The sequence below is a fragment of the Chiloscyllium plagiosum genome, unplaced genomic scaffold (genome assembly GCF_037043375.1).
Source record: "Chiloscyllium plagiosum isolate Xiang-an unplaced genomic scaffold, Cpla_swu_hap1 HiC_scaffold_25, whole genome shotgun sequence".
Taxonomy (NCBI): Eukaryota; Metazoa; Chordata; class Chondrichthyes; order Orectolobiformes; family Hemiscylliidae; genus Chiloscyllium; species Chiloscyllium plagiosum.
Window position 1 is genome coordinate 27,070,223 of NW_028270163.1, and position 72,089 is coordinate 27,142,311.

The 72,089-nt window shown below is 41.8% G+C and overlaps 1 protein-coding gene across 3 annotated transcripts; it reads right to left on the reverse strand.

Moving 5' to 3' along the window:
- Positions 1 to 26,733: 26,733 nt before the first annotated feature.
- Positions 26,734 to 58,036, reverse strand: uts2r1 (urotensin 2 receptor 1). 3 transcript variants are annotated; one of them, XM_043714607.2, is made up of 2 exons: positions 56,859 to 58,036; positions 26,734 to 30,570 (listed from the first exon to the last, which is right to left on the reverse strand). In XM_043714607.2, the coding sequence occupies exon 1, from the start codon at positions 57,963 to 57,965 to the stop codon at positions 56,859 to 56,861; it is 1,107 nt and encodes a 368-aa protein (XP_043570542.1). In that variant the 5' UTR covers positions 57,966 to 58,036; the 3' UTR covers positions 26,734 to 30,570. The 3 variants fall into 3 exon arrangements, with proteins under 3 accessions (XP_043570542.1, XP_043570543.1, XP_087856654.1); XM_043714608.2 differs by lacking the exon at positions 26,734 to 30,570 and adding an exon at positions 46,156 to 46,281; XM_088000528.1 differs by lacking the exon at positions 26,734 to 30,570 and adding an exon at positions 51,265 to 51,379.
- Positions 58,037 to 72,089: the final 14,053 nt, after the last annotated feature.

Here is a 72,089-nt window from a genome sequence, read left to right on the forward strand (position 1 = left end):
ATTGCCATCCATCACACCCCATTGCTCCTGTAAATTCCTCATTGTCTCTAACTGCCACTCCAACCGATCCATGCGATCTGATCAGATTCATAACCAGAAACACTTCCTGCAGACATAATCATCAGTAACATCTCCCTACTCTCCCACATCCAACAAGAGAAGCACATACACTAAAGACCACCTTTGCATCTTAAAAATCTATAGACCCCAGTAAATCGCACAATTTTACTGCTCTAAAAGCACTGCTCCAAGCTAGTGTTTTAATGTTTAATCAGGAGATAGATCTCAATAAAAAACATATAATTAAAAGAGAACCCACTCTGCTCACTACTGTAGATTTACAAAAAAACAGTAAGGTTATAGTTCAAAACTAGCCACTTAGCTGCTCCCCCACACAGGTTTCTCTAAGGTCAGCTGAATTTTGCTGTTTGTTAATTTTTCCGATGTTCGGAGATACTTGAATCCAAACGGCAGAGGCAATTGACTCTACAAGTCACTCGATTAGTGGTGTTGGAAAAGCACAGCAGTCCAGGCAGCATCCGAGGAGCAGTAAAATCGACGTTTCGGGCAAAAGCCCTTCATCAGGGGTTTTGCCCGAAATGTTGATTTTACTTCTCCTCGGATGCTGCCTGAACTGCTGAGCTTTTCCAGCACCAATAATCCAGAATCTGGTTTCCAGAATCTGCAGTCATTGTTTTTACCTATCTACAAGTCACTGCTGGGTCAGACAGCAGTGCAGGTTTACTGCTCCATTTGATTCACTTCCCATGTGGTCACTGCCTTTGTCTTCTTTCTCCTTTTTAAAATGCCTCTGATTTGATCTTCTTTTCCCTAACATTCCAAAACAATGCAACAGTTTATAAAATTGAATTACTTCTCCTAGAATTTGAGGAAATCAGCTCCAACACTGAAAATACCTCAAAGAAAGACCAGCTCTTACAGCCACAAATTTTTCCCATCCTCCATCTTGGATCACACAAGGCTGGAAACAAACCCGAGTCCCGAGCATCGCGATGCATGGACTTGGAGTATGACCTGACGTGTCTGGGTCTGAGCAAGTTTTGAGAAAATTTGTAGCTCAGGTTGAGGTTCTGGCTGTAGGTTTGCTCACTGCCGTGGAATGTTCATTTCCAGACGTTTTGTCACTCTACTAGGTAACATTTTCAGTGCACCTCAGGCTGCTGATAATTCCTGCTTTCTATTTATATATTTCGGTTTCTTTGGGTTGGTGATGTCATTTCCTGTGGTGAAGTCACTTCTTGTTATTTTTCTCAGGGGCTAGTAGGTGGGGTCTAACTCGATGTGTTTGTTGATAGAGTTCCAGTTGGAATGCTATGCTTCTCGGAATTCTTATGCGTTTCTTTGTTTGGTTTGTCCTCAGATGTGTTGTCCCAGTCGAAGTGGTATTCTTCCTTATCTGTTTGTATTGATACTAGTGAGAGAGGGTCATGTCGTTTTATGACTAGTTGGTGCTCAAGTATCCTGGTGGCTAGTTTTCTGCCTGTTTGTCCAATGTAGTGTTTGTTACAGTCCTTGCACGGTATTTTGTAAATGACATTAGTTTTGCTTGTTGTCTGTATCGGTCTTTCAAGTTCATTAGCTGCTGTTTTAGTGTGTTGGTGTGTTTGTGGGCTGCCATTATGCCAAGGGATCGGAGTAGTCTGGCAGCCATTTCTGAGATGTCTTTGAAGTAGGGGAGAGTGGCTAGGGTTTCTGGACATGTTTTGTCTGCTTGTTTGGGTTTGTTGCTGAGAAATCGGCGGACTGTGTTCATTGGGTACCCATTCTTTTTGAATACATGGTATTGGTGATTTTCCTCTGCTCTGCGTAGTTCCTCTGTGCTGCAGTGTGTGTTGGCTCGTTTAAATAATGTTCTGATGCAGCTTTGAAGCTGCAAACGAAGCACAAGAGTTCCAAGTAGCATGGCATTCCAACCAGAACTCTATCAACAAATACATCGAGTTAGACCCCAGCCTCTTTACTACCCCTGGAGTAAAAGAACAGGAAGTGACTTTGCCACAGGCAATGACGTCACCACAGGAAATGACAACACCAACCCAAAGAAATCCAAACATATAAATAGAAAGCAGGAATTACCAGCAGTGCTTTGTCTGAGGCCCACATCTGGAAATGAGCCTGCCAGCTCAGCTACATCCTACATCCATGTCTGCTAATCTGATGGAGGCCCAGAGAAGCAAGCAGCAAACTGGAGTCACCAGGTATTCACTTTGATTGTCATATCTGAAATAATCAGTATCCAGTTTCTCTCCTGGTAGAATAAGAAACTACATTTCAATACAGCAAGATTAGGCACAATTTCCATGCAAATACATACAAACAAGCCTCTCCCTGCTCACTTGGAAGATTCTTGTTCTAGACTTAATTGCTAAATTAAACTCATTTTCTCAATGCATGTAATTTTTTTGATTTTGCCATATTTTCCTCACTGACTCACCATTGCTCATGTCACATTTGAGCTGGGAAGTTTCTGCCTGAAGAGTCTGTTCATGAGATGTAGTTATTCCAAAACTTCTGGAGGAGTTGGAGGGCAATGATAGACAGCAAAGTCAATCCAAATTATTTGTTTGGAGCAAGGGAACTGACTTTACCTGAGAGATGAAATGATATTAACTGAAACAGGAATATTCTCATTTCTGAGTTTAGTTATGCAAGTGAATGCTGATTGCCTCACCAATCTATTCATCCCAAACCCAGCCTCTTTCTTTGTGTCCGTAGAACCCGTTCTATATGCAGATTAGATGCTGTACTTCGTGAATAGCAAACAGTGACCAGACTTCTGAAGTACCTAATTCTCCATAAGGTGCATTGAGACATCCTGAGATTGTGTATAGCCCTACATAAATAAGTTTTTTTTTCTCTTTCTCTGCTATTAACAAGAATTTCTCCCATGTGTCTTAATACAGTTCTTCTCAACAGATACTTACATGCAATCATTTACAAATATGTTATCAAGTCATATTCTTCCAGTTCATTCATTTGTCAACAAACATTGTCCTAGACATTTAATACCCCAGTTACAGTCAGTTTCCTTTCTCCAACTAAATGATTTGGATTGACTCTGCTGTCGATCATTGCTGTCACCTCTCTTAGGTTTCATGCTCTTTGGCAGAAAAATTGTAACATTTTGTCACCTTTAACCTTTTACCCAAGGGAAAATGTGGGGGAGGAAAGGGATTTGTGCTTAAGATTCATTGACACCTTGAGAAAAATTGCTTGTTTCCTCTGAGTTGTAGTAAGTTATCTCAATCTGTGAATGTATCTGACCTATCATACATGTATCATAAACAATCGATACCTTTACTGCAAGTGAAAAATCGTTGTAACAAATCCTGTGGATAGCTTCCTCATTAATATTTATGCCACAAAGCCAAGTAAAAAGAGATAGTTGGATTTGGACATTGTATATCCTTTATTTATTTTTGGCAGTTCCTCACAAAAAAAGTTAATGATGAGAATAGTGAACTTCACCTAATGATGTTCTAAATAAATGAGATACTAGCTTGTATCAACATGTCTCATTTTACTGGAAATATAAATTGAGATCCATTATGCTATTGATAGTTTAAGTGCATATTTCTAAAATGCTTTGAGGCAAAAGAAAAAAGGGAAGAATATGAAAGAGGGAAACGGTGCGATAAAGCCATCTGTTTTAGTTTTCCATCTGTTTTGCACTTGTACAATTTTTGCAGTAATTCAACGAGCAATGTATACAGTGGTACAGTGGATGAGAAATACCATTTGTAAGAACTTTCCAAAAAGGCTGAGATCATTACCTTTACAGATACAAAGAAAGAATGCAACTGCCAGAAATCTGAAATAAAACAAAATTATTCAAATACAAAACAGGTGGCCAGCATCTGCAAAAGACAGATAAACATTGTTGGTGGGGTTCATAAGCTATATCAGATTTAAACATAGGAATTTAGGAATTAGAAGTGGGAGTAGGCAATTTAGCCCTTCGAGGCAAAAGTGAGGACTGCAGATGTTGGAAACCAGAGTTTAGATCAGAGTGGTGCTGGAAAAGCACGACAGGTCAGGCGGCATCTGAAGAGCAGGAAAATCGCACATTCTCCCCGTGTCTGCGTGGGTTTCGTCCGGGTGCTCCGGTTTCCTCCCACAGTCCAAAAAAAAAAGTGCAGGTTAGGTGCATTGGCCATGCTAAATTGCCCGTAGTGTTAGGTGCAGGGGTAAATGTAGGGGAATGGGTCTGGGTGGGTTGCGCTTCGGCGGGTCAGTGTGGACTTGTTGGGCTGAAGGGCCTGTTTCCACACTGTAAATAATCTAAAAAAAAAAGGTCAGGCAGCATCCGAGGAGCAAGAAAATCGATGTTTCGGGCAAAAGCCCTTCATCAGGAATTCCTGATGAAGGGCTTTTGCCTGAAACGTCGATTTTCCTGCTCCTCAGATGCCACCTGACCTGCTGTGCTTTTCCAGCACCACTCTGATTAAATTCAGCCCTTCGAGTCCGCTCCGCTATTTTACTGATCTTATCCTGGTCTCAACTCCAGGTTCCTGCTTGCTCCCTCTAGCCCTTTATCTCATTTTTCATCAGAAACATATCTACTTTTTTCTTGATTGATCCACTGTCCCCTGGGGCAATGAGTTTCACATACTCACATCTCTCTGAGAAGTAGTTTCTCCTCATCTCAGTTTTGAACCTATCTCCTCTCACTGTATATCTATGATCTCTTGTTTGAGACTATCCCACAAGGGGGAATATCTGTTCAACATTCACCTTATCAATCCCTTTAAGAAATTTTATACCAATAAGCTTGTTCTGATTATAAAATTCATAAAAAAACAAATCTTCATAAGCATAAAAAATCATTCCAGAAGTTGCTCATACATCTCTGAAGGTCAAAAAGGTCATGGTAAATCTTTGGCCCCCACTTCACTTTGCTGCATGCTTCCCCAGATCTACAGATGACTGAGTTCAAATGTCAATTGATATCAGCCTTGATGAGCTCAATGATTGAGCATCCATAACCCTTAGAGAATTCCAAAGAGTCACATGTCTCTCAGAGCTGAAATTTCTACTCCACTCATCTCTAAATTGCTGCCCTTTCTCATGAGATGATGCCCATAGGTCTGTCGTCACCTGTAAAGAGATACACGTCTTTTCAACTGCCCTATCAAGCCCACTCAGGACCTGCTATGTTACAGTGCGACCACCTCTCATTCATCAAAACTGAAGGTAGCACAGAGCTCTCGTGGTGCAGTAGTAGTGTCCCTGCTACTGAACTGATAGCCATGGGTGCTCTGGAGGTGTCAATCATAGAATCTTGAGAAGCAGGCCTCTTGCCCATCGAGTCAACACTGACCGTCCAACAGCATCCCACCCCCTACTTCCCTATGACCCTGTATTTCCCATGGCTAATCCACCCAACCTACACATCCCTGGACACTATGGGCAATTTAGTATGGTCAATCCACCCAACACGCACATCTGCACACTGTGGGAGGAAACCAGAGCACCGGAAGGAAATCCACGCAGACACAGGGAGAACATGCAAACTTCACACTGACAGTTAGAGATATAGAGATGTACAGTATGGAAACAGACCCTTCGGTCCAACCTGTCCATGCCGACCAGATATCCCAACCCAATCTAGTCCCACCTGCCAGCACCGGCCCATATCCCTCCAAACCCTTCGATTCATATACCCATCCAAATGCCTCTTAAATGTTGCAATTGTACCAGCCTCCACCACATCCTCTGGCAACTTATTCCATACACGTACCACCCTCTTCATGAAAAAGTTGCCCCTTAGGTCTCTTTCATATCTTTCCCCTCTCACCCTAAACCTATGCCCTCTAGTTCTGGACGCGCCCACCCCAGGGAAAAGACTTTGTCTATTTATCCTATCCATGCCCCTCATAATTCTGTAAACCTCTATAAGGTCACCCCTCAGCCTCAGACGCTCCAGGGAAAACAACCCCAGACTGTTCAGCCTCTCCCTATACTCAAATCCTCCAATCCTGGCAACATCCTTTTAAACCTCTTTTGAACCCTTTCAAGTTTCACAACATCTTTCCAATAGGAAGAAGACCAGAACTGCACCCAATATTCAAAATGTGGCCTCACCAATGTCCTGTACAGCCGCAACATAACCTCTCAACTCCTATACTCAATACTCTGACCAATAAATGAAAGCATACCAAACGCTGCCCTCACTATCCTATCTACCTTCGACTCCATTTTCAAGGAGCTATGAACCTGCACTCCAAGGTCTCTTTGTTCAGCAACACTCACTTGGTCCTTACCATTAAGTGTATAAGTCCTGCTAAGATTTGCTTTCCCAAAATGCAGCACCTCACATTTATCTGAAATAAACTTCATCTGCCACTTCTCAGCCCATTGCCCCATCTGGTCCAGATCCTGTTGTAATCTGAGGTAACCCTCTTCGCTGTCCACTACACCTCCAATTTTGGTGTCATCTGCAAACTTACTAACTGTACCTCTTATGCTCGCATCCAAATCTTTTATGTAAATGACAAAAAGGAGAGGACCCAGCACCAATCCTTGTGGCACTCCACTGGTCACAGGCCTCCAGTCTGAATAACAACTCTCCACCACCCTCTGTCTTCTACCTTTGAGCCAGTTCTGTATCCAACTGGCTAGTTCTCCCTGTATTCCATGAGATCTAATCTTGCTAACCAGTCTCCCATGGGGAACCTTGTCTAACGCCTTACTGAAGTCCATATAGATCACATCTACTGCTCTGCCCTCATCAATCTTCTTTGTTACTTCTTCAAAAAACTCAATCAAGTTTGTGAGACATGATTTCCCACGCACAAAGCCATGTTGACTATCCCTAATCAGTTCTTGCCTTTCCAAATGCATGCACATCCTGTCCCTCAGGATTCCCTCCAACAACTTGCCCACCACTGAGGTCAGGCTCACCGGTCTATAGTTCCCTGGTTTGTCTTTACCACCCTTCTAGTACAGTGGCCAACCTCCAGTCTTCTGGCACCTCACCTGTAACTATCGATGATACAAATATCTCAGCTAGAGGCCCAGCAATCACTTCTCTATCTTCCCACAGAGTTCTTGGGTACATCTGATCAGGTCCTGGGGATTTATCCACCTTTATGCGTTTCAAGACATCCAGCACGTCCTCCTCTGTAATCTGGACATTTTGCAAGATGTCACCATCTATTTCCCTACAGTCTATATCTTCCATATCCTTATCCACAGTAAATACTGATGCAAAATATTCATTTAGTATCTCCCCCATTTTCTGTGGCTCCACACAGAGGCCGCCTTGCTGATCTTTGAAGGGCACTATTCTCTCCCAAGTTACCCTTTAGTCCTTAATGTATTTGTAAAAACCCTTTGGAGTCCCCTTAATTCTATTTGCCAAAGCTATCTCATGTCCCCTTTTTGCCCTCCTGATTTCCCTCTTAAGTATACTCCTACTTCCTTTCTACTCTTCTAAGGATTCACTCGATCTATCCTGTCTATACCTGACATATGCGTCCTTCTTTATCTTAACCAAACCCTTAACTTCTTTAGTCATCCAGCATTCCCTATACCTACCAGCCTTCCCCTTCACCCTTACAGGAATATACTTTCTCTGGATTCTTGTTACCTCATTTCTGAAGGCTTCCCATTTTCCAGTCGTCCCTTTACCTGCAAACATCTGCCTCCAATCAGCTTTCGAAAGTTCTTGCCTAATACCGTCAAAATTGGCCTTTCTCCAATTTAGAACTTCAACTTTTAGATCTGGTCTATCCTTTTCCATCATTATTTTAAAATGAATAGAATTATGGTCGCTGGCCCCAAAGTGCTCCCCCACTGACACCTCAGTCACCTGCCCTGCCTTATTTCCCAAGAGTAGGTCAAGTTTTGCACCAATCTATTAGGTACATCCACATACTGAATCAGAAAATTGTCTTGTACACACTTAAGAAATTCCTCTCCATCTAAACCTTGAACACTATGGCATTCCCAGTTGATGTTTGGAAAGTTAAACTCCCCTACCATAACCACCCTATTATTCTTACAGATAGCTGAGGTCTCCTTACAAGTTTGTTTCAGTAAAAACAATGACTGCAGATGCTGGATACCAGATTCTGGATTATTGGTGCTGGAAAAGCACAGCAGTTCAGGCAGCATCCGAGGAGCAGTAAAATCGACATTTCGGGCAAAAGCCCTTCATCAGGAATACAGGCAGAGTGCCTGAAGGGTGGAGAGATAAATGAGAGGAGGGTGGGGGTGGGGAGAAAGTAGCACAGAGTACAATATGTGAGTGGGAGTGTGGATGAAGGTGATAGGTCAGAGAGGAGGGCAGAGTGCATAGGTGGAAAAGAAGATAGGCAGGTAGGACAAGTCATGGGACAGTGCTGAGCTGGAAGTTTGGAACTGGGGTGAGGTGGGGGAAGGGGAAATGAGGAAACTGTTGACATCCACATTGATGCCCTGGGGTTGAAGTGTTCCGAGGCGGACATGGTTGAAGAGCTTCAGTTCTCAATTTCCAGCTGACTATTAGAGGGTCTATAATACAATCCAATAAGGTGATCATCCCTTTCTTATTTCTCAGTTCCACCCAAATAACTTCCCTGGATGTATTTCTGGGAATATCTTCCGTCAGCATAGCTGCAAAGCTATCCCTTCTCAAAAATGCCACTCCCCCCCTCCTCTCTTGCCTCCCTTTCTATCCTTCCTGTAGCATTTGTAATCTGGAACATTCAGCTGCCAGTCCTGCCCATCCCTGAGCCATGTTTCAGTAATTGCTATGATATCCCAGTCCCATGTTCCTAATCATGCCCCGAGTTCATCTGGCTTCCCTGTTAGGCCCCTTGCATTGAAATAAATGCAGTTTAATTTATTAGTCCTACCTTGCCCCTGCCTGCCCTGACTGTTTGACTCACTTCTGTTCTCAACTGTACCAGTCTCTGATTGATCCCTTTCCTCACTATCTCCCTGGGTCCAACCCCCCCACCTTACTCCCGAGCAACTCTAGCAAAGTTCCCTGCCAGTATATTAGTCCCCTTCCAATTTAGGTGCAATCCGTCCTTCTTGTACAGGTCACTTCTACCCCAAAAGAGATTCCAATGATCCAAAAATGTGAATCCTTCTTCCATACACCAGCTCCTCAGCCATGTATTCATTTGCTCTATCCTCCTATTCCTGCCCTCACTAGCTCATAGCACTGGGAGTAATCCAGATAATACTACCCTTGAGGACCTCCTTTTTAAATTTCTGCCTAACTCTCTAATCTCGCTTCAGAATCTCAACCTTTTCCCTTCCTATATCGTTGGTTCCAATCTGGACAATGACCTCTTGCTGGCCCCTCTCTCCCTTGAGGACATTCTGCACCCTCTCTGAGACATCCTTGAACCTGGCACTAGGGAAGCAACACACCCTGCTTTTTCTCTGCTGGCCACAGAAACATCTGTCTGTACCTCAGACTACAGAATCTAACACAATTGATCTCTTGGAAGCTGACGTACCCCTCGTTGCATTAGAGCCAGTCCCAATACCAGAAACTTGGCTGTTTGTGCTACGTTCTCCAGAGAATCCATCACCCCTATATTTTCCAAAACAGCATACCTGTTTGAAATGGGTATATCCACAAAAGACTCCTGCCCTAGGTGCCTACCTCTCTTACCCTTCCTGGAGTTAACCCATCTATGTGTCTGTATCTGAGACTTTGCCCCCTTCCTATAATTGCCATCCATCACATACTGTTGCTGTTGCAAATTCCTCATCGCTTCTATCTATCTCTCCAACTGATCCACTTGATCTGATAAGATTCGCATCCAACAGCATTTATGGCAGATATAATCCACAGTAACCCTTAAACTCTCTTTAAACTCCCACATCTGACAAGAAGTACATATCACTGCAAAGGTCATTTTTGCTCCTTCACAATCTACTGACCCAGAAAATAACACCGTCTTATTCCTCTACAAACACTGCCCCAGGTTAAATTAATAGCTTTAATGAAAAAAAGTCCACAATTCGCAAGTCACATTACAACCAAATTGCGTTTCATAGACTCGCATTACAAGAGAACTATCTGTGATTTTTTAAAAATTTACTCAGGAAATGTCTGCATCACTGTCAAATGTAACTCATACTGCCCATTCCAAAAAGTCCTCCAACAATGATTATGAACTGTTTTCTTAAACCCTAGCAGTGCATATGTAGTAGATGCAAACACAATGCTGTTAAGGAGGGAATTCCAGCATTTCAACTAGCAAACGCGAAGGAATGTAAATATACTTCCAAGTCAGAATGATGTATGACTTCATGCAGAACTTGCAGATGATGTATTCCTGTGCATCTGCTGGTCTTGCCCTACTAGGTGGTACAGATTGTAGGTTTATAAGATACTGTTGAAAAAGCCTTGTTGAATTGCTGCAGTCCATCTTGTAGATAGTTCACACTTCCACCAATGACAGCAGTGGCAACAAACAAGCAGGCTTTTTTTTTCCTGAATTATGTTGAGTGCAATCATCTAGGCAAATCGAAATAATTCCACTACACACTTAATTATTGTCTTACAGATGGTGTACAGACTTTGAGGGATCACCGGCATTGTGGTCACTCAGTGCAGAATTTCCACCCTCTAACCAATACAGAGTCAGAGTGTTTATGTGGCTTATTGCAATCAGTTCTGTGCAATTGTGATATTAAGTATGTCGATGATGGGGAATTAAACATGATAATGCCACTGAATTTCAAGGAGAGGTAGTCAGACTTCCATTTGCTGGAGATGTCATCGTCTGGCGCTTGTAAAAATGTTTTCTTGCCACCAGGAGCAGGGATAGAAATCACAGGCCTTGGTACTGCTCCTGGCACTGCCATGACCTGAGCACAGCGGGCCCCTCATAGCCTCTGTTATTGAGCCTTGCTGTACCCCTCAATCCCGGGCAGTGCTTGCCACTTAACAGCTCATGCCAGAATGGCATCTAGGTCTTGTGGCATGTGGGCATCAGCTTTTCCAGCACCTTAAGCTTTATAATTGATATGGTACACTTTCCGATCATTCTCACTTATGACCTTCTGATGGACTGAAAGTCGTGATGTAGTGAAAGATTGTTCGGTCTAGCCCAATTTCTGAGGTGATGCCCTGGAACTGAGATAATTAGCCTTTGATAACCATAACCATCTTTGTTTATTCTAGGTATGACGTGAATAAAAAGACAGTTTTAGAGTTTTCCAAAATTCCCACTGCCTTCAATTTTACAAGGCCTTCTGAATGTCACTCTTAGTCAAATGCTGTTTTTTTTCATTTTAAATCAAGGGCAATTATATTAATATCTCCTCTGGAATTTGACTATGTTTGGACCTGTTAGGAGGTTAGGAGCCAAGTGGCCTTGGTACAAAACAAATGAAGCATCAGCAGACAAATTCTTGATAAGTGCACTGTCAATGGCACATTCCAGCTGAGTTGCCTGAGGGTAAATCAAACCTGGGTCCCTGGCACTGTGAAGCAGCAGTGCTAACCGTTGGGCCACCATGCCATGTATATTAGAAAATATCCAGTCACATTCTCACCACTTTGCCATGTACAGCAACCCTCTCATCCCAGCGGTTAATTTGTTGAATCTTAAAACAAGTATGCTCATTCTCAAGTAAGGTAACCAGAACTGTACACAGTACTTTTGGTGTGGTCCCCAGGAAAACCTTATACATTTGCAACAAGCCATTTTCAATTTTGTACTCCAACTCTTTCTATTGAACTGGTGGAGGCTCTTGGCGACAAGACCAGTCTGTTCTACACTTAACAAATGAGTATGCTCTACAACATGTAGCTCAAACTCACCAAAAAGGAACCAAGGAATGCTGAGAACAAACCAACAGGGTGCTGAAGGCATGGGCTGTCAGTCTGCACATTGCTAGCTGAACCCTCCACTTCTCACCAGAGTGTCCACCATGGTGGTCTGTCATCACTTAAAGATGAGAAGGACGGGGGAAGTATTTGTCTTCTGAACAAGCTGTCTAGGAATGCCACCTTTGACTCTGGTTCCCATAAATACTGCTCAAACGTTTTTGTTATTCAAATGTTCTACAGCTTACCACCCCTCTGTCAGAGGTCACCATTCTCTTAACTACAATCCTGAAATAAAAGTCACCACAAAGCAATAATTCAATTCCAACTTTATTCAACAGCGTATCTAAATATTCCTCAATGTGACCAAATGTTCATGCTAGTGCATTCCCATCGTGCTTTTCTTGTACATACCTTGACCTCGCTTGGTGCTGCTCCATTGTGTTAGGGCTTTAGCTGATGGAAGCTGACTGATTTTCAGTGGAAGAATACTACAGGTTAGGTGAGAGGGAAAATGAAGAGATGCATGATCACCCTGTCTGTAGACTGTATATCATAAACAGATTAGGAGAAAGTGAGGACTGCAGATGCTGGAGGTCAAAGTCAAAAAGTGTGACCTGGAAAAGCGCAGAATGTCAGGCAGCATCCAAGGAGCAGGATGAAGGGCTTATGCCCGAAACATTGATTCTCCTGCTCCTTGGATGCTGCCTGACCTGCTGTGCTTTTCTACTGCCACACTTTTTGACTCATCATTAACAGATTGCAAAGTGAGGATGAAGTGGGATTGGAAAAGCTTCACAAGGCAACAAAATACTCTCATTTTTCATGATTTCAGCATTGCATCTTAGCATGACCTCAGTGATGATGCATTCTACTTGCCTTCAGCACCATGGGGCCTGCTTCCTGCCTGTTAATTATGATTGCCATTTATTATGGGCGATCTAACCCTGCAAAAGCATGAGAATTGTGTCAGTGACTGTGTTGTCGCCGATTTAGTGCCATAGTTGAACAGCAGGCTATGTGTGCAAGCTGTGAGATTTTAGTGAGCAGCTTCTAACGGCATTATGTCTGTCATGTTAGTGCTTGAAGGTGAAATGTCAGAATATGAGGCACCTGGTGTGGTTGACTAGCAGTGTTATTAGGTAAGTAATGGAGGTATGGTGCATTGAGCTTTAAGGGAACCTGATGATGTAGTTATTAGGATGTGGCATTTGAGGATACGTTCAATGACCTTAGTAATTGTGAAAAGTCAGTGAACCTCTTATAGCACTGTGTCCAGATTCTGCACCAAAGCCTCTACTCAATATCAGAGAACTCTGGGGCTCACACTTTGTCCTGCTGTGCCATTTTTGTTTCAACCTCCAGACTTTTTGTGCTTCTCCCTGCTGAAGCTAGAATTCATCAGTTCCAAATAGTGCAGGCTAGCTTTAAATGGTGCAAGCTTCATATCAACCTTGCCTCCCTGTTGAGGAGTACAGTCAGTCAGTACTGGGCTGCATGCCATAGTTATTACAATTCAAACTAGGCAGCTTGGAATTATGAAACTCGGTCTCTTAACCCATTAATTAAGTTGCAGAGAGTTGACTCACCAGCATAAGTGTCACCCCAATAGGAACAAGCTAATACTGACCTGTTTATTGCTATTCTCTATTTCCAATTATCTATTTATTTCAGAAAACCGCGTTGGCTCTATCCAATTATATGATGATTTCACTATTTTGGTTGTTGTTATTATTGCCCCAGAAAAGGATTTAATCCTTCTTTTGATGTTTGATACCAGGCGAACTAACCTATACTTGCCTGTATCTCCCCTTTCCCCATTTCCCCCTTTCCTGTTTCTCCCCTTTCTGAATATGTGTGACCCTACAATTCACTGAGACAATTCCAAATTACAGTGAACATTGGGAAATCCCAAACAGTGCATCCATTATCTCAGCAGGTATGAATCTTTGGAAGTAATCCATTAGACCTAGCTAACTTTAAGCAATTCAATTTATTTTGTGCCATAATCTGAATCAAAATAATGGTGAGGTTAATAGCACTGACTGTTATTTATGTGCAAAGGCTACATTAACTTTGCATAAAAGTTGATCCACAATTCAATTCAAAAATGCACAAGTTCCTATTTGAAATGTACTTTTCTGCAGGGAGCATTTGTGAAAATAGCATGACACTATCTGGCTCACCGTTGAAATGCATTGATTGGTGTGAAGCTTAAACCATGGAAACAAACTAAACATATCACAGTATGTAAGAGTTGTAATGTGGAGAAAGTAAGGACTGCAGATGCTGGAAGTCAGAGTTGGAGAGTGTGGTGCTGGAAAAGCACAGCAGGTCAGGCAGCATCCGAGGACCAGGAGAATCAACGTTTCGGGCATAAATCCTTCATCAAGAGTTGTAATGTGTTTGTTTTGAAGCCATTTAAGGTCCACAAGGTTTAATTAAACCTGGATTTGCTGCCTGAGATTCTTTCAATAATGTATTAATTCTTAATAGTTGTACATGGATTTCTCTGACTCCAAGAATTAACCATCATAGAAGTGAGGTAACATTCCTTCAGGTTTAAATTGCTGGGCATTTTAAAGACACAAAATATAAGATGAATACTCTTTTTTTTAAAATTTTATTTATTTAATTTCCTTCTTGTCCTAATCTCTCTTTCTCTCTCTGTCCCTGATTTAACATTGAATTCACTCAGTTGAAGTTGTACTCCTCAGTCCTTACGCTGTTAATTTCACAATCGATCGACATGTTGAAATACACAAATGATTAGCCTGTCCACCCAGAAACCAGATGCTCTGTTTTATTCACTGTAGGTTTTCAGTTTATAGTTTTCAGCAATTTTCAGCATAAAATATTGTCAAGATGAAATTGGCAATTCTATCTATTGGTAAGTATCATTTTCATTGCAAATTATGGCCCAATGTCATAGATATTTGATGGTTCCACACTGTTTAATCATTTTTCCTACATCCCAGAATTATATCGACTCTGAAGTGACAAGACTGCCAGAAAGATAGAAAAAGAAAAATGCATGTTAACTGAGCCAGTCATTTTTTTTTAAGATTTCCTGATTTCACTAAAATCTGCTGGAAGGTACGAGTACATTGTTTCCAGACTGTCTAAGTTCCGTGCAACTGGAATATGCTGTTATGAATGTTGAACTATTTACAGGAATGAGGGTTGTCACATGCAGTGAGTAAAACTGGTAAGGTTATGACCTTCTTGCTTTCCATTCAGAAGGAATAGAGTAAGACCTTACAGGAGTCTGAGTGATATGGGCTCGAGGAAGATTTATGTCAGAACCAGACGAGAAGTCTGGTAAGAAATATCTTGACTTTGGGATTAGCTTATTAAATCATTTATGATTTTGGGCGTGGCAAGATGTGTTTCTGACTTGGCAACAGTGAATTGCCAATGAAGGGGATTATTGCTTGTTAATCATCTTATTAACAGCCCTATTTGCCTCATTAATATCCAGCTTCCTAGCTTCCCAAGTGTACCAAACAAGCTTGATATTGAGAAATCTTGGCGTGGATGTCAGAGTGTACCTGTCAACTACAGCTCACTGCCTGCTTCAGAAGACCTCCATGTTGGACACCTGGTACCAATATCTCAGGGCATGTTCCATAGGCACTGACCATACACACCCCACATCCACAGACATTAGTGTCTGTCATGTGGCAGCCTCTAAGAATCCTCGAGGCATAACTCCAATCTACTTCCAGGATGATTCTGTCCTTCAATGCTGAACCTCCGGCTGAATAAGCAGCTACCGTTGTAATGTTGCAGCAAGGAGTCTGTGTGCATAGGGACTTGCACCCAGCTCATGGACTGGACCAGGCTGCATTGCTGGGCTCTGTGTGCTCTGTCATAGCACTCAGTCACTCTGAACTAACCTCTATGTTATCAACATCCCCACCATGAATTGCTTTTGCACTTTCCCCTTCAACCAAAGATATCAAACTCAGGTTACTTCTGTCTTGGGTTGCTGTGTAGAGAAACTGATGGCATTTGGGCTGGCATCAGGATAGCATTGATTTACAGGCCTCTGGCATACATGGCATTTCACATCAGCTGTGTGATGTGAAAGCTGCTAATGTGCTGTCCAGCCCCCTGCTTCTACATTGGTACTTCCAGAGCTAAACCACTTAAATTTGCATCAAAGATGTGAGTTTTTAAAATATAGTGAATAAAATTAACCATCAACTTATGCATTGTTTTGGCTGCTGAAAACGAAATGGAAGGAATATAAGCTTGACACGAGGACTGCATGGATCCAATAATAATAGCAATCTGATACATTTTTTTATCCTTTTTGGATCTGCATAAAAATCGCAAAATAAAATCTCCTCGATCAAGTACAGAAGTTTATTTGGCAAGTCAGATATGTCATGCTCCATCTTTGCACATAAAAAAACTTAAGAGAAAGTATTTGAATTATTCAGTCTGAATGCAGTTATCAAGAATATTTGTTGAGTTATATTTTAAAAAGACACATGCTTTGAGGTGTTGAGATTTTGATTCTCACTTATTTTACTATTGCACGTTTCCATAAGGAATAAGAACAGGAATAGGATATTCGGTCCCTCAAGATGGCTCCACCACTCAGTAGGATCATGGTTGATCTGACATACCTCGCATCCACACACTTCCTGCCTTTTCCCCATAGCTCTTGAATCCTCTACTGATCAAGAATCTATTTATCTCAACCTTAAATATATACACAAGGACACTGCCCCACAGCTCTCTATGACACGAAGTTCCAAAGACTCCCAACCCCATAAGCAACAAAATACTTCCTCATCTCAGTCATAGATTGCACCCCTTTACTCTGAGATTACACCCTTTGGTCCTGGACTTTCCTATGGGGGGAAACAGTCTCTCAGCATTTACCCCGTCCAGCCTCTTAAGAATCTGATATGTTTCAATGAGATTACCTCTCCATCTTCTAAACTCCAGTGAGTAGAGTCCCAACCTTTTTTTAACCTTACTGCTCATATTTTGCAATGATTTTATTTTAGCCTAGTTGGGTATTTAAAAAAAAACCTAAATTGATCAATAAAATATCCACACAAAAGTCAGATACTTGCATAACTGTGTGAAGATAAGATTTTGCAAGGTTTTAGAACTGCTGAGAATGTTTCCTTTTCTCTCTCTTTGGAGGATCAGATGCCCTGAATGTGTCCATTTATCGTTAAAATTGGTGTTAGTAATTACGTTAAAATGTGACGCTCTGAAATACCCTGGTTGTATCACGCATATTTGTTTGGAAACTTATCTGTCTGACTGGGTATACAGTGAGATTGTGATTAGTTTGCTTTGAAGCTCAGAGGTAGAGTGCTCCATTGCCTCGGATTATTTAGACAGCTGTTAGCAAATTGCTAAATTGTTCATTTAGACTAATTTCAGTTCTTTAAAGATGCATCTGGAGAATATTTTCACAGCAGAGAGAGTTAATATATCAAACTGCAAGGTCAACTATTGCATAAAGTCATTTTTAACATCTGAAAGGCTTATTCATTTGCTGTTAAAAACCTTGGAATAGATTTACTTGGTATGTCATCTGAATAACAGACAAGAAAATTAATGTACTACATAGCGGAATGTGAAATTCACCCCATAAGCAGCATGACAACTGAGAATTGAAATGTTGAATGAGAAAATGGTTCCTTGCTGTCTGTCATAGATATAACATTTTTAATGGAACCATTTAAGCAGAGATGAAAGTTTTGTACTGATAATCGATATAAATTGCACCTTGAAATATGGACTTTCTTTTATTGAAATGTCTTACAAAAAGACAATGTAAACAGCAATATTATTAAGGTTTCTTAATCCTCTCTGAAACGTATTGTAATTTTTAAAAAATTGAATAATTAATGTTTGACTTAATATATATCACTGGTGTACTGTTAAGTCCACAAATGTGCTACATTACAAACGCAACAGCAAGCACATAGTCAAAGAAAAGATCTGAATATAAAAAAGAGAAATAAGGGTAAACGTATTTAATTTTCTCCTGACTTGAACATCCACTGCTGGCTATACAGATTGCAGAGATAATACTAAACTGTCCACCCATTAAACTTAACAGATGGGAAATTATGGGCAGTGTGCTTGTAATTTCCTGATACGTTTAGCCAGTGGACAAGACTCCCCATTTGTAGCATTGCTCTGTAAATGATTTTCTATGGCATTTGAACTGCATAAACATGCATGTTCTTCATTAGAAATATCTCTAAATACCATTTCGCCCTCTTAAATCATTCATGTCAACACTACTTTATAAAATTACTCTGTGAAGAATTTCTAAAATGTGATAATTAAAAACCAAGGCATCCCTCCCTCCATCTGGGTGTTATTTATTTATTTATCCTCTGTTTCCAATTTCCGTTTCTCCATTATTTCAATCTTTCTTGTGCTGCTACTACATTAATATTTACCACATAAAGTGGATGCTCATGTTCTTCTGTGACTCTAAAAGCTGTATTTGGTTATCTTGAAGGATAGAGAACCACACCCCATAAAAGGTGAAGATTATGAAAACACTATAAAATTGAAATACTAAGTAGTCCACGTAATGAAAATGGATGTCATCACTTTATTAGGGTGAAAACCTTGGTTCCATAGTAGTACATTCATCCCCTGAATTAAAAGGTGGTGATTTACTTCAAAGTTCTGAACACATACATTAGGCTTCACTTTACTGTTGAGGGGATGAAGCACTATCAGAGATTTTGCATTTCGAATAAGATGTTAAATGTGTCTGTCTGTCCTGCGTGGTGAAGGTAAAATATCCTATGACACAATTTGCAGAAACGCAGGGGATTTTTCCAGTGTCCTGATCAAAACTTACCCTTTAAATAATATCAATGAAATACCTGTTCGTTTATCTCATTGCTGTTTGTGTTGTGTGGGAATCAACTGCTACATGTCTTATATTACAACTGTGCTAATACTTCAAAAATATTTAATTGGCTGAGATATGCTTTGGGAGATTGCAAGGTTATGAAAGGCGTCATATAATGGTACACCTTATGGCCTAGTTTGTTTTTAGTGGATAAATTATTTATTATTAATAATCAGAATTTTGGTTGAATGTTTACTTATCACCAAATGTAAGGTAGGAACATGCCAGTGATTGTAACTATCTAAATTGTTGAAGCAGATTATCCTTCACTGTTACTGACAAACATCTATTAACAACATTATAATAAGGGTGCAATAACATAATGGCTATGTCACTGAAATGCTAATTCAGAGGCTGCAGCTATAATGAGCATTCATGAGCTCAAATTCCACTGCAGCAACTGGACAATGTAATGATATGATGAAAATAATATCTGCAATTTAAAATCAAAGCAGCATCTATAATGATGACCACGAAGCTGCTGGACTGAAGATAAATTCATTTGGTTTGTCAGGTTTAACTCGTACTATCCTTTAGAGAAAGAAATCTGCTGCCTTCACCTTTTTAGCTGCTACACATTGCAGTTGCACAGTGATACGTTGATTCTTATCTTCCGTCAGAAATGGTTTTATTTGCGTACAAGAAGCATAAGCATAATTTAAGGGTTCACAATAAATGTCCTTGCCAGAGCATACAGATCCTGTGAGAGAATAAATAGCAGATCCAGGAATAAAACCTACATCACAAACCGAAAATATTGGAAACACTTAGCATGCTTGGCAGTATTTGTGCACAGTGAAGCAGTTAATACTCCAGGTCAATATTCCATCCCTACCCCTCTCCCCACCCCACCAGCCCCACAAAACCATTGCATTGGAGCCTGTGCACAAAATTGAAATCAGTCTTGTGGCATTTGCTTTCAAAGTCTGTCTTAAATTTAATACATTTTATTCATCTTACAAGTAAAACATTAATACAGATTTGAATATTCATTCCCAACTACAATGTTGCTGAAGTTGAATTTCCTTCCCCTTTTAACTAAGTAAGTGTTGTACAGGTCCGGACCCCTTTAGCTGAGGATGTCTACATTAATTAATTATCTATGTCACATCTTGTGTCTTTTATATGACTGAAATATATTTATTATTCTTTTCACTGTATTGCGAAGAGCGTTAGGAGAAATACTCTATTCCAATTGGCTGTGACAGTTAAGAATGTTGAGTTTTCATTCTTTTAAGGTGTCGAAGAGAATTGGCCCCTGAAATGTTCAAAAGTTCAAATATCCAGGATGCCAGAAATTATGGGTAAGTAGGGAAATGTAAGCCTTTCTTTCACACCAAGTATTACCAGAGTAATGGAATTAGTTTGCTGAGAAGTCAAACTGAGTGGTTTAAGAGACAGTTCATGGAATTTCTGGGAAAGTAGGAAGGTAGGGCTGCCTGATGCATGATGGCTTGGTGGTTTGGACTGTTGCCTCACAGCACAAAGGAGCTGGGTTTGATTCCAACCTCAGGCAACTGTCTGTTTTCACATTCTCCCTGTGTCTGTGTGGGTTTCTACCAGTTTCCTCCCACAGTTCAAAGATGTGCAGGATAGATGGATTGGCCATGCTAATTAAGCCCATAGTGTCCAGTGATGTGCAGGCTAGGTGGATTAACCATGGTAACTATGGGGTTATGGGGATAGGGAGGGTCAGTGCAGACTTGATGGTTCAAATGGCCTCTTTCCATACTGTAAGAATTCTATGACATAAAGAAGTAAGAATGCCGTTGGTGAACATAATGGCTTTAACTGTCCCTGACATGATTTTGTTGGCATCTGTTTTATATCAGCTGACATTAGTTGACAGTGAATGCTAATAAATAGTACAAGATGTAAGTGTTTTGATTGCAATGTTATTTAAATTGGTTTGACATCTGAGTGTTCAGAGGTCACAAGTAAATCTCCTTGTTCCACTCTCATTATTAGTTGAGTGAAGAAGAAACTGCTATTAACTTTTTATAGTTGTTCTACCTCAGCGATGGATTTGTGATGTGATAAACATCTTACGAATTGTGGCACTAACAGTCAATAAAATAGCCTGCACACTACTTAGTGGACTCTTGTACACCATATAGGTGCACCGCTAGTTTGTGCTGTCTCTGTTAGATTGCTGGTTACCCTTCTTGAACTTTTATGGGCTACTTTTTTCCTACAAATAAATGATGACTTGTGGGAATATCTTTGCTTTTGTTTGCTTTGGAGAGAGCTGGTAGGTTTTGCCTGTTTGGCTGGAGAATATTACATTCATCCAACAAGATGGCTTAAATGCTCAATAATTTTACAGCAACAATGATAATTTCAAAACACTGCTTTTTCTTAAGTTGTTCAAATTTTATAAGATGGAAATGTGTTGCTGGAAAAGCGCAGCAGGTCAGGCAGCATCTAGGGAACAGGAGAATCGACGTTTCGGGCATTAGCCCTTCTTAGGCTAATGCCCGAAACGTCTTAGGCTAATGCCCTAGATGCTGCCTGACCTGCTGCGCTTTTCCAGCAACACATTTCCATCTCTGATCTCCAGCATCTGCAGACCTCACTTTCTCCTCAAATTTTATAAGTACCATTTAAAAAATATATCTAATTTTCAAAATGTCTGCTTTAGATACTTAAAGAAAGAAATCACAAAACCAAATTTACATTGGATGAAGTGACATTTTTATTAGAAATCTTTAATTGTGTCTACAATAAGCTGTTGGAATGGACAGAAAACCAGTTTGTTACTTGCGACAAAATCATAGACATGTAAATTACATATATTTTCAAACTTGGAATACAAATAACAGAAAGAGACTTTCCCGCTACAAGTGCATTTAAAACTGGCCAAAACTGACACGTCTGAACATAAGAAAACCTACATGACACAACAACACCTTTCAATTTTACAACCGCCAAATAAAATTAGCCACTTCACAGGAGAATTACAAAAAGCTGCAGGAAACCTTTGTTGAATGTTTGCCTTTTAATGTTTTAATAAGAACATGAACATTCATTCTGGGTAATGAGGTTTACATTACCAGAAGTATCGAATGAAATGCCTGTTTGTGTATGTATACTATAGCTCCTATCTGATGATACGTAAACAGATTGTACAATTCAATTTAAAGTGTAGACTGTGTACTTTGTAAATATTTTTCCTCAACATAGGCACAGTTACCGACAGAACGTTCTAGATTCTACATTCAGCAAAATGCATCATATTGCACAACAATTCTTTATAGATACATTGCAAATGTGTCACCATGTGTTTTATTTAGAGTAAACATTCAAAAACAAATTCACATTTTCTTCATAAGAAGCATAAATTCATCACTAATACTCTCCAAATTGATAGTCTTCCTTTTTAACCTACATCTACAGCCTGAAAATTAATAGGGTTTCAGCATGTTTCACTTTGTATTTATCTTACCTAAAATGACCTGTTTAAAGTTATACCTAAAGTACACAGGAGTGTACTTCTGTTTAAAAGGTTTTGTATTTTTCCTTTTTTAACCATTTGTTACACTGTATTGTGTGTCTTAGTGTCAGGTCTAGTTGACAACTCTGCCTGTTACAAGGGAGCAGTGCTTACTTGTTTCCATGTATGCAAATATGGATTTATGTAACATTAGGAGAGTACGAATGGGAACTTCTACAATCTCATTACATTGGAAACACATTGTGAAGTTGGTTTATAAAATATTTTGGAGATCCAACCGGATGCCTGAACATGAGGGGCAACTGTTTTACACAGAGAGTGGTTCATATGTGGAATTAACTGCTGGTAGATGCAGGTACAATTACAACATTTAAAAGACATTTGGGTAAGTACATGAATAGAAAAGGTTTGGAGAGATTTCGGCCAAATACAGTCAAACTGGACTAGTTCAGTTTGGGAACATGGTCAGTGTGGACTAGTTGGAGCGAAGGGCTGTTTCCATTATGTTTGACTGTATATTTCAAATAACCTTTCAAAAGATTCCTCACAAGATGAAATGATGTGAAATGGGCTCCTGGTGGTGGGGGGGGGGTTTAGAAAATCACATGACAATTGAGTTCAATCCTGGTACCTCATTGGCTGAGAAATTACCATATTATTTGACCCTAAGCTTACACACAAGTGTAATTCATACATTTATCAAATTAAACTAGTTGTGCAACCAACAATGCCATTCTCTAAGTATCGATAACATAAAATTTAAAGAAACTTTAGTTAGATAATATTTGACCCATCAAACTGCATTCACGTGTAACAAAAGCTCTATTTTTATAATATATATTTGAATTATATTTGAATATTCTATAAGTATTAAATGTCTTCTTGTCAAATTGCTTCAATGTTTAGGATTCTTTGTGTAGATATGTCCTTTTTTTAAAAAATAACGTTTTACACCAAAGTTTGTCTTGTATGGTCTTATTTTCCTGCATCGTGTTGCGATATTAATATTTTACATATATGTTGCTCAAAATCCTTTAAAATTTTTATTTAAAACAGGACAGTATGAATTATTCTACATTTTCTTTATAGGTTACCCTTCTTACATTTGGAATTAGCCCTGTTGCTTCTTGAGAACACCATACAAGGATATACATGATTTGTGTCTTGGACTTTGTGGGAATGAAATTCCACATGGTTCTCATTCATTTATTGTAATCTTTGACTTCAAAAACCCAGGATAATCACCAATAATAGGACAAGGATGGGCACATCACACATCTTTCGGAATGTCTTAGTAAGAATGGATGAGTTTGAGTTTGATTTGCTGTTGTCAGATGTACCAAGATATAGTGAAAAGTGTTGGTTGGTGTTCTATACAAGCAGATTGTATCATACAACACACATCAGTTAGCAGAACAGGGTGGAGAATACAGTGTTACAGCCACAGAGAAGGTGCAGCAAGTTTAGAATTAATATCTCAGAGGTCCATTAGAAGTCTAATAATAGCAGGGGAGAAGCTGTTCTTGAATCTGTTCGTATGTGTATTCAAACTTTTCTATCTTCTACCCAACAGAAGTGTGTGGAAGAGAGTATAACTGGAGTGGAAGGGACCTTTCATTATGATGGTTGCTGTTCAAAGGCAGCATAAGGTATATATGGAGGCAATGAATAGAAGGTTGGTTTGCGTGATGGGCTGGGCTGCATGCACGAGGTTACAGTTAGGGAGAAAAGAGGAAATCAAACAACTTAGTTACTGGGATGTGAGTTTTAAATTTGAAGTTTGTGGAAGATAATGTAAATTTAAACACTGGAGTAATGTGGGGTGTAAAACTTAATGTGGTGTTAAAAAGTAGCAGTTGAAGTTTTACAAAGGGAAGAAGAGGAGAGACTGGCTTGAAGAAGACTGGCGTAGTAATATTTAGAGGATGGCTTAGAGAGCATTGGCAAAGTTATCTCTTGTGATGACAAGCGTAGAGACAGGTAGTATAATAGCATGTGGGTGACATTACAATTATAACTTTGCTTGGATTTTATTTCTGCTTTGTGGTAACATTTCTATCCATTGCATCAGTCCCTCAAGCTTTCTTTATCTATAGTTGATAGTTCTCCATATTTTTCTATTTGCTCTCCATATTTAACTAAATCTGGTTTTATTCCCTCCACTTTCATATCTAGGGCCTCCAGCCTCATTCTGGATTGTTAAATCGCAAGGGTTAATCCCATGAAACTATCTCAAATTAAAGAAATATCGTTTACAATTTTTATCTTCATCAGTTGAGTTAAACACAAGCGATGAACATAAGGAGGACAGATGACATGTTCATTTAAAATTCATAAGACAAGAAAGGAAAAAAACTCCTTCAATTATAGATAAAGATAGCTTGAGGAACTGGTCTAAAGTATTTTTAAAACTTACCACAAAATTAAAAAAAAAATCCAGTTGCAGTCATCTATGTGATATTGCCCAAATACTACTGGATCTCTTGCCTCTGCTTTTGTCACCTCCAGACATTACTATGCCAGTACTCCCTGATCCATCCTCTGCCCTCCATTACGGTTGCCTCAAGCACTGCTTCTTACATCCTATCCCATGATCATAGAAAACATCAGAAATTAATTGGTACTCAGCTTGGAATGAATGTATTAGAGGTGGTGACCTGCTTCATGAATTCCCTGTCCAAGCAAGTTAATATGATTAATACCCTGTGAGCTTAAGAATATGCAAGATATACAAGACTATGAACTATGGTCCCTTTCAATGTGGATCGACATTTCTTTCAAAGGGATGTGTTTGATATTTTTGATTATTTGGGTAAACACTGTGGTGTTGAAATGTGTTCATGTAACACCACTTCTCGTATTGATTACCTGGGGACTGGCATTGCCACAGGGTATACCTCTGCATCCTTCAATAAAACTGTAAATGTTACAATGGAAAATGACCTCTCTTAGAAATATAATGTAATTTATGTGTTTCCTAAGTTCAAATACTGCAACAAAGATTTACAGGAATCCTGATATTGCAAGGTCACATATTTATCCATATAGTTACAGAATCATATGCCATTATGTACTGCATCATAATGTAAAAACATTTGTTTCAACTTGCTCACATTTAGAATAATTTGTGTAATATTTTTAATTCTATCTCTATGCTGTTTATCAAAATAAATAGGCAATATTAACTCTTTTATCATCCAGGTTCAGCATTGAGTACTAATTTCTTATTCTGTTACCTTGATTGTTTTTAACTTTAAGTTTGGCATGATATCTTCCACTTATTTAACCTTCTTGTATTCACAAATAAAAACACTGTGACAAACAAGATAAACAGCAGGTTAGAAAACCACTCCCAACACTGAGAGTTTTGTTCAAATAAAGTCATTACATTGTGTCATCCATGCCATGATAATTTTTAATTTGCAACATAAATATAAGCAACTGCTTTAGTTATTTGTACTGCATTGATATTGAAAGTATATTTACATAGAGTTATGTACATTTTAGTATAAATTTCAGTTTTGTTTCCTCTTTCCTATATATTTAATGCTACTATATTCTCAATCATAAAGTATAAAATTAAGCCGATATAAATCTATTTACTTCATTTTTGTATTCAAACTATCCAATTGCAGAAATAGTGTATATTGTGAATTTGTGTGCAAATGTAAGCACTGTTATTTACAGCACATAATAAGAATTTTGTATGAATTACATTACACCATGGAGACAGTATCCTTCAATCTGTTTCTGACATAAAGCTAATTATATTAATTAAACAGCAGTTGCTCAAGGCAGGTAGTTTTATTTTAATTGCTTCTGAGTTTTACTGAAGTAAATTTGACCTGAAGTCATAAACATTGACAACTGGTGTTGATATGTGAACAACTTACTCAGAAAAGCTAACAGCTACAGTTATAATAACCTTTAAGCAGAATTTAATTACTTCCGTTCTTTTTTATCAATGACAAAAATATTATGATCTCACTGAGTGGTGGAACAGTCTCAAAGGGCAAATTTGTATACATCTGTTCCTATTCATTATGCTCTCAGCGCATTGTAATTGTTGTCAAGATAATGTAAAATATGGACTATTGATTTTCAAATTACACTGATTGATTTAACATTGTGGTCATCATGGACTAAAAGGATTTAAAAAAAGGAACAAAAATACTTACATAAAATGGCCTCAGGCACCATCTGACTACATGCAGCCAAGTAAGCCTGTCAATCTCTCCTGCAAAAAGTGTGAACCTCGTCTCATATATTTGTTTTCCACCATGATGATGATGTTCACATGGTGAAGATGAAAACATCGCCTGAGATTATCAAGCTTGGGGATAATGAACTCAGTCACGGAATTACACTAATAATCCTGTATTTCAAGAAATGTTTAACAGAGTGTATAAAGATTCTAATGATACAGAACTGAAAGGTTGGAGAACTCTCTCTCTCTCTACATCTCAAGAAGAAAAGGTGCCTGTTAATAAAGTAACAAATAATAAAAGTAATAAAGTAAAAAATTTATGAGTGGCACAGTGGTTAGCACTGCTGCCTCACAGCGTCAGAGACCCGGGTTCAATTCCCGCCTCAGGCGACTGACTGTGTGGAGTTTGCACATTCTCCCCGTGTCTGCGTGGGTTTCCTCCGGGTGCTCCGGTTTCCTCCCACAGTCCAAAGATGTGCAGGTCAGGTGAACTGGCCATGCTAAATTGCCCGTAGTGTTAGGTAAGGAGTAAATGTAGGGGTATGGGTGGGTTGCGCTACGGCGGGTCGGTGTGGACTTGTTGGGCCGAAGGGCCTGTTTCCACACTGTAATGTAATCTAATCTAATCTAATATCAAAACAGCAAGAATTCAAAGAACAGCAAATAATCTCTATGACCGACAATCTCATTTGAAAACAATTATGGCCTCAGGTTAAACCCTTACACCTTTAGAGTTTTAATTTCCTTCCATGTTCCCCTCATGGTGGACACTACCTCATTTTAACTTTGTACCTGTGTGTCTATGCTTCATGTTTTTTTTTTATCAGGGTTAGCAGGGAACAAAATTGCTTTCTTTCACTCAAGAAAACCTTGAGATTGGTTCCTTACTGCTGCATAGAAATTAGTTAACAACGTTCTAACTGGAGAGATATACAGTCTTGTGTTAAAAAGAGCATAAAACTTTGTTGCAGCCAGTCAAGGAGTTTGTAAAGAAGGGAGCCAAAACAATCCTCTTCACCTGGTCATTAATATCCACGTGTGCTTGAAAACACAAGCATTAGTGCTATTTACGTGAAATTGCAATTGAAGGTCAGGCCGCATGAATGTTTCGTAAGCAGTAAAGCATACTTGTGGCAAGATAAAGTTAGCTACTTGAATTCCACTGCTCTAACTCTGAAGCACATTTCAAAAATTGAATCCAACAATCCTTCCTTCTCAAGGTCTCACCTCATCTGAGATGTGGTGACCTTCAGATTAAACCACTCAATTATTTGTTCATTCGGTGATACTGTGGTGATACACATTATTAGTGGGCGGCACGGTGGCACAGTGGTTAGCACTGCTGCCTCGCAGCGCCAGAGACCTGGGTTCAATTCCCGCCTCAGGCGACTGACTGTGTGGAGTTTGCACATTCTCCCCGTGTCTGCGTGGGTTTCCTCCGGGTGCTCCGGTTTCCTCCCACAGTCCAAAGATGTGCAGGTCAGGTGAATTGGCCATGTTAAATTGTCCGTAGTGTTAGGTAAGGGGTAAATGTAGGGGTATGGGTGGGTTGCGCTTCGGCGGGTCGGTGTGGACTTGTTGGTCCGAAGGGCCTGTTTCCACACTGTAAAGTAATCTAATCTAATCTAAACTAAACAAACACAATGCTGACCAAAATATTATTTGATTTGTTTTCTTTAAAATGTTGCCTTTGTTCTCATTACTCTACATTAAATTATAAGTTTGCTTTTGTCTTTCTGCCTCTGAACAGTGAGAATACTCTAAATATGTGCAAGGCAATGATCTCATGCAATGGTATTTCCCATATACATGTCTATGTGCTTTGAGACATACAAAATTTTACAAAGTGCAAGAAAAATACTGCTTGATTACCATTTTACAAAAAAGATAATTTTATCAATTACATCCCTTCTGAAATTGTTATAATGTGTAGATACATCACAGGATCTATGCTGATATGAATTAAAGTTTTATTTTTCCTTGTGCAATGGCTGGGACAGAACATGTAAGGAATTGTAAACCATGAAAACATTCTTAAACTTGCTTTTCTCCTGTAAACCAAATAAATGGTGTGAGTCTGTGAAATACATGTTTGAGATCATATGTCACATTCCAGATGGAGCAAACATGTAAATCAATGCATTCAATCTCTAATTGTCTCACATAAATTCTGACTTACTTTAAATATCCATTATTTTTTGTTTGTTTTTTTTTTCTTTTTTTCTCACTTTCTCCTTCCATAGTTGCCACTGATCTCTCTCAGTATCTCTCTCATTCACGCCCATTCTTCACTTTGAGTATCTCTGACGTGAAGGTACCGGCTTTGGACAAAGTCAAAGGTCACATGACGCCAGGTTACAGTCCAACAGATTTATTTGAAATTACAACCTTTCAGAGTGCTGCCCCTTCATCAGGTAAAGTCTTCACCTGACAAAGGGGCAGCACTCTGAAAATTTGTGATTTAAAAAAAAACCTGTAACCTGGTGTCATGTGACTTCTGACTTTGCGTACCTCTGTCCTTACCTGTGAGTCCTTGATCTTCATTACATTTTTATCAGTATCTCTGCACCACTCTGACATATGTACCTTGATTCATGTAATAAGTTGCTGACACTTACCTTTTTAAAGATCCAGAGTGAGAAGGCAAAGTTCATCTAGCAACTGGTGGAACACACGCAAATTTAAAGAGAGAGTGGGTAATTATAAGTTTTGGCTAAGTGAGAGAAGCTGGGTCTGGATAAAATGTGGTTCTTAGAAAGTACTGACGCCTGGGGATTGGAGCATTCATTTTGAGGCAGTGAACTATATAAGTACGTGAACACTCAGAGAGTAAGTGTAGTTTGTAAGTTCTCGAGAAAATATTAATGTTTTGGAACAATTGAGAATTTCAGGGTCTGAGTCGGATAATTTTCAAGAAGGGACATGGACGTCTGTGAAGGATCTTGGGATCTGTTGATGCTTAGGCAGTAGTTCCAGTTGAGCCCCGAGGGAGCACTGACAGATACCACAATTGGAATTGAGAAACAAAGTATCATCCCTGAGAATAGAAAGGAAAGCTATGACTTCTAGGAACAGGGCAAAATTTTCAGCCTTTGGTATGAGACAGAAACTGTAGATGTTAGTGAATTTGTGAAGGTGGATTGAGGTACAGGGAATTGTATGCGTAGTGTCTGTGATTGAGCAAATGTCATTCAGGCTGAAAAGGAATATGAAGGCTTTTGACTTAGCACATGTACCGACCACCGAGAAGTACTCTGGAAGGCCCAGCATTTTAATCGGAAATATAGCTTTCATCACAGAACAGTAAGACTATGGCCATTGTTCAACTTTTGTCATTTTTATGCTCAACTTGTCTCAGGATATTTATGCAATACTTGTACATGCATTGCAAACTCAGGTGAGCTTTTCTACCTCCACTGTAACCTAAACTGTGATTTTATTTTTACTTTTATTCACCTTGATTTACCTAATCTTGTGCTTGCTGTAAGCAAATTTTTGCCTTTCAATGTTTGTCAACTCAACCAAACTTCTAGATTAATCTACAAGTCGACTTAGCATCTGAACTGATCATATTGTAGTGGCCTTGATTATCAAATCAGAGTGTGTCTGATAGAGGCGGTCACAGCTCACTGCTTACAAGGAATGTCAAGGGCCAATGCCTTTGGAACTATGGACATTCACTGTCAAGTGCAAAGATCATTCCCTGTATTGGTCTGGTTCCCAAATTTACTGGGCCAAACCAATTTCTGCCCTAGTGCAGTTCCCCTGTAGACAAAGCATTTATGTAAACATTGTGCATTAATAGAGAATCTTCCTTTTTGCATTCACAACAGCAACTTGAATCGAATGTGTTTCTTTTTCCCTTAGACATGAAAAGCAGATTTCTTTAAGGATGATCACAAGAAAGCTGTTCAATATGGAAATGTCAGTTTATAGATTTATAAAATGGCAGCTTTGAGTGTTGGAACATTTCTATTCTGCTTGTTTTGCTTTATCTGAGGCCGAACAATTTAGTTTTTGTTTTAAATATTTCCATTTGCCATCCTCATGATCGCACTTTCCTTCAATGTAAGTGCTAAGACCTCAGCTTCAGAGGGAAAGTAGTAGGGATCAAGTTTCAAAAGGTGATATTGTAGCTCCTTGGAAATAGCAAATTTTCTTCTCCTTGACAAGAGATGGTGCCTCATTTTTTTCTGCAACATAATAACATTAACACAATAAATACAACATTAAACAAATTCCATTCTCTCTGCATATGTATTCAAGTTCTGTTCCTGGATTACATCTCTGAATAACTGTCTCCTCTGTCAGTGTTATTGCTACTGAAAGTAGCATCTCATTGGACATCTTTCACAGAGAGTTCGAAACAGTCTTCACGACATCAGGAAGTAGTTCAGGCAAAATTCACAAACACATTCTAGTTGAAAGAAGAAAAGCATGAGTATGAATGGAATAGGAAGATGTGCTGATGGACTAAGATAAAGAGGAATGGGAGGAGGCTTGTTTGGGATTAGCATGGATCTGTTGGTCTTAATAACTTGTTTTGGTGTTGTAAGTATTTTGCAATATTTTCTATTGACTATCATAGTTTTCTGCTGAATACCCAAATTGCAAACACACATTCATAATATCTGCACATCAAGGAATGGTTCAAAATCAGGTACAAAATTCTTCAGAGTATACATTACGATGAAGCTGAAGATCTCCAGATCCACATAACAAAATATTTTGAAAACTTTGCCTCATAGAACACAGAACATAGAACAATACAGCGCAGAACAGGCCCTTCGCCCCTCAATGTTGCGCCGACCTGTGAACTATTCTCAGCTCGTCCCCCTACGCTATCCCAAAATCATCCATGTGCTTATCTAAGGATTGTTTAAATCTCCCTAATGTGGCTGAGTTGACTACATTAGCAGGTAGGGCATTCCACGCCTTTACCACTCTCTGCGTAAAGAACCTGCCTCTGACATCTGTCTTAAAATCTATCACCCCTCAATTTGTAGTTATGCCCTCTCGTACAAGCTGACGTCATCATCCTAGGAAAAAGTCTTTCACTGTCTATCCTATCTAATTCTCTGATCATCTTGTATGTCTCTATCAAATCCCCCCTTAGCCGCCTTCTTTCCAATGAGAACAGACCCAAGTCTCTCAGCCTTTCCTCATAAGATCTTCCCTCCAGACCAGGGAACATCCTGGTAAATCTCCTCTGCACCTTTTCCAATGCTTCCACATCCTTCCTGTAATGGGGCGACCAGAACTGTACACAATATTCCAAGTGTGGCTGCACTAGCGTTTTGTATAGTTGTAGCATGACATTACGGCTCCGGAACTCAATCTCTCTACCAATGAAACCTAACACACCGTATGCCTTCTTAACAGCACTATCCACTTGGGTGGCAACTTTCAGGGATCTATGCACATGGACTCCAAGATCCCTCTGCACATCCACATTACCAAGAATCTTTCCATTGACCCAGTACTCTGCCTTCCTGTTATTCTTCCCAAAGTGCATCACCTCACATTTAGCTGCATTGAACTTCATTTGCCACCTCTCAGCCCAATTCTGCAGTTTATCCAAGTCCCCCTGCAACCTGTAACCTTCTTCCAAACTGTCCACTACTCCACCGACTTTAGTGTCATCTGCAAATTTACTAATCCATCCACCTATGCCTGTGTCTAAGTCATTTATAAAAGTGACAAACAGCAGTGGTCCCAAAACAGATCCTTGTGGCACACCACTGGTAACCGGACTAGGAGAAAGTGAGGACTGCAGATGCTGGAGACCAGAGCTGAAAATGTGTTGCTGGAAAAGCGCAGCAGGTCAGGCAGCATCCAAGGAGCAGGAGAATCGACATTTCGGGCATGAGCTCTTCTTCAGGAATTCCTGAAGAAGGGCTCATGCCCGAAACATCGATTCTCCTGCTCCTTGGATGCTGTCTGACCTGCTGCGCTTTTCCAGCAACACATTTTCAGCACTGGTAACCAGACTCTAGGCTGAATATTTTCCATCAACCACCACTCGCTGCCTTCTTTCAGAAAGCCAGTTTCTAATCTAAACTGCTAAATCACCCTCAATTCCATGCCTCTACATTTTCTCCATCAGCCTACCATGTGGAATCTATCAAAGGCTTTCCTGAAGTCCATGCATACCACGTCAACAACCCTACCCTCATCTACATGCTTGGTCACCTTCTCAAAAAACTCAATGAAGTTTGTGAGACATGACCTGCCCTTGACAAAACCATGTTGACTATCTGAAATCAAATTGTTGCTTGCTAGATGATTATAAATCTTATCTCTTATAACCTTTTCCAAAACCTTTCCTACAACAGAAGTAAGGCTCACTGGTCTATAATTACCAGGGCCATCTCTGCTGCCCTTCTTGAACAAGGGCACAGCATTTGCAATCCTCAGGTATTAAATCGGTAGATAATGACAACTCAAATATCAAAGCCAACGGCTCTGCTAACTCTTCCCTAGCTTCCCAGAGAATCTTCGGATAAATCCCATCCAGCCCAGGGGACTTGTCTACTTTCACTCCTTCTAGAATTGATAACACCTGTGCATAACTAACCTCGATCCTTTCTAATCTAATATCTCGTGCCTCATTCTTCTCCTCCACAATATTCTCCTTTTCCTGAGTGAACACCGATGAGAAATGTTCGTTTAGCACCTCTCTGATCTCTACAGGGTCCACACTCAACTTCCCACTTCTGTCTTTGACTGGCCCTATTCCTACCCTAATCATCCTTTTATTCCTCACATACCTATAGAAAGCTTTAGGATTCTCCTTTATTCTATTTGCTAAAGACTGCTCGTGTCCTCTTTTTGCTCTTCTTAACTCTCTCTTTAAATCCTTCCTAGCTGCCCTGTAACTCTCCTTCGCCTCATCTGTACCATCTTGCCTCATCAACACATAAGCCTCCTTCTTCTTCGTAACAAGAGATGCAATTTCTGTTGTAAACCATGGTTCCCTTACCTTATCACTTCCTCCCTGCCTGACAGGGACATACCTATCAAGGACACTCAATATCTGTTCCTTAAACCAGCTCCACATTTCCATTGTCTGCATCCCCTGCATTTTGCTACCCCATTCTATGCATCCTAATTCTTGCCTAATCGCATTATAATTGCCCTTGCCCCATTGATAACTCTTGACCTGTGGCATGTACCTATCCCTTTCCATCACTAAACTAAACGTTACTGAATTATGATCACTCTCTCCCAAGTGCTCCCCTACAACTAAATCAAACACCTGGCCTGGTTCATTACCAAGCATCAGATTCAGTGTGGCCTCCCCTCTTGTCGGCCCTTCGACATACTGTGTCAGGAAACCCTCCTGTACACATTGGACAAAGACTGATCCATCCAACGTACTAGAGTTATAACATTTCCAGCCCATGTTGGGGAAGTTAAAGTCCCCCATAATGACCACCCTGTACCTTTCACTCCTACTCAGAATAATTTGCTAATTTTCTCTTCCACCTCCATGGAACTCTGCAGAGGCCTATAAAAAACTCCAAGCAGTGTGACCTCTCCTCTCCTGTCTCTAACCTCAGCACACACTACCTCAGTGGACGAGTCCTCATCAAAAGTTCTCTCAGCCACCCGTTATACCATCTTTGACTAACAAGGCCACACCTCCCCCTCTTTTACCACCTTGCCTGTCCTTAATGAAAGATCTAAACCCTGGAGTCTGCAACATCCATTCCTCACCCTGCTCTAACCAAGTCTCTGAAATGGCCACAACATCGAAGTCCCAGGTACCTATCCATGCTGCAAGCTCACCTACCTTATTTCAGATACTTCTGGCATTGAAGTAGACACACTTCAAGCCAGTTTTATGTCTGCCAGCACATTCCTGTGACCCTGAAATCCTGTCCCTGTCCTCCCTACTCTTATCTTCCCGTGCACTGCAACGACACCTCAGGTTCCCATCCCCCTGCTGAGCTAGTTTAAACCCACCCGAATTGCACCAGCAAATTTCCCACCCAGGATATTATTACCACTCTGGTTCAAGTGAATACCGTCCTGTTTGTACAAGTCCCACCTTCCCCAGAATGAGCTTCAATTATCCAAAAACTTGAAACCCTCCCTCCTGCACCATCCTTGCAGCCACGTGTTTAGCTGATATCTCTCCCTATTCCTTGCCTCACTATCACATGGCACGGGTAACAAACCAGAGATAACAACTCTGTTTGTTCTAGCTCTCAGCTTCCACCCTAGCTCCCTGAAATCCTGCCTTACATCCCTATCCCTCTTTCTACCTATGTCGTTGGTACCTACATAGACAACGACTTGAGGCTGGTCACCCTCTCCCTTCAGGACCCCAAAGATACGATCCAAGACATCACCTGGCACCTGGGAGGCAACACACCAACATGCAGAGCAACTTCACCGAAACAGGAATTGCTGGAAAAACTCAGCAGGTCTGGAAGCCTCTGTGTAGAGAAATCAGGGTTAATGTTTCAGGTTGAGTGACTCTTCCTCAAAACTGATGGTAGCTCAGAAATAGTCACTTTATCTGCAGAAGATAGGGTGTGGGAGGATGTAAGGAGTAAACAATAGGTGGGGATAGAGCCCAAAGAGAGAGAACAAAGGACTGGATAACAATCTTGCTAAGAGGGTGAATAGCTATTAATGTGGACTGTTAGTGGCTAACAATGGGTTGTGTGTATTCTCACAAGGCCTGATGTGTGGAAGTTGGGATATGGTCATGGGAGATCTCAGAGTCCAGAAGACAGCAGGATCCACAACCTGAATGTTTTTTTTAACCATCCAATGACAACACTCCCACATAATTGTATTTCTGTTCATGCATAAAATACTTTGGGATTGGATTTTTAAGATCTTATCTCTGGATGACTCCTGGCACACAATTCCCAGAAACACAGTTGCATGGAAAATTGCTTTAATGATCTGAAGGATGTACTCACATCAAATACCATTCACTCGTATCCTCATTGATCCATACTGACTGCTCATCTAGGAATGTCTTAATTTGAAATTCTCAATCTTCAAAAGTCTACACGGTGTTTGCACTTTGTATCTGTGTATCCTCCTTCAGCTCTACAACTTCCCAAGATGTTAGCTCTCCTCCCATTCTAACCTTTTGTCTTTTCTCAATTTCTTTGCTCCACCATTAGTTTCCTTGGCCCTCAGATCTGCAATTTCTTCCTGAAATCTCTCCATATCCCTTCCTCCCACTCCTGCTAATATGAGTTCAGAAAAAAATTGAGTTGAACTCTCAGCTGGATGCAAAGATGCTTTTTTGGTAATTGTATTTTTTTTTTGGAGGAAATCTCATCCGCCCTATTATGGACCCTACATCATTGTATCTGATCTTTCTGTGTGATGAGAATGCCTCCAGGTCAAAATACACACTGCCCCATGAAGGTTTGGTTCCCCATTTTAAATCAGATTTTCTACCACACACCGCTTTGGTCTGGAAATGTAAGGATTGGAAGTCCATTAAAATCATGACAACTTTGAGAGTTTGTGAAGAAAATGACATACCTGCTGAACAATCTGGAACATACTGAATGATAAGTGTAAAATGTTTTCATGATTTAAAACATCACTATCAGTTGCTAAATTGTAACATAGACGTATTTTTAATTTAGTGAAGTATAGGGATATGTACTTTAAACTAAGTTGACCCTTAAATTGGCGAACCTACTCTATATTGTTTGTATGCATTACAGTACTTTTTCAATCAACAAAGCACCACTGTGCAGGGAAAAAATGTTCCAAACACCCTATGATGTTATGACTTCATCTTTTGTACTATATATTTAAATGACTCTGATTGGGTAAAATAAAAACGTGATGCTGATGTACAAAAAATGCCACCTAGTGCTCTCATTGTGGCTAAAAAGTTGAAAGATAATCTATTCTGGAAAAAAAATCAAATTCTCTGCTCCCTTATTTTGATTCGAGACAAAAAAACCCTGCAGATGCTGAAATTAAAGGTAGACAGGCAGGAGACTGGAGGAATACAGCAAGGCAGGCAGTACCAGGAGGCTGGAGGAACACTGCAAGGCAGGCAGTACCAGGAGGCTGGAGGAACACTGCAAGGCAGGCAGTACCAGGAGGCTGGAGGAACACTGCAAGGCAGGCAGTACCAGGAGGCTGGAGGAACACTGCAAGGCAGGCAGTACCAGGAGGCTGGAGGAACACTGCAAGGCAGGCAGTACCAGGAGGCTGGAGGAACACTGCAAGGCAGGCAGTACCAGGAGGCTGGAGGAACACTGCAAGGCAGGCAGTACCAGGAGGCTGGAGGAACACTGCAAGGCAGGCAGTACCAGGAGGCTGGAGGAACACTGCAAGGCAGGCAGTACCAGGAGGCTGGAGGAACACTGCAATGCAGGCAGTACCAGGAGGCTGGAGGAACACTGCAAGGCAGGCAGTACCAGGAGGCTGGAGGAACACTGCAAGGCAGGCAGTACCAGGAGGCTGGAGGAACACTGCAAGGCAGGCAGTACCAGGAGGCTGGAGGAACACTGCAAGGCAGGCAGTACCAGGAGGCTGGAGGAACACTGCAAGGCAGGCAGTACCAGGAGGCTGGAGGAACACTGCAAGGCAGGCAGTACCAGGAGGCTGGAGGAACACTGCAAGGCAGGCAGTACCAGGAGGCTGGAGGAACACTGCAAGGCAGGTAGTACCAGGAGGCTGGAGGAACACTGCAAGGCAGGCAGTACCAGGAGGCTGGAGGAACACAGCAAGGCAGGTAGCATCAGGAGGCTGGAAGAATAGAGCAAGGCAGGTAGCATCAGGAGGCTGGAGGAACACAGCAACGCAGGCAGTACCAGGAGGCTGGAGGAACACAGCAAGGCACGCAGTATCAGGAGGCTGGAGGAACACTGCAAGGCAGGCAGTACCAGGAGGCTGGAGGAACACTGCAAGGCAGGCAGTACCAGGAGGCTGGAGGAACACTGCAAGGCAGGCAGTATCAGGAGGCTGGAGGAACACTGCAAGGCAGGCAGTATCAGGAGGCTGGAAGAACACAGCAAGGCAGGCAGCATCAGGAGGCTGGAGGAACACAGCAAGGCAGGCAGCATCAGGAGGGAGGAAGAACACAGCAAGGCAGGCAGCATCAGGAGGGAGGAAGAACACAGCAAGGCAGGCAGCATCAGGAGGGAGGAAGAACACAGCAAGGCAGGCAGCATCAGGAGGCTGGAAGAATAGAGCAAGGCAGTTAGCATCAGGAGGCTGGAGGAACACAGCAAGGCAGGCAGTATCAGGAGGCTGGAAGAACACAGCAAGGCAGGCAGCATCAGGAGGGAGGAAGAACACAGCAAGGCAGGCAGCATCAGGAGGGAGGAAGAACACAGCAAGGCAGGCAGCATCAGGAGGCTGGAAGAACACAGCAAGGCAGGCAGTATCAGGAGGGAGGAAGAACATAGCAAGGCAGGCAGCATCAGGAGGCTGGAAGAACATAGCAAGGCAGGCAGCATCAGGAGGCTGGAAGAACACAGCAAGGCAGGCAGCATCAGGAGGGTGGAGGAACACAGTAAGGCAGGCAGCATCAGGAGGGTGGAGGAACACAGCAAGGCAGGCAGCATCAGGAGGGTGGGGGAACACAGCAAGGCAGGCAGCATCAGGAGGGAGAGGAACACAGCAAGGCAGGCAGAATCTGGAGGGTGGGGGAACACAGCAAGGCAGGCAGCATCAGGAGGGAGAGGAACACAGCAAGGCAGGCAGCATCAGGAGGGTGGAGGAACACAGCAAGGCAGGCAGCATCAGGAGGGTGGAGGAACACAGCAAGGCAGGCAGCATCAGGAGGGTGGAGGAACACAGCAAGGCAGGCAGCATCAGGAGGGTGGAGGAACACAGCAAGGCAGGCAGCATCAGGAGGGTGGAGGAACACAGCAAGGCAGGCAGCATCAGGAGGGAGAGGAACACAGCAAGGCAGGCAGCATCAGGAGGGTGGGGGAACACAGCAAGGCAGGCAACATCAGGAGGGTGGGGGAACACAGCAAGGCAGGCAGCATCAGGAGGGTGGGGGAACGCAGCAAGGCAGGCAGCATCAGGAGGGAGAGGAACACAGCAAGGCAGGCAGAATCTGGAGGGTGGGGGAACAAAGCAAGGCAGGCATCATCAGGAGGGTGGGGGAACACAGCAAGACAGGCAGCATCAAGAGGGTGGGGGAACACAGCAAGGCAGGCAGCATCAGGAGGCTGGAGGAACACAGTAAGGCAGGCAGCATCTGGAGGGTGGTGGAACACAGCAATGCAGGCAGCATCAGGGGAGTGGAGGAACACAGCAAGGCAGGCAGTGTATGGAGGCTGGAGGAACATAGCAAGGCAGGCAGCGTCAGGGGGCTGGAAGAACACAGCAAGGCCGGCAGTATATGGAGGCTGGAAGAACACTGCAAGGCAGGCAGCATCAGGAGGCTGGAAAAACACAGCAAGGCAGGCAGCATCAGGAGGCTGGAATAACACAACAAGGCAGACAGCATCAGGAGGCTGGAATAACACAGCAAGGCAGGCAGCATCAGGAGGCTGGAGGAACACAGCAAGGCAGGCAGCATCAGGATGCTGGAGGAACACAGCAAGGCAGGCAGCATCTGGAGGCTGGAAGAACACAGCAAGGCAGGCAGCATCTAGAGGGTAGGGGAACACAGCAAGGCAGGCAGCATTCAGGGGGCTGGGGGAACACAGCAAGGCAGGCAGCATCAGGGGTCTGGAGGAGCACAGCAAGGCAGACAGCATCAGGAGGCTGGGGGAACACAGCAAGGCAGGCAGCATTCAGGGGGCTGGGGGAACACAGCAAGACAGGCAGCATCAGGAGGCTGGAGGAACACATCAAGGCAGGCAGCATCCGGAGTCTGGGGGAACACAGCAAGGCAGGCAGCATCAGGAGGCTGGAAGAACACATCAAGGCAGGCAGCATCAGGAGGCTGGAGGAAGACAGCAAGGCAGGCAGCATCAGGAGGCTGGAGGAACACAGCAAGGCAGGCAGCATCAGGAGGCTGGAGGAACACATCAAGGCAGGCAGCATCAGGAGGCTGGAGGAACACAGCAAGGCAGGCAGCATCAGGAGGCTGGAAGAACACATCAAGGCAGGTTGCCACAGGAGGCTGGAATAATACAACAAGGCAGACAGCATCAGGAGGCTGGAATAACATAGCAAGGCAGGCACTATCAGGAGGGTGGAATAGCACAGCAAGGCAGGCACTATCAGGAGGGTGGAATAGCACAGCAAGGCAGGCACTATCAGGAGGCTGGCAGAACAAAGCAAGACAGGCAGCATCAGGAGGCTGGAGGAACACAGCAAGGCAGGCAGCATCTAGAGGGTAGGGGAACAAAGCAAGGCAGGCAGCATCAGGGGGCTGGGGGAACACAGCAAGGCAGGCAGCATCAGGAGGCTGGAGGAACACTGCAAGGCAGGCAGTACCAGGAGGCTGGAGGAACACAGCAAGGCAGGCAGTACCAGGAGGCTGGAGGAACACTGCAAGGCAGGCAGCATCAGGAGGCTGGAGGAACACTGCAAGGCAGGCAGTACCAGGAGGCTGGTGGAACACAGCAAGACAGGCAGCATCAGGAGACTGGTGGAACACAGCAAGGCAGGTAACCTCAGGAGGCTGGAATAACACAACAAGGCAGGCAGCATCAGGAGGCTCGGGGAACACAACAAGGCAGGCAGCATCAGGAGGCTGGAAGAACAGAGCAAGGCAGGTAACGTCAGGAGGCTGGAATAACACAACAAGGCTGGCAGCATCAGGAGGCTAAAGAACACAGCAAGACAGGCAGCATCAGGAGGCTGGAGGAACACAGCAAGGCAGGCAGCATCAGGAGGCTGGAAGAACACAGCAAGGCAGGCAGCATCAGGAGGGTGGAATAACACAGCAAGGCAGGCAGCATCAGGAGGCTGGTGGAACACAGCAAGGCAGCCTGCGTCAGGAGGCTGGAGGAACACAGCAAGGCAGGCAGTATCAGGAGGGTGGGGGAACACAGCAAGGCAGGCAGCATCTGGAGGGTGGAGGAACACAGCAAGGCAGGCAGCATCAGGAGGCTGGAGGAACACAGCAAGGCAGGCAGCATTAGGAGGCTGGAGGAACACAGCAAAGCAGGCAGCATCTGGAGGGTGGGGACAGGACCTGAAGAAGGGTTACACCCGAAATATCGACTTCTCCACCTCCTGACACAGCCTGCCTTGCTGTGTTCCCCCAACCTCCTGATGCTGCCTGCCTTGCTGTGTTCCTCCAGCCTCCTGATACAGCCTGCCTTGCTGTGTTCCTCCAGCCTCCTAATACTGCCTGTCCTGCTGTGTTCTTCTAAACTCCAGTTTGTCTACCTTTATTTTGATTGACAAGCAATCAATCTAAATTGTATTGAAGATCTTCTGTTCTTCGTTTTTCAGATAGTGGCCAATGGTTTTGAAGACAGTGCTAATTGATTTCAGCACAACAGGCATATCGTTCATCTGAGAAATGGTACTAACAGCAGGATTACAGATATTACAATGGTTATTCTTGCAAGAATGAATTCTGTTTCATATCAATGATACTGAGGCTTTTATTATATCTTGAGAGGTTTTTGTTCCTAAGGTATGTGCAGTTTGCAAATCAAAAAGTATGCAAGTCTTGCTTTTCAAACCCAAAGGGAAGTTCCAACCCATTTCTCTTTCGTCAAACTTCTGTTCCCTTGTTCAACTGTGCCTGTATATGTTTTGGTGTAAATCTTCCTAGTTTTCATTCTTTTGAGTACTTTAGCAAATAGTGATATGTTTAAGCTGACCGATAGGCACATTCATTGCTGTTATTCATGCATATATTGATATTCTCATTCACTCACATCACTAAAATAAATATATGCTGCTGTGAATCTTTTCTCACCATTTCCATGTTTATGGCATTGCGTTTGGCTCACCATTACACTGCTTTGAGGTCTGCAAGCTATCATGAAAATATTCCGACAAACACTGTGCAAGCAACCCACTGAATCATGCAGTGAACTATTAACATACTTGTTGCCATCATCTTAAAAAAAATCAGGAAACATCCGGCTACTGTTGGAAATGATTAAGGTGTTTTCACTTCGGTTTTGCAATTAAATCCTCAGTAATAATTCTAATAATATAATTTATAAGCACACAGGTTAGTTCAAGTATGGAAATTATATTTTACTGCATCAGTAATCTTAAATACATGGGATTGTAAGATTTCCATAACTGTTTATGAGGATATTTATCATATATCACGATGTATAAATCAACCTTCAAAATATTAAAAGGTCCTTCCAAAAATAAGGCATCAATGTATACATTGAGTATAAAATGTGAACTGCCTGTGCTGACATAGGTGTTCACCATTTTGAAATATGGAAAAATCGTAACATTAGGAATTAAAATTAATCCATGTAACATGTTGTATTGAATTTACATGCAGATGCTCAACCACAATCTAAATATTTAAAAAAATGAAAAATGCACTGCCTTCAACATTCAACACAAAGAGTTAATCATAGTCATTAAACCACTTTGGCTATGGAATCATTATATGTATCCCACTATGAGTCAAATTTGGCCCTCATAATTTTAGAACTCTTCTTTCATAATAGCCACTATTTCCATCCATTGAATTAGATATTTTACATTTTTTGAATGATCAGATGTCAATTTCTATTCTTAGATAAGCAGAGGGTTTACTGCACAAAATCAGTAAGTACACCTAGATTTGCTTGGACATAATTACTAGGACATTAGGGAGCTGGTGCAGATAAATCTGCTCCCTCCAAAAGCGAGAGTAGAACGCCTTGTCACCACTCACTAACTGTGTGCAACATCAGTAGAATAAGTGGAATCTTGTGACGTGAACAGTAACCCCTTCAGAAGCACAACCAACACAGCACTTACCAGAACTGTATTTGAATGTTTCCATTCCACAGTTAAGCAGCTGGGTTTTATGGAAATTCATGAGTCTTTCAAAAATGTTGTTGAAGTGACATGGATACTTTTTGCTGTTGTGTAACAATGAATTGAAAACTGATCCTTTGCCATTGAGGTCTCTTAGTAATCTCTGGGCAATCTTGATCTTCTGCCACAGCAACAGAAATTTTCATTCCATGAACTGATTAGACCAATTCATTGTTCCTCTGACATTCCTGGTGGATTTGAGGTTTTATTTACACATTGTGTTTCTGGGGTGATGTAATTATTCAGATATTTTCAAGGGCTCATTCAGACATTCTTCTCAAGTTCAGGCCAATTGTTGGTCCCTCTTCTCATCTGTTATTTGACCTTGATCAACTTCTTCAAGATATATTCCTTCTTCTTCCATTCTCCAATCATTTATCCTAACTTAATATCAAATACCCTCACTGCAGATAATTTATTTGACGAGTTAATAAGTGTCACAACATTTATCTTGAAACCAGATTCCTCCTTTATTCTTTTTGTCTGAAAATGCTCCTCTCTTAGCTGTTCACCATGCATTGTCTGATGTCTTAAACTCCTATCTATCATTCTGGGAACAGAACCCCTATTGCTGATTAATCCCATGTACTGTCTTATACATGATATACTGTGTATATCTTGAATTTCTATGGTTAAAGTGTAGCATTTCTTAGCAGAAAAGACAGGTCACTTTATACAAATAAATATTCATATGAATAAGAAGCAGAGGAAGACCATTCAGCCCCTTATTCCTGTTCTACCATTTAATAATATCATGGCTAATCTGACTGTACCTTAAATCCTCATTCCTGTCTATCCCAGTAATATTTTAGCCCCTTACTTAGCAAAAACCTACAAACATCTGCTTTAAAAATGCTGACTTTGCTTCTATCACCTTTTCAGGAACAGAGTTCCAAAGACTCGCCAACCAATGAGAGAAAAAATATCAAACATATTTCTTTTTTTGGAAACAAAAATAGAGATTGCTAGAAAAGCTCAGCAGTTCTGGCAGCATCTGTGGAGAGAAATCAGAGTTAATGTTCCTCAGAACGTTATCTTAACTTGGTCACTCCTAATTTTTAAGCAGTGACCCTTAGTTCTAGATTCTTCCATGCATGTATCCCATCATGACGCCTCAGAATTTTACATTTCAATCAAATCACCTCTCTTTAACTCCAGCAGATGCAAGCCCAGCCTGCTTAACCTCTCCTCAAAATAATCCACTTATTTTAGGTATTATTCTCGCAACCCTTCATTAAATATGGCTGCCAATACTCTGCACTATACTACAGATGTGGTCATATCAGTGTTCTATGTAACTGAAGCTTAATCACCCCAACATTGTATGTATTCAATTCTCATCACAATAAATGTTAACATTCTGTTAGTTTTATTAATTATGAACTGAACCTGTATACTTACCTTTTGTGATTCATAAACCCAGTTCTCTCTGTCAATATCTCTCTGTTTAGAAAGTATGCTTTGTTTTTGTTCTTGCTGCCAAAATGAATGTATACACCAAATGCAGCCTGAAAAGTGACCTTTGCTGACTAGAAAATGTGGTTGTCTAATCTGCTAGGTTGATATACATACCATTATCTCTTTTGGCAGGACTAAGAGATTTCTCATGAGGAATACACTAACTTTTTCAGCTGACCATTCCTAAAGTAACTTCCTCAAAAGCTGCAAGCTTGTCATGCCTTTAAATCTTCAGTTGCTGTGACAAATTTGTGTTCAAATAATTACCTTATTTAAACCTCGATTTTTCATATTGAAAACAAATGAAATAATTGAAGATGAATCACATAAGTGGAATTTTTCTTGTAAGTAGAGATATTTCCTTGTTAATCTTCTTTACTATCCCCTCTAAACTTTCACCTGGAATGCATTCCAGAAATGTCCCTGAGTCAAAACACTCCTGTCCTTAATGGCTTGGAATCATGCTTAATATAAGAAGATTCTAATAAAGGGAACTCCCCAGATGTGACTGCCACTTCCCAGCTTTTTTATACCAATGATCTATTTGTCTACTTTGATTACGTATCAGTTTGAACATTTAAAAATATGCCTTTAAGAGTTGGTCAGGAATTTCTTGGAACTTTCCAGCATAATTATAGAGCAAGTTCCCTAAATTTTGCCCTACATGGAAATTTTTGAAATGTCAGTCATTTGGTATAAATTGCGCTCGGAAAAAATGTGATTCCGTAAGTGAGATTGGGATTCGAAAAATGAATTCTAATGGATTCGTTTCCTTGTATATCTCTTTGTGCTCTTTTTTCCCCATATTGCAATATGAAAAGGGAAGATTTAATCACTTGTAGATTAGTTCCACTTGTATCAAAAACTTATTTTAATAGTTCAAATAAGAAATTCTGCAATGACATTTAACTGAGATTTCCCCAAGCAGGTACTGACTGTGAGTTTTTAGTTTATTCAGTTGTAATAGAATTAAATAAGGACTGCTTGCATGTTAAATTGCAGTGTGCGTAAAATTATGTGATGGACAAAGCTAACTTACAGATCCTACTCCATTAAGTTGTGAATGGTGATAGATAATTAAACAACTAACTGGAGGAAGAGAGTCCACAAGTATCCCCATCCTCAATGATGGGGGAGCCCAGCACATCAGTCCAAAAGACAAAGCTGAAGTATTTGTCACTCTCTTTAGCCAGAATTACTCAGTGGATGATTCATCTCAGCTTCTGTTGGACATCCATATTATTACAAACACCAGTCTTCAGCCAATTAATTTCATTCCACACAATTAGGAAACAGCTGATAGCACTGGATACTACCAGTACTAGTCCAAAGATGTGCAGGTCAGGTGGACTGGTCATGTTAAATTGCCCATAGTGTTAGGTGCATTGGTCAGAGGGGAATGGGTCTGGGTGGGTTACTCTTTGGAGGATCGGTATGGACGTGTTCGGCCGAAGGGCCTGTTTCCACACTGTAGGGAATCTAATCTAAACTACGAAGTCTATGGGCCCTGATGACATAGTACTGAAATTTGAGTTCCAGAGCTCGACACCTCCTGCGATAAAAGGTCCCGTATCACTACGGCGCTGGCAGCTATCTGACAATGTGAACATTTTTCCTAATGTGCCCTGTCTACAAAAAAAGGTCTAATTCAATTCAACAGTTACTGTTTCATCAGCCTCCTATCTAAACCTCAGCAAAGTGATGGAAAGTGTTGTATAAGGTAAAGTTCTGAAAAGATTAATGCTGAAGACTGCATTTAGCTCCACTTGATCTGATGATGACATGAGGAGAATGACAGGACAACTTAAGATCTTGAAAAGGTTGGACCTGTGTCTCCCATTTGTCAAAGTAACAATGTCGACTTTACTAATGTAAGTCAAGGCTGATTCCTATTGTGCAATAGACTACATATTGTTTAAGACAATAGCCTCTCCTCATTAGAATACCTATGGATTTAACCCCACTACTTTAGAGTCACTTGGCTCTATAGGCCCATTCAGAAAAAGGGACAGTGGCAATGATGTACTCAACCACATATTGGTGGTGGTGGTATCACATGCTCATATGACAGAAGACATCACTGACAGTGCCATCAAGTAACATGTGTAGCAATTAGCTGCTCACTGACACTCAGTTTGGGTTGCCCCATGGCCATTTGATTCTTGATCACATCACAGCCTTAGCATAAGTATGCATGAGAAAAGGTGAACTCAAAAAGGGAGGTGAGAGTGACTGTCCATAATATCAATAAGTAGGGATTAAACTTGTATGCATCAAGGCAACCTCATAAAATTGAAGTCAATGGGAATCAGAGGGAAACTCTCCACGAAACAGCATAAATGAGGATGATTGTGGTTGTTGGTGGCCAATCATCTCAGTCCCAAGACATCTCAGCAGGAGTTCCTCAGAACAGTTTCCTCATCCCAATCTCATTCACAATGATCTTCATTCCATCATTTGTTCAGACATTGGGGTGTGCACTGACGATTGCACAATGTTCAGCTCTGCTCATGATTCCTCAGATTCTGAAACAGTTCAGATGTATCTAGATGTGAATAACTCCCAGCTTGGGCTGATAAATGAAACATAACATTCATGCCATATAAGTGTCAGGCAATGCCATTATCAACACTAGGGATCCTAATCATCTCCCCTTCTCCCCTTACCATTCAATGGCACGATCATCACTGAACCCCGGACTATCAACATTCTGGCAGTTACTATTGACCAGAAACAGAATTGGAATGGCCACTATGTGTGTGTATATATAGATATATATAGTGTGTGTATATATAGATATATATAGGGCTTAGAAGAGCGGGTACTGGAATTTCTGACGTGGGTAACTTAGCTCCTGACTCCCTAATACCTGTCCATCATCTATAAGGCACAAGTCAGGAGTGGGTTGGAATACACTCCACTTGCCTGAATGAGTGAAGCTCTGAGCTTGATACCATCCAGAACAAAGTAACCTGCTTAGTCAGCATGCCATCCGTGAACTTAAACATTTACACCCTCGACCACTGATGCATGGAGGCAACAAGATGCCACAACAACTGTTCACGGCTCCTCCTACCTCACTTTCTAAACCCATGACCTCTCCCATCCAGAAGGAGAAAGGCAGCAGATGCATAGGAACACAGCCAACTGCAGAATCCTCATCAAGCCAAACACCATCCTGACCTTAGGATTGTATCATCAGTCTGTCACTGTCACTCGGTCAAAATCCTGAAACTCCCTTCCTTGTATTTCTGTAAGTGTACCTGAACCATGTGGACAACAGCAGTTCAAGAAGGAGACTTCCCTCCACATTCTCCATGGCAATTAGGGATGAGCAAGACATACTGGCCTTGCATGGCCATCCACATCCCATAAGAGAATTAGACAAAAAGAGTTTAAGCTTCATTACATCCTGTCAAAGGGGTTAAAAATAAATTGGTTAATATCTGCACTACGAGAATCATTGGTGTGTCAGTCTTGGCTTAGAACTTTCAGCCTTGGTTTGGAAGAACATTATTTTACTTGCTTATTTTGGTGAATTAAACACATAATGTTGCACCATGCTTCTGTATGATACTAAGAGAAAGTCAGAGGTGTAGTCTTTTAGAAAATATGTCAGAAACAAGGCTGAGCCTCCCTTCTTAGGCAGAATTAAAATAGGGAAGGGTACAATTCAAAAGAGAACTGGTTTTCTGGTCTCCTGAGAAATACTTACCAATTGAACTACACCACAGAAACAGATAACCTGACCATTTATCTCATTGCTGTTTTTGGAATCTCACAAATTATTAGCTTGTTACATTATAAATGAGTCTCGGATTTAAAAAAATATTTTATTGTCTGTGTTGCACATTATCTTGGAGGGCTGAAAGGTACTGAAAATGAAAGTTACCCTTTTTTTCAAGGAATTGCTGGTAGGCAAATTGTTGGAGGGAATCTTGACAAACAGGATTTACATGTATTTGGAAATACAGGACAGATTAGGGACAGTCAACATGGCTTTGTGCACAGGAAATTGTGTCTCATTAACTTGATTGAGTCTTTTGAAAAAATAATGAAGAAGGTTGATGAGGACAGAGCAGTGGGTGTGATCTATATGGACTTCAATAAGGTGTTCGACAAGGTTCCTCATGGTCGACCGGTTAGCAAGGTTAGATCAGATGGAATACAGGGAGAATTAGCTATTTGGATACAGAATTGGTTCAAACATAGAAGACAGAGGTTGGTGGTGGAAGACTGACGCTTGTGACCTGCGGTGTGCCAAAATGATTGGTATTGTGTCCACTGCTTTTTGTCATTTACATGAACAATTTGGATGTGAACAAAGGAGGTATCATTAGTAGGTTTGCAGGTAACACTAAAATTGGAGGTATAGTGGACAGCAAAAAAGGTTACCTCAGAATACAATGGGATCTTGATCAGATGGGCCAATGAGCTGAGGAGTGGTAGATGGAATTTAATTCAGATAAATGCGAGATGCTGCATTTTGGAAAGGCAAATCAAAGCAGGACTTATACACTTAATGGTAAGGTCCTAGGGAGTGTTGCTGAACAAAGAGACCTCGAAGTGCAGGTTCATAGTTCCTTGAAAGTAGAGTCACAAGTAGATAGGATAGTGAAGAAAGCACTTGTTATGCTTGCCTTTATTGGTCAGTGCACTGAGTATAGGAGTTGGGAAGTCATGTTGCGGCTGTACAGGACATTGGTTGTGGGAATTTATACATTCCTGCTGTACCCCAACAAAATAATCAATCCCATAGATTAAGAACTAATAACTATGAGTCCTTCTTTCAAAATAATCCTTTGTAGGTGCCATAAAAAATATGGGCAATGGTCGGCTTTTAAACTGTTTGAGAATAGTCATATGAAATATGTGATCATTGATGATTAATTTATTTCATGATATTTATTAACAGTTTGAAAGCTTATGATACATACTTGGTCTTTATTCAATGGAATCTTGAAATTATCAAAAGAAGATATATTCAGAAGTATCACATGGCATCAATCATAGGTTTCAAAGAGATATTTAATCTCTGCAGTATCCAAAACGAATTTAAGTTTATATAACAGTAATAATCCCACAAGTAATGCAGTCTTCCCAGTGAAGTATTGGCCATGGTGCCTGCTGCTAGTTGTTATTTGGTGCCTTCCTGCTGGAAATACAATAATTTACCTTCAACAGCCACAGCCATCTTCTTTTGTACCAGGAACGACTCCAATCACTGCAGAGCTTTCCCCTAAATGTCATTGACCAGGGCTCCATGGTTTTAACCTTTGATCGAATGCTGCTTTGATATCAAGGATAGTCAGTCTCACCACACCTGTGGAATTTAGCATTTCTATTGATTTTTAGACTAAGCCAATAAAGCCTGGAACCAAATCCCATTTGAGCACCGATGCACAAGGTATTGATGAATAAATGCTATTCTAATCCCATTGGGCTGCTGTCTCAGAGAAAGAACACTAATGGTGAGTTTAACCTGAGGGTCACCATGCCTCAGGTAAGAAGCAAGGTTGAGAAGGTGGGACCTTTATGGTAACCTAAGCCAGTAAGGAATTGAATCCACACTGTTAGCTGTATTCCGTCTTATGAGCCAGCTATCCAACCAACTGAGCAAACCCAATAAGCAAATGAATCCACTGAAAAAAAACATTCCCTTCTCTTACCGCAATTAGATATATCCTTTTTTAACCGGACGTAGCAATTTGTTCAATCCTGAAGAAGGGTCACTGGACTGAAACATTAACCCTGCTTTCTCTGCTTGTCAGATCTGCTGAGTATTTTCTTTATAGCAATTTCTGTTTTTGATAGCAATTTTCTGTATTACCAGCCAGATGCCTATGTTGATGCTATACTGAACAGTTTAATTAGGCACTCTACATATTGCTCAGCAATTCAACCAGTGTTGTTTTGAAGATGAAATCCATAAGCTGAAAATCATGGCATGTGAGTTACAGAGGTTTGTCCTGAACCAGTGGAAATGTGAAAGGTCAATTGACTGGTTTCTGTATCTTATTAGTTCAATGTATCGATTCATTGTGTATATAAACACTGTATATATTACATTCGAGTGGAAATTATTACTGACCATTTTAGCAAAAATACTTCTAAAATCTAAGTTCCCTGCCCTTCTTAATAATGCCCAAGTAGTTTATATGTTAATAACCTCTTTGATAATGCAACAGCCTTCCTGTTGTAAGAAATGTTTGGAGCTGACGCTTGATTCAATAAGATCTTGTTTGGGTAGATATTCTTCCACCAATCCTTCTTGTAACATTATTAAGTGGTGATGGTTTAACCACCAGCAAACCTCGTAGATGGCCCATACTTGACTAACAAGGAATAGTTTATTACATCAGAATAAGATAACTGTTTACATTAGCTTTGACTTGTTAATTACATTAACACTTGGTAAAAGACGTCGCTGTCACCTAATGAATGGGAACCAGATCTGTGGTAATGGCTGGGAACTGTGGAACTGACTACTAACTAACAACAAAAGCCAGAACATCAGAGTGCAATGCTATTTCAAAGCTTTTGAGTGAACTCTTTTAGGCCAACTGCATTTTATACAACACTCGAGTCCAACCTTTAATGCCATTTTAGAGTTACGATATAACATACCAGAAGTGCCTTCTTGTTCTTAGCTAATAATTTATACTATAATTTCAATAAAACAAAAACTTTTGTTTCATAATTTGGCATTCCATAAATTCCAAAATAAGTTTTTCTGATTTTTTTTTGATTTACATCTATCATTTAATTCTCTATAAACACTCTACGATAAAATACTGGGCCACGTCTGTATTCACAAATTGTGGTCAATTTAAATGGCAGCTGATAGTGTAAGTGAATAGAATCTGCCAAGGTATTCGTACAAAAAATACATTCACTCTGATTATTACCCTTATTTGTACATTAACTCATTCTAACCAGTTCACATTTTTATCACAATGTGAGATTAATTATTCATGAATATTAGTTAGCTCAGTTGGTGGGACAATTGTTTCATAATGCAGAGTGTTGTCAACAGTGTGTGGTCAATTCCTGCATGGGCTGAGGTTACCATGAAGGATTCTGCTTCTCAATCTCTCCCTTCATGAGAGGTATGGTGATCTATTGGTTAAACCTAGTTCTAGTCATTTCTCTAATGAAAGGGTAGGACTTTGTCTAGTTTAATTATATTTTCATTTACTATGGTTAGACAGACAAAAGAGAACTTCCAGGGACAAATATATGATGTTGGATTTTGACAATAATAAAAAGGGACAGTTACAAGATATAAAAGATATTCATACAGTTCCAATCCAGTTGCCAGACGCATACATATCAGTATGTTGGTTAAGACACAAAGAGGATGGTCTTTGCAAGATTTGAAAATATTAATTTTTATTTATATCTCCTCTATCTTTGGAGGACATTATACAATTAAAAATATCGTAGAAACTTGCATTTGGTGCAATGCTGCTTATTGTGCTGATGTAAGCATATTTTGTGGCACCTTGTTATGATTTTGTAAGTGGTCAACAAAATCTGTTCCTTTCTCTGCTGTACCCAGGTAGTCTCATACACCACGGATAGTAAAGGCTGCATCACTTTCGATTTTGTGTTTGCTTTTATCTGAAATGTTCATTCTGCTTTTAGAATTCAATTATATCACAACTGACACTATTAAAGATGCAAAATACTTTATCTAGAAACTGCACATGCAGTTTAAGCTTCTGGTACTACATCAAGGAACTCAGGGCCAATTGTCATATTGATTTATTTGAAGTACTTATCTGAGAATGGTGTTGAGTTACTTAGATCATTCCTCATTTAACGTGTTCTTATTTTATATGTACTTGTGGAAGGAGGTGGGGACAATTGCCCCTCTAACCATTTGAAAGAAACACAACGCGGATCAATTAGCAACATAAAAATAGTTAAGTTCGCCATTAGCTATAAAGTATCTATAATAGAAACTGAAACAGGCAACTTAACTTGTGCAGCCTGTTCCACTATTCAGTTAGATCATGCTGATCTGTAATTTAATTCTACCTACCTTGTAACCAAAACTTTGAAACTAGTATTTTGAAACTTTCAAGAGATCTAGCCTCAAAAATGTTTTAGGGGATATTTTTCCAGATTTCCAACAACCATGTTTGAAGAAATACTTTGTGTCATCACCTTTGAATGACCTTCGTTTAAGGATCTATGCCACAATTTTCTGAACTCTCTACGAAAGAAATGGTTCATTGCTGTCTACTCAACTGGTCAGTTGAGTAACATTGATTAACATTACTCATTAATCATGTATATTCCAAGAAATACAAGCTTAGTCTATGCAAACTATGCTATAATTTAATTATTTTAGACTCAGTATCATCTGGTGAAAGTGGACTGCACCTCTCCAAGCACAGCATGTTTCTTTTGTGGGACTTAAGCAGAACTTTTTACTGCTTTAACATAACCTTTGTCCTTGTGTAGTGTAGCCTTTCTGAGATAAAATCCAGCACAGGGTTAGCTTTTAATTTTTTTTATAACTGCACATTTGCTTTCAGTAATTTGTATGCTTAAATATCTAAATTTTTCTATTATTTCAATAGCTTCTCTGATCTATCAGTTTAGATCCAAATCTCATTTTCCCATAATGAACTTTATCTGCCATAATTCTGATCATTTACTGAATCTATCAATGTCCTGTTGCTATTTCTGCTCTGATACAGGTAATTCTTCTAAAGTGCAATGGTTGCATTCTTGTGCAACCCCGTGTTATAGAAAAAGCACACTTTAGGAACAGGGCTTAAAGTGTTGATGATGTAATCACATTACAACCAACACACATTTTAAAAGTTCACACTTTACAAACAGTGTCTCCAGTTTGTTAATTGGGTTCAGCGAATTTGTGTTAACGAAACACACGTTATAGCAGAATGACCTGTACACCATATTAATATCTAACATAACACTGTCAAAAAACTTAGATTTTATTGCTCTTTATTCTTTCATCTGAGTCATTTATAATAAAAGTGAAATGTTTAGGCTTTAGCACAGACTCCCAGTGAAAACCTACTAGTTACATCCTGCAGCCATCAGTGCATGCTTATCCCTACACTCTTTCCCCTTCTTCTAACCCACCCCCAAGCCAAACCATTAGGATACCACCAGTCTTATGAACTCCTTTTTATTAACAGTCTTTATGTGGACACTTGTTGAAGGTATTCTGGAAACCTATGTAAAACAGCACATCTGAAGACATTATTTTGTCTCAAATATTTACTACCTCCTTAAATAATTAACTGAGTTCTTTCAGTATGAATTATAACTAATATACTTCTTCATTCTCTGTATTAACTCATATTTGTACAAATGTTCAGTCAATCGCTCTTGTAACAGAATAATGTTGAAGTTCTTAATCATTTTGCATTACGAATTTTGGGATTGATATTCCTGACATTCCGTACTTGAAAACATAAGTGCTTGTTCCCTATCACTAAGATTTTCAATAATCATAAAGCTTTACAAAAATTCGGAATGCAAAAAATGACCACAAAACATATTCACAGTTACTTCTGTTACATAATCAAATATAGTACTAATTTACATGAAGTCAGCTGCCTAATTTTATCCTCACCCTTTTCTCCTTCGGGCAAACCAAAATCACATTTATAATTTAATTAGAAAATGTCCAGAGAAATAATCTTCATAAATAATGTTTCAAGATGCTCCAACATACCTAATGAATTGTTACATCTTGACACATGAATAATTCCACCTTACTGTAAATATTCGCAACTTGATATGGGTATGGAATGAGCTGCCAGAGGAAGTGGTGGAGGCTGGTACAATTGTAACATTTAAGAGGCATTTGGATGGGTATATGAATAGGAAGAGTTTGGAGGGATATGGGCCGGTGCTGGCAGGTGGGACTAGATTGGGTTGGGTTATCTGGTCGGCATGGACGGATTGGACCAAAGAATCTGTTTCCATGCTGCACATCTCTATGACTATGACTCTATTAGTTGTAAAAAGAAGTTGGTAAAATTTGACTCCTAACATATCGAAGTATTACCTGATCAGCTCATTGTATAAGTACTTTTGTCTATTTCGTTGAATAATTACTCCTTGATATAATGAACTGAATGGGTTTTGATGAGTCATTTTTCTCTCTGATTTATCGCTAATTATGCTTTCAAAGAAAACCTTTAAAGGTATAAAGTTGACCACTACATTTATTTTTAAATATCATAGCATTTCAAAACAGTTTCCAGACTTTTGAGGATTCACTCCATTTGTTTTTTAATCACAACACTGGGTTTTCATGGCATAACAAATAAAATACCATCTTTAGGATTTGGGATTATCAGGTTTCTGCCAGTCCTGGGGTCAATTCCTATGATCTAATCCATTGTTCCACTAAAGCCAGAAACCCAGTTGCTTTGGATTTATGCTAATATGTAATGACGTATCTGGAAGGCAAATGAATACCAGGTTTACTTAAAGATTAATATAACTTTTACAAACTCAGAATGGAGCAACGGTAACAAGAATTATAGAATTAATACAGATTGCTTGAGTTCTTTTTTTAAATTCCACAACTTATTTAAGAAACAGTCACTGATTAAACTGTGATATTAAAGAAGAAATTAATCTGTATGGTAATAGTGTTTCAATTTTATGATAATTAAGGCTTATAATTATTTAATATAAGTGACTATTCTATATTTAATAATGGTTTTGGCTCAGTTAGAGGACTGGGTACTTTTTGCCATTTATGAAAACTGTCATGAAAATGGATTTCTGCAGCCTCTGGTAGTTTCTCCAATACCTTGGTGTTATTAGTCATTTTTTTGTTTGGCTTTAGCTTACAATTTAGAAAATCATATGACTGATTCACAAAATAGCCAGCAGGACCTTGCTTCAAACTACTTTTAGTAATAGTTACCTCAGTTTCCTGAATAATTACTTTACAAGTTCAAACATTCAATATGATGGAAAATGGACATTCAGTCAAAAATATTCTAACATTCAAATTAGTATGAGTTAATTTTACTGCACTACAACTGTTCCAAAGTGTGTAATGTTGACATTGCACTTCTCTTCTATGATCAACAGAATATGTAATTACTAGCTTATTAAATTATAAACTGCTGAATTGAATAACATCATTTTATAGAACATTTATCATTATCTTGGTTGAGCTAAATAATACTGTTCAGATAGTTATATACTTAAAAGAATTCCACATTCTCTAATCCAAACAGGGTAATCTTTTAACATTCTTAGCATTTGATTAGCCAAGTGCGAATATTACCAAACAATAGTAAAACCTTATTAAAAAGTTTTAACTTGTGAATCTCCTTTTTCCTTCCCTAGGTCTAGTGGAATATATAATGAAACTTTGTACGCCTTGCTGACTATTAGTAAATTAGAAAATGTATCTGATTTAAAACATAAGCTTGAGAATGTGTCAAAGATGATACATTTGATGCAGATTATCAGAGGCAAAGACTCCAAAGTTGTCTATTAACTATAACTTTCAATGTAGTTAACTGCAAAGTTATAGGTGGTATTTGGACAGTTTTTGGCACAAGGCTGTCAATATTAACCATTAATTGAAAGTTAGCAGTATAGTAATTATTCTATTATGATGGAAAATTAAAGTGGGAAAATGGCTGGAATTATAAAGCGGATTAATGCTTTCTTTAAAAAAATCAAGTGTATTTTGAAAATTACTGAAAGAAATATATAGATGTAAATATGGATTAGCATTAATAGTTTTGCCAATCTATTGATTTATCTGATTTACCATGGTATTTACAGTGCTTTAGGAGAAAGTGAGGACTGCAGATGCTGGAGATCAGAGCTGAAAATGTGTTGCTGGAAAAGCGCAGCAGGTCAGGCAGCATCCAAGGAGCAGGAGAATCGACGTTTCGGGCATGAGCCCTTCTTCAGGCTTTTACAGTGCTTTAATAACAATCTAACACAATTCCAGCAATTGATTCACATAGATAGACTCTACTTATCTTTATAGGAAGCAAAATCATCATTAATCTATACTGAGACCAAAACAGCAAAGCATTATTGGTTTATGTAAATTAAAAGGCAATTATTTGTTTGAGGACTGCTCCAGTTAGTGTTTTTGTATCTTTTCATGTTGTTATATTCCACATTGTGCTTAAGAAACTAAGAGGCACAACTTAGTACTGCATAATTTTTGTAAGCTCTAAGTGAATCCAGACATCCAACTTTGGCAACTATGAGGGCATTGCAGTTTTTTAACAGAGGGCTTGACAGTTTCCTATGAAAGAAAGTTATTGGCGTCCATTGGAGAGTGTGAAGTTCTGAAGTTTGAGTGATGGGCTACAGGAAACCATAAAGCTTCTGGATCTAACTTGGGGGCCTATATATATTTTAAGGCACTTTCTTTTCTAAAATTGACTGAAATTGTTAATTCCGTTTTCTGTACTGGAATTAACAAAATTCCATCTTGGGTTATGAGGTGTCTTAAGATCCATTGTCAATTAGACAGGAGGATAAGTGTGTTTGATCTGTTGGGCTGAACTTAGTACTAAATCCATAGTAATTTTGTAAATCTGTTAGTACTAAATGATTGGTCGTTTTAGGCAGAGTCGGTTGCTCATGTGGCATGTACTCTGAATAATTTTCCACTAAAAATGAACCAAAATAGGGTCTTCTTCACCTTGCAATGAATTAAATCATACTCAAATACTTTGAAGCACTGATGATACATGATTGTTCAATTAATTAAACTTTTCTTTTGCCAAACTGATTTTTACATTGGAAGACATATTTCTATCATTTAGAACGCTACAATTCTTTCAGTAAATATAGTGTCACTCTACAGTAACTTACACGAGAAATTGGGGCAGGTATGAATTCTTAACAAGTCAATAACGGATCCATAGCCGCACACCTTCAGTGAAAACTAACTTTAAACAAAAATGGGCTTTCCATTAAAATGATGGAGCACAAGTGTACTAAATGCAATAACCCACTGCCAATCCATACTAGCGTCAGGCCCGGTGGTGAACGACAAATTGTCAACGGGAGAGGCAACTCGAGCAGAAGGCGAGCCTGGATCTGAATCGCTTACCTAGATGGTGCTGTTGTTCGAGCCGGAGATCTGACTGAGGGTGACCGACTCGGTGTACTGCTGACTGCTGGAGGAGAGCGAGCGGCGGCAGGAGCGCTGGAAGCGGGGGTTCCGACCGTGGAACGAGCTGCTGTTCCCGAAGCCCCGCTGCTGATTCCCGAGGTACTCCTTGTAGTTCTTGGTGAGCAGCGTGTACAGGAAAGGGTTAATGCAGCTGTTGCTGTAGGTCAGGCAGGTCATCAGGTAGTTGATGTGCCCCCGAGTATCCTGGGACAGGGACAGGGAGAGCTGGTAGTACTCGATCATCTGCCAGACCCAGAAAGGCAGGAAGCAAGCCCAGAACACCAGGACGATGGCGAAGATCATGTAGAGGACCTTTTGGTTGGGCGAGCGCTTGGTCTGCTTGTCGTTCAAAGTGGTGACCTGGGAAACCCAGTAGGTCCGGGCCAGGCGAATGTACAAGTAACCAATGATCATACCCGGGGCTAGGATGCTGGTGATGAACAGCACGGTCATGTAGATTCGGAAGATGTGCGGGCTCCAAGTGGGAGCGCAGATGTTCTTCCCCCGGCTCCGCATTAACCTGATGATGAGCAGCATGGGCAGGGCGAGCAACAGAGAAACCAGCCAGATCACCACCGCGATCGCCTTGCGGTAACTCTTCGACCGCTTCACCGTGTCCAGCGGCTTGACCACGGCCAGGTAGCGCTCGGTGCTCATCACGGTCAGGGTGAAGATGCTGGCGTGCATGGTCAGGAAGTCCACGCTGAACAGGATCCGGCAGCCCAGGTCCCCGAAGTACCAGCTCTTGGCGAAGTAGGTGCAGACGATGAAGGGGATGGTGGAGAGGTAGAGCAGGTCCGCCAGCGCCAGGCTCACGATGTAGATGTACATGGAGGCGGCGGAGCGCATGGACTGGCACATCAGCACCAGCGTGTACACATTGCCTGCCACCCCGGTCAGAAACATCAGCGACAGGATGGTCCCGATGGAGCAAGTCACCGCCAGCTCCTCCAGAGAGGCCGGGGGCAGGAGCTCACTCACCGTCTGGTTGGGGCTGGAGATGGTGCTCAGGTTCCAGGCAGGGGGAGCAGCTTCCGTGGCCATCTCCCTGTGTGTGTGTGTGTGTGTGTGTGTCTGAGGGGGGTGTGCTGGTCTGGGGGGGAGGGGGGGGGGTCACTCACAGGGAGTGGACTGACACCCTCCTAACCCAACACGCACACAACCCCCCACCCCCAATAAATGCCACCTCAGCCTTCAAGCAGTGGTCCTGGGGTGGCATTCACAATCTCTCCCTCCACCTGCCCTGAGACCCAGGTAGACATCCCTGTGCAGTCCAAGTGCACTGCTCACGGTTGGCTGCAGTCCTGCAGGGAGCCGCTCCGATTGCAAATATAGTTTGGGGTTCTCTCTTGTTTTGTTTTTGGTCTTGGAGCCGGGCCGGCTTGCTGACTCTCTCTGGGTGAACCGAGCTGTCTCCCCTCGGTCCTGACCGGCGCTATTTATTGCGGCGGGATGACGCGGGCTAGTCCTCGCCGCTCCTTTTGAAACGCTCAGAGCCATGCCTTTCAGTTAGAACTGCCGCCACCCCTCCCTCCCTCCCTGCCTGCCTCCCTGCCTGCCTGCCCCGGGCAGGGAACAGCACTGGGGTGTCCCGGGCGATCATCCCCATCCCACTGCTCACTGCAAACCACCCGGACTGTGCTTCAGAATGTACAGCCGATAGCAAACAGTGAGGAAACCCCAGCAAGGAAACCTACACCGGCAAAAATCTCCTGCCTTCGTTTCACAGCGTTTGCAAACCGAAATCATATCAGAAAAGAGAAACAGTCTCAATTTTTATTTTATTTTGACACTCCTCAACTGGCAGAATGTTGCCGGATGCTGGATATATGAAGTAAATAACCACAGAAAGTGCTTTGGCAATAGGAAGTTCTTATTGTTTTAAGGTTGTCAGTTCTGCCGAAGAGCAGATGTACCAGATACTGTCCCCGCTAACAGTTTGCTCATTTCTCAGTGCAACACAGTACGCTGTTACAGAACTGCAATCACTTTAGCATCAGCACAGCGAGGAGCCACTAAACTCATCTCGAAGTACTCCGAAAGCCTTTGACCCTCCAAACATTGTCCTTCTAGAGTATGTTCTCACTTTTTCCGCGCTATTGCAATGTGAGTGCAGCCCAGGAAAGTATGGCTCAGAAGGGTACGAGGCCGCTCCCTTTATCCGTCATTAAAACCTATTCATCTGAAGAGGAAACGTTTTCAAGGCTATGGGAAAAGGACGTGACGCGAGGTGAGTTGCTCTTGCAAAGAGCTAGTATGGCCACGATGGATCTAATGGCCGCCTTCTGTGCTGTAACCATTCAAGGAGCCTAACAGTGCAGGTGCTCTGTGCAGACACACCTTCCTGTGTTTTCTCGAGTTGCTCATTAACCAAGTTGATATCCACTTCTCCCGGCTCCTATGGTGTAGCGGTAGCACCCCTATGTCTGAGCCAGGAGACCCAGGTTAAAGTCCCACCTGTTTGGAAGTGGATAATAGCATTTCCAACTAGGCTGATTGTAAACATCTGCAATTGTTACAACTGAGAGCTGTGAGGGTAGGGTAATATTTATACCCTCTTCAGTATGTTCTTAGAACTGTCCAAATCTTTCTGTTGACTGCTAAGGTAAGATATAAGGAGCTCGGGTTATCTGCATCCAACGTTTTTATGTTAAGACACATTTTGACATGCCTTACCTCAGCATGATTAGATCTCCTTGCAGACAAATTCAATCACTTTTATGTTGAAATTCAGCAGCAGTTATGTTACTGTGGATCTGAATGCATTATTGAAATCATAGAATCCCGACAGTGTGGAAGCAGGCTATCAGCCCATCAAGCCCACACTAACCCTCCAAAGAGCATCCCACCAGCACCCACTCTATTCCGGTAACCCTGCATTTCCCACGGCTAATCCATCTAACCTACACATCCCTGGACTCTATGGGCAATTTAGTATGGTCAAGCCTGCACATCTTTAGACTGTGGGAGGAAACCCACGCAGACACGGGAAGACAGTGCAAACTTCACACAGTCTCCCGAGGCTGGAATCGAACCCAGGTCCCTGGTGCTATGAGGCTGACCACTGAGCCACTGTGCTACCCTAATGTGAAGTGTGAGCATAGAAAATCAAGTGGAGTAGAACAATTTGATTGTGAAGAGCTGGACTGCTGACTATAGCTCTTCATTGATTAGTAAAATTAAAGTAATAATTTGTCTCTTATTTCTCAAAGGAAAAATATTTTGGTTTATATTTATGCTTTATGAGTTCTGTATTTATGTGAATTAAGAATGTAATTTCCAGCTCCTTTACCAGTAATTGTATGTGTTTTACAAAATAGCAAAAATGTCCAAGAATCCATAACAGTGACTGTACATATTATACCACCCATTTAAGTGGAACTTTAGTAGGTCCCCAGGATGAGATATTTGCCAGAAAGTAAATTTAACCAGAAATATTGTCTTCCCGTCACTGAACTGCTATTAAATTAATAATCATAAGATCTTCCCTCATGCCATTGGCTAAAATTTGTTAGTGATTAGATGGTTGTTGGAATTTTATTTTCAATAAAAATCACATTTTTTTAATGAGAGAGATACGTATGCATTACCTGCTTTAAATGAATCACCGTGATGTAACTAGAACCTATATTAGAATTCCAGAATTCGGAAGATTTGGAGTTCACTGATGATGGGAGATATTGATGCAAGGTTTGTGAAGGTTTTGTAGCTATTGGTTTGGAGATATTGAATTGTTTATGCTCGATTCTTCGAATGAGTGAAAAATTTATATTTACTACTTTGAATTAAAGGCAAATAAAAATGTAAAAATAGGAATTGCAGCATCAGATAAAATAATTTTGTGCTACAAAAATGATCTGAGACTTCAACAAAGGGGAAGTGACATTGAAGGAAATAATACTTATTCAGATTTTGAACAGGGGATTGATGGTGAGGCTATCAGCACTGCTATTATTGTGGGACAAAGCAGAGAGCAAAGCAGAGAACATGGCTGGTGTCTGCACGTGTGCACATAAATGCAGGAATCTAGAAGATCCTATCCAATTTGTCTTGTTTCTCCACAAACCTCAAAGACCTGGTACTTCCATGACAGATATACCATGAAAGATATGAAGCTGCAACTTGTTACTCACTTGATGCACACTAATTGTGCACCAAGTCAAGATGCAGTCAAGTATTCATACTTTATGTCTTTATCAAAACCAACACCCTCATTAGGAAACAATTTTCTTTTTAAGAGACTCTCTCTTTCAGAATTTATTCTTGGAAAGATTAGAGACTAAAAGGTTTTCTATTTTTTTCCACCCCTCTCTCTTTACATTTTTTAAATCTCCTTTTCATTTCATGTTATATTTTACATTAGAATTAAATATTCTAATTTATCATTCCTGGTATATACTCTGAGGGCTTGATTATAACCTTGTGTAGATTTATGGGTTTTGACCAACTTAAAATCACACCCTGCATGTCACCGAGAGTTCTTAAACTCAGATTGACTGAAGAGGCATGCTGTAGCTGGCTTTGCTCACCTTTGCACGAGTCAGAATAGTGGGAGCCATGTTGAAGAGATATCTAATTACTGTAAATTACTGCTTGAAATCAAAGAACAATGTTGTGGCCACTTGCAAGAGTAATGGACAAGGAGCAGTCCTTTGCTGCTCAACCCAAAATCTAGATCATGACATGAAATATTGTTATGATCCCAGTTGATAATACTGGACAAGTCAGATTACAGAATGAAAGCTGGCTTGAAGTTTTATTTTGGCAGTTGGATATTTTTGTCGTTAATCACAAGGTTGTCTATGTTCTTTTAAAACAAAATCTGAAGCTTATTATGCAAAAGAAATACAATAAAGCTATGAATAAAAAACAAAAACAGAAATTGCTGAATAAACTCAGCAGGTCTGGCAGCATCTCTGGAGAGAAAAACAGTTGATGTTTCAAGGCCGGTGACTTTTCATCAAAACTGATGAACTGAAAGAGAGTCACCATGTTAATTGTTAATTAACTCAAAATGTTAATTGTTTTCTCCCCACAGATGCTGCCAGACCGGCTGAGTTTCTCTGGAAATTTCTGTTTTTTGCAGATCTCCAGCACCTGTGGTTATTTGTTTTATTTTAGGCCCTAAATATACACATATTCCAAATATACCAACATTTAAAAAGGCTGCCGTCCAGCAATAGCATGCTGGGGGCAGCATAAACATGCTAAACTCCAAACTCCCAGTGTTGATGTATTTTTTCCACAAATCCGGATGAATCGAGTTTCAGTATAACGATGGATGTTTATTACCGGATAGCCAATGAGAGATTCTCAGTGACACCAAAGGAGTCGTGTAGCCTACTATTGGTGGCACTTCTCAATGAATCTCTGCTCCACACACAAAGGCAGGATATTTTATAGGAATATACAGAGGTTGACAAGTCACATGGTTGATTGCTGTTACATTGTTTAAAACAGATAATTATAATTTTACAATGCCCGATGATTGTCGATTCCTTGTGACAACTAGTGGATGGTTTACAGGGACTGGTTATCGTATTCTTCATAATCATGGATTGATGGGAAGAGATTTAAACAAAGGACTTTGCTTGTTCTCATTGTAGGATTCACATGCCTATGTTAATAGGAAGGGGAAGCATGATAATGGGAAGAGGAGGCAGTTAATAAGGTTGTGGCCAAGGCCAGTCTTGTCCAGGGAGGACAAATACCTTTGCCAGAGGCTGCAAGTGGAATCCTCATGTATGGTTCCAGAGGATTCAGTTCTCCAGGAGTCAGCCAGCCCCCCTGCTGTGATGTCCTGCCTCATTCTGTAAGAGGACAGGCATGCAATTGATACTGCAGTGAGTCCTTATAGCAGTGGGATGTTTAATCTTTGAGTCCCCGGTATGTCAGGAAAAGTAAATAAAATTGGAACTGATCCTTTTGTGGCTTTCTAACTTCCTCATTCCCTCCTATTGATCATTCGATGATCAACCCCAGGTCCCCTCAGAGACTATAACGAAAACACTCAGACAACAGTGACCATAAGCACTGAAGCACTAGAATGCAGGTAATTACAGTTGGCATTGTAAGTCTGGTATGTAGTAGCAGGCCTCCCAGTCCCTCAAGAATGCCTCCTAGTGGCCATCCCTCCATGCCATTGCTAAACTCATTATCAGTAGTTTGGAAAGTCTGGATTTCCTGTGCGATGTGTTTATAAAGATCAGTGATGTTGGTGGACTTGTCAGGGATGTAGGTGCAGCATTCTGCTCCAACAGTAGCACAGGTACCATCCTCCTTGAATAGCAGGAAGTCTGGGACCAAATGATTCTGGAAGGCCACCGTTCTAACTGCAAGTAGCTCTGCATTAATTTCAGTTAAGGCACTAGCTGTATCATTGGTGACTTTTTCCCATACCGTCCTGAGCTGACTAAGTTCTTGGGCATGTAAATAGATTCCCGTTGGAGGAGAGAACACTCCCACCCAGGCGATTAACCTAGTGAGGGACCTTCTGGGTGAGAGTGATTCATCCAAAACGCGAATGCGGAGTACAACATTCCCCATGTAGCACGACCCCCTCCCAATCGGAGGGAAGCCGGGGTAAACTTTCAACCCGCAAACGTAATATGTGCCGTTGTAAGCTGTTAAAGTGGAAACTGCACCACCACTACAGCCATGGAGCAGGGTTATTCCAGAGGCAGCCTGATGTTCTGTTTGGGACAGCAGACCAATCAAATACAAAGTAGACTTATTCTGTTAAATTCTGAATAGGTTCAACCCAGGGGATAGCAAAACAGCACTTATTTGTTCCCACATAAGTACCTTTAGAGGGTTTCCCCTCCCGCCTGAAACAAATGGTGTCATCAATGGTGTTGTTGAGAACAACAAGTGAGGGAGGCCTATGTGATTGGTTGTTATTCAGGTAATACCAGTGCCTGAATGGGGTCAGGTTATACTCTGCTGACTGCCATTCCCATGCATCATCGGTGTTTGCAGGATCACCAGAAAGGCTTTGACGCAGTAGCCATTCAGCCACTTTGTACCAGCGAAAAGGTACGGGCCACAAAGGGATTCCTTCCACCGAGTGGGATGGCATGTGGATAAATGCCCAGCAGAGGGTGTCTCTTCCTGTTACATGGGCTGTCTGGTAGGCCAGATTCAAAAAGGTATAATGCTGAGGGGTGACAGTTTGAAATACACCTATTCCCAAGGCCACATTCCCCAAAGTCACCAAAGTCACAAGTATGGAAAACATCTTTGTCCTTATCGGTGTCGGTTTCCGTGCTGATTGCTTTGCAGTTGGTTCTGTGTAGTCACTGGGACTGCCCTTATACCTTCACAGCATGGGGTGGTCAGCAGCTCCTGAAATGGTCCTTTCCATTGTGGTTCCAGCTTCTTTCGTTCCCAGTCTTTTATCAGGACAAAATCCCCTGGCTTGGCAGCGGGATAGTTCCCTTCAGGCAGATTGTCGGTCTCTCTGTAAACCTGGCATACCTGCAAATGCAAACTTGGGAGAGTTTTGGTTAGCCCCTGTAATAAACCCTCACCTCTCTCCCAGGGTTTAGTTTAGATTAGATGATTTACAGTGTGAAAACAGGCCCTTCGGCCCAACAAGTCCACACCGACCCGCCAAAGCACAACTCACCCAGACCCATTCCCCTAACACTACGGGCAATTTAGCACGGCCAATTCACCTAATCTGCACATCTTTGGATTGTGGGAGGAAACCGGAGCACCTGGAGGAAACCCACGCAGACACGGGGAGAATGTGCGGGGAGAATGTGCAAACTCCAAACAGACAGTTGCCTGAGGCAGGAATTGAACCCGGGTCTCTGGCGCTTTGAGGCAGCAGTGCTAACCACTGTGCCACCGTGCCACTCGTTTGATGTCTAGTTTTTCAGGGAGGGGGATTTGGACTATCCCAGGTCCCCATGGGGTCCTCGTGGGCTTCCCGTAACAACCACCTCAGCAGGAGGCAGACCAGTTTTGCTAGAAGGGGTAACACTCATGTGGAACAGGGCCAAGGGTAGGCCAACTTAGGCCTGTTTCCTGTTTTAGCTTTGCCAGCTTATTTCTTAGGATACCATTTGCTCATTCCATCACTCCAGATGCTTTTGGGTGGTGGGTGCAGTGGAATTGTTGTTTTATCACTAATTCCCTGCAAATCTCCTGGTTAACTTTAGCCACTAAGTGTGGCCTATTGTGTGAGCTAATGGCATCCGGGAGTCCATAGCGGGGAGTTATTTCCCTCTGTAGTATTTTTACCATGTTGTAGCCATGTTGTCCTTTGTTGGGATTGCATCCGTCCATCTGTTGAAGACATCTACTATCACCAAACGATATTTATAACATTATACTCTGAGTAGTTCTATAAAGTCTAGTTGTAAACAATTGAAAGGCCCACCAGGCAAAGAGGTAGCCCCGAAACTGCAAGGCATCACCTTTCCGGCATTCATCTTTTTGCAAACAAGCATGCTTGTGCTCGTTTCCCGGCCGTTTTCTGGAAGTCAGGGTGTCACCAAGTCTGTGGCAAAGTGCTGACCATTCCCTCCTTGCCGAGGTGTGTACAGTTATGTACATAGTCTACTAGGATCAGTAAAAACAAAGAAGGAACAGGGATCTGTCCCACAAAGCTCATCCAGTTTGGTATGAGCCTCAAGGATGCACCCCATCTGTGACCACAGTCTGTGTTCCACTGCAGGGGCATCCCCCCTGTATGTGACATACCTCACCCAGGTCTGGCATACCTGTCCTTATTGTCTTTGTAACGAGGTGTTGCTGTGAGCCCAACGGAACCAGGAAAGTGGGGTGTAAAGCTTCCTGCTTGGCGGTGGCATCTACTTGCGCGTTGCCCTTGGAGATTCTGTCAGCGGCACCAGTGTGAGCTGAACATTTGATCACCAGTAGGCTGGATGGTAACTGTAAGGCCTGTAAGAGATGATGCACAAAAACAGCGTTACTAACGGGTTGCCCCTTGGAGGTTAAAAGTCCCCTATGCTCCCATAAGGCACCGTAGTCATAGACAATACTGAAAGCATAGCCAGAGTCCATATATATATTGGCTGATTCCGCCAGGATGCAAGCCTGAGTGAAGGCAAACAATTCAGCCTTCTGTGCTGACAGTGGAGTTCCAAAGCCTCCACGTTCAACCACTTTATCATGCGTAGCGATCCCATATCCCAAGCACCGCTGACCTGAAGGTGAAATAAAGGAGCTGCCATCCACATAAAACATGAAGTCCGTACATTCAAGATGTAGGTCGGCAAAATCGTCACAAGCAGAGGTGAAAAGGTGATTCGGTAGCAGGCAGTCATGTTCGGGAGATGAGATGTGCTGCAGGAGTTCCATCAGGATGGCCACAGGATTCAGGGTGGTGCAATGGGAGAAGGTCAGCAGCAGGTTGTTGAGTAGGGCTGCTTCATATGTGTCCTGGCCTGTGCCTGTGTTAAATGTTGAGTCTGCCATGAGGTAAGAAGGTCGACAACAGAGTGTGTGGTTAAAACCCCCACTGGCTGGTGTAGAGTGATGGTTGAGGCGGCTGATATCAGGACATGTATAGCAGGAAATACCTGTGAGCAGGTGGGGTTGGGGGTGGGGGGGAGGTTGGCTGCTACTGGGTCCAATTTAGTTGAGAAGTATGCCATCGGACACTTCCTGTCTCAGTGAGTTTGGGTGAGGACAGCAGTGGCACATCCATCCTTAATGGTGACATACAGTTGGAACGGTCAATTGTACAGGGGTTGGCATAAGGCTGGGGCTTGTAGACATCTGTCTTGTAATTCAGTCAATGCCATCAGCTGCTCGGTCATAAGGGTGAATTTGGTGGGGGGGTGGGGGTGTATTGGTTGATGCCAATGGAGTCAGTAGGCGAGTGTGGAGGGAAACGTTCAGAATCCATTGCCTACAGAAATTTAAAAGGCCGAGGAAGGCTTGCATCTGTTTAGGGGGTCGTAGGCAGTGGGGTTTTTGCAATGGGCCGAATGTGTTCGTCTGTCAATCTCCGTTCCCCTGCGGAGAGGAGAATCCTCAAAAATCTGACCTCTTTTTGACAGCGCTTGAACTTATGGGGCGGAACCACATACCCAAGGGAGTGTAAAACAGCCAGTGGTATTGTGGTGTCAGTCACACAGTTAGAAAGGTCGTTACTGGTGACAAGCAGGTCGTCTACATATTGGACATCGATAGATCCTTGTGGGAGTTTCAGGGTGCGTAAATGACTGTGGAGGGTTGAGGATAGGATGGGTGAGTGGACAAACCCCTGGGGCAGGCAGGTCCAAGTATATTGCTGGCCTCTGTAGTTAAAGACGAATAAATATTGAGAGTCTGAGTGTAGCGGGATGGAAACGAAGGCAAGCTGAAGATCAATAATAGTCTCGCTACAGGCATCAGCAAGTATGCAGCTAAATATGGCAGCTGGGTTTGGGACAAGAAGGTGTAACGGTGCCATGATATCATTGATCTTCCTCAGATCCAGCACCAGCCTCCAGTCCTGTCGGCCTGGCTTGGGCACTGGGAAGATTGGGGTGTTGCAAGGTGCTTTGCACGGAACCAGGATACCTTGTGCCAGGAAAGAGTCAATGAGGGTCTGGATTCTCTGTTCTGCCTCTGGTTTGATGGGATACTGTGGGATCGAAGGCGGGCTCTGGTTCGATTTTAATTGTATTTGCACGGAAGGGCAAGGGGTGCAGCCGACTTTGTGGTTAGAGGCAGCCTACAGCCGGGGTTCAACGACTCTGGTTGGGTTCACAGAGGATGGGTGGCGTGTCAGGGTACCGACCTTCTGTTGTGGGAATTCCCAGTATTTCAAGCAGCCCTCTGTGAAGTGTTGCCACAGTCCCTGCGAGTTGTGTCAAGGTGCAGCCAAGGTGATGCACATCTCTACGTTTAAACCATGGGCAGAGTGTGCAGGTGATGTGTGGGACTACTAACCCTGTTTTCTGCCACAAGTAGTGTGGGATTCGAACAAGATAAGCAGAGCCTTTCTTACTGTTGACCTTACCGATAACCAAAACAGAGGATTCCATGTCCTCAAACGGCATGTAATACCGGCTTTGTTCTGTGGAGCATCCAGTGAAGTCATAGCAAACTGTCATATGGGGGTCCAGGGTCAGGACTTGCGGTGTGAATGCAGATTGTTCAATTCTGAGCCCCCACCACGGGGGGACTGCAAACTGGGGGAATTGCGTCTGGCCATGTAGTCCCACTGTTATGCCCCCATCCATACAGGTGACCTCAATTCCTAGGGGACAAAGCAGCTCCCTGCCTGCCAGGTTCCATCTGATCTAACTGTCACTGTGAAAGGAATAGAGCAGACTCGTCCACAGAACTCAGCCTCCAGTGGAACAGTTTTAGGAAACACACTGCTTGTCCCTTCAAACCCGGCGAGTGCCACTGTCCTGCCTGATAGCTGAAATCCCTTACCCCTCACAATTTCCTGTTCGAGGGTGGAATTGGTTGTCCCTGTATCAATCATAAACAGGATTGGAGTTCCAGCTATCTGCAGGGTAATGTTGGGTTCCTGCTGAGGGGACATGCTGACAACTGGGAGGTTCCCATTTGGAAATCAGGCAAGTGGATTGTTGGAGGTGAAAGGAGTCCGTGGTGGCAGATCCGAGCCTGGATAGTCAGGTTCCAGGCAAACAGGGCATTTGGCCTTCCAGTGACCGGGTCTCCGATAGCTGAAATACTGGCCTGGCTGCCTCACTGGGTATTGGCCCAGTCTCCCCCTCATCTAAGGTGCATCAGAGGACACCCCCTGTTCCTTTCTCCAAGGTCCCATGGGGAAAGGCGACTTGGTGGGCATCACTGGACCAGCATCTGGGGGAGAGTTTGTGCCCGGGGAGGTCTCCGGTTCTACTGGAACTCATTAGTACTAATTGGGGGTGTGTAGTGCTCGAGGGGCAGCTGAATGAACTGTGTTTTTGGGTGGGTTTCAGAGCGTGGTTTGGGGTCATTCTGGCCTTCCCAGTAATACACAAGGGCCCTTCTCATCTGGGACCTTGTTATTCGTGCGTATCATGTCAGCGAGACTTGAGGGGACACATTGTCGAACCATCAAATTAAACAATGGTGATTCCTTCCCAAAGTTGAAAACTTGGTCCCCAGCAAAGGTCCCATAGCAGGCAATAAATCTCTCCCAGAAGTCTCCCCTTTGGACAGTTCCACCTTGGGTCTGCAATCTAGGATCGTGCTGATGTTGATAGGCTGTTGTAAGGAGTGTTCCAATGACTGGACAATTTGATTGACTTGAGTGTTGTCTTTGAACCTGTCATTTAAATTCTCATAAGTGTGGAGTGGGCCCTTTCTGTCACTCTCACCCATCTGCTCCTGCCATCTTCTTCTGGTGACAAGGTCATGAAGCAAAGGGCAAACAGATCCCAAGTTGTTTCATTGTCCATTTGAATGGTGCGCCGGATGTGCTGAGTGAATTGGGCTGGCTTATCTTTACAGTCTGGCACCTGGTTCATAATCATGATCATCTCTTGGGGTTTCCACAGGACATAAACCACGATAGTGGGCGACTCATCTTCCTCATCTGATTTGGGGTTCGACAAGTGCCTGATAGCGAATGTAGTTTTGGGGGTGATATGGAGATGGTGAACTCCCGTGCAGAGATTTCCTAATGCATTTTAACCCAGTCGGCTGGACAAGATCTCTCAGGGCTCGAGTACAGCGACAGGGATGGGGCCGGGGGTGGTTTAACTGGTGGTCTCAGCACACTGGGATAGCATCCCCATTCTTCCTCTATCTCAGTGTCATTCCCTCCCTCCTCAAGCGGGGTCAGTATGCCAGACTGGAGCTCAGGAAGTGCTCACGTTCTTCTTGCGGCGCTGCCGCTTTAACCCCTCGAGTTTACCTTCCCCAGCTTTGGCCTCTTTGCGCTGTTTGTCCTGTTCCCTTTCTCACCTACCATCCACCCATTCACATTCCGCCTTTAGCGCCTCCCAACCTTTCAGAATCCCATCTGCTGTTAGCACCTCTATCTCCCTGTCACAGGCATTATTTCTCCAGCTGGCTAGTAAGGTGTCCTGCATTTGTTGTCGGCACTCACCTTCCATTCTTAATAATGGATTTACACCTTTTACCACAGTTTCTCTTCCAAATCAGTTCCACCGCTTGCTCACAGGCATCCATATCCCAGAATCTTGAGCCCGAGCCATTTGTGCTGTGCTGCACTTAATTTCCGATGTCTTTTTCCTGATCAGTTAAATATTCACACATGCTTTGAAGGGGGAAGGGGTCCCCTTCCCAGCCACATCAAGTAATTGTCCCATTGTACCTCTCTGCTCTAATATGAACAAAATTTCCAATGGCTGTATTAGTACTGTGGAGCGAGAAATTTAACAAGCCTGCTCTCTTTTTATATATATCTATTAGATTAATTTCCACCAGCCATATTCAAACGAGGCAGCTCCCAAACCAGAATTTGCACAATACAGAGTAGCCAATGTCACCCCACAGCAATTTAGAACAACTGGACAAATTTTCCTACCTTACACACTGAGTCCGAGTGATCGCTGCAACCTCTTCAAGGTGCCGTTTCCACGGGGTGAGGGACAGATCGTCTCGCTGAACATAAGGAGCAGTAAGGGATAAAATATCCCAGGGCGCTCTTACCGCTCGATTCTGCCCAATTCGGACTTTCATGTCACTTACTCAGCCTCACGAGACATTCCCCATTTTGAGATCCGAGGCACGGCACCAAATTCTTCCACGAATCTGGATGACACAAGTTTCAGTATAACGGTAGATGTTTTATTATTGGACAGCCGGCGAGAGATTCTCAGTGACACCAAAGGAGTCATGTAGCCTATTCTTGGTGGCACTTCTCAATGAATCTCTGCTCTACACACAAAGGCAGGATATTTTATAGGAATAATACAGAGGTCGACAAGTCACATGGTTGATTGACGTTACATTATTTAAGATAGACAATTATAATTTTACAATGCCCGATGATTGCCGATTCCCTGTGAGAACTAGTGGATGGTTTACAGGGACTGGTTATTGTATTCTTCAAAATCATATATTGATGGGAAAAGATTTTAACAAAGAACTTTGCTTGTTCTCATTGTAGGATTCACATGCCTATGTTAATAGGAAAGGGAAGCAGGATAATGGGAGCAGGAGGCAGTTAATAAAGCTATGGCCCAAGCTATCGGTCTTGTCCAGGGAGGACAAATACCTTTGCCAGAGGCTGTAAGTGTATAGCTCCAGAGGATTCTGTTCTCTGAGAGTCAGCCAGCAGCACCCTACTATGATGTCCCCCTCATTCTGTAAGAGGACAGGCATGCAATTGATACTGCAGTGAGTCCTTTTTGCAGTGGGATGTTCAACCCTTGAGCCTCCAGTATATCAGGAAAAGGAAGTAAAAATGGAACTGATCCCTTTGTGGCTTTCTAACTTCTTCATCAGTCCTCAGGGGACAAGAAGTCACTCCTAATTCATCCAGAGAGCTGAGGGTTCAACTGACTGGCCATGATAGCCATGATAGTGGTGGGCACTGTCACAGCTTACAATATTGTCATGAAGGAGAGTAAAGAGAACAGATATGAGGTAACCTCTGGAAGAGGTTGGGTCCCCAAGGTGGGGGCGGTGGTTGGGAGGGTGCAGGATTCGGAGGCTCTGGTGGAGAGGGACTACCAGAGCGGTTCACATCTTGTGGGGATTCCTGATGCACAGAAGTCGCCCCTGGACCCCAGCTATGACAGCTAATAGTTTCCTCTTTTTCCTTCCTGCCTTTTCAAAACAGCAGTTTTAAAGCTGGCCTTTCCTCTCTGCTCCACCAGCACTCTGTAGCTGCAGGAAGGGGCAGACTGGGGCTCTTGATTGCCACTTAATGAGACAGATTGAGAACCTCATTAAATGTTGAGGCTGGCATCCTAGTGGGCACCTCCCTGAAATGCTTCATTATTGGCAAAGGTTGGTGATGGCTGGAAATGCAATGAAATGGCTACCAGACATTTTGTGTGTGCTCCCGCCAAAACTGGACCTGGCAGGGACCTATAATATCCAGGCCAATAAAAACCAACATCATATAAACATTCCAAACCAATTTTCTAAATGAAATCATATCATATTGCAGGCAAAGTTAAATTAATCGCCTTGTTAGTGCTTGTCTTCCAAGAGCCTTGGTTATGGTGCTGCTATGAAGCGCTGCTCCTGAGTAATTCCTCAACAACCCGA

Coding starts and splice junctions, on each gene's coding strand:
- uts2r1 (XM_043714607.2), bottom strand. CDS start 57,965: ATGGCCACGGAAGCTGCTCCCCCTGCCTGGAACCTGAGCACCATCTCC.